The sequence below is a fragment of the Electrona antarctica genome (genome assembly GCF_951216825.1).
Source record: "Electrona antarctica genome assembly, chromosome: 21".
Classification (NCBI taxonomy): domain Eukaryota; kingdom Metazoa; phylum Chordata; class Actinopteri; order Myctophiformes; family Myctophidae; genus Electrona; species Electrona antarctica.
Window position 1 is genome coordinate 16,858,712 of NC_136802.1, and position 70,354 is coordinate 16,929,065.

The 70,354-nt window shown below is 42.2% G+C and overlaps 5 protein-coding genes and 1 long non-coding RNA gene across 9 annotated transcripts in view; 5 read left to right on the forward strand and 1 right to left on the reverse strand.

Annotated features, from left to right (window-relative positions):
- abce1 (ATP-binding cassette, sub-family E (OABP), member 1) overlaps window positions 1-6,744 on the forward strand; it is a 15,979-nt gene extending 9,235 nt beyond the window's left edge. The window contains exons 10-19 of the mRNA XM_079491450.1: window positions 510-631; window positions 1,097-1,221; window positions 2,597-2,693; window positions 3,676-3,735; window positions 3,829-3,887; window positions 4,013-4,123; window positions 4,660-4,802; window positions 4,985-5,107; window positions 5,688-5,799; window positions 5,961-6,744. Coding sequence (XP_079347576.1) covers window positions 510-631; window positions 1,097-1,221; window positions 2,597-2,693; window positions 3,676-3,735; window positions 3,829-3,887; window positions 4,013-4,123; window positions 4,660-4,802; window positions 4,985-5,107; window positions 5,688-5,799; window positions 5,961-6,011 — 1,003 coding nt within the window. The 3' untranslated portion in view covers window positions 6,012-6,744. The remainder of the gene's footprint in view (window positions 1-509; window positions 632-1,096; window positions 1,222-2,596; window positions 2,694-3,675; window positions 3,736-3,828; window positions 3,888-4,012; window positions 4,124-4,659; window positions 4,803-4,984; window positions 5,108-5,687; window positions 5,800-5,960) is intronic.
- A 4,781-nt stretch (window positions 6,745-11,525) lies between these two features.
- Window positions 11,526-27,106, forward strand: naa40 (N-alpha-acetyltransferase 40, NatD catalytic subunit). Of its 3 annotated transcripts, XR_013788607.1 has the most exons (9): window positions 11,526-12,030; window positions 14,834-14,929; window positions 17,173-17,225; window positions 17,358-17,453; window positions 18,437-18,595; window positions 19,191-19,274; window positions 20,063-20,140; window positions 21,030-22,256; window positions 22,487-27,106. XR_013788607.1 is itself a non-coding variant. In XM_079490710.1 (8 exons), exons 1-8 carry the CDS (start codon window positions 12,019-12,021, stop codon window positions 21,187-21,189), a joined length of 738 nt encoding a protein of 245 aa, XP_079346836.1. In that variant the 5' UTR covers window positions 11,526-12,018; the 3' UTR covers window positions 21,190-27,106. The 3 variants fall into 3 exon arrangements, 2 of the variants coding, with proteins under 2 accessions (XP_079346836.1, XP_079346837.1); XM_079490710.1 differs by having other exon boundaries at window positions 21,030-27,106; XM_079490711.1 differs by having other exon boundaries at window positions 11,527-12,024; window positions 21,030-27,106.
- A 572-nt stretch (window positions 27,107-27,678) lies between these two features.
- b3gat3 (beta-1,3-glucuronyltransferase 3 (glucuronosyltransferase I)) lies at window positions 27,679-36,687 on the forward strand. Of its 2 annotated transcripts, none has more exons than XM_079491803.1 (8): window positions 27,679-27,836; window positions 28,343-28,461; window positions 29,830-30,010; window positions 30,232-30,415; window positions 30,989-31,135; window positions 31,687-31,773; window positions 32,402-32,605; window positions 33,755-36,687. In XM_079491803.1, exons 2-8 carry the CDS (start codon window positions 28,368-28,370, stop codon window positions 33,851-33,853), a joined length of 996 nt encoding a protein of 331 aa, XP_079347929.1. In that variant the 5' UTR covers window positions 27,679-27,836; window positions 28,343-28,367; the 3' UTR covers window positions 33,854-36,687. The 2 variants fall into 2 exon arrangements, with proteins under 2 accessions (XP_079347929.1, XP_079347930.1); XM_079491804.1 differs by having other exon boundaries at window positions 28,358-28,461.
- Window positions 34,099-38,192, reverse strand: LOC306914659. The gene is made up of 2 exons (XR_013788723.1): window positions 36,674-38,192; window positions 34,099-36,619 (listed from the first exon to the last, which is right to left on the reverse strand). It is a non-coding gene; the product is annotated as an uncharacterized lncRNA (long non-coding RNA).
- A 4,961-nt stretch (window positions 38,193-43,153) lies between these two features.
- On the forward strand, window positions 43,154-50,064 carry LOC306913941 (uncharacterized protein). Its single transcript, XM_079490778.1, has 3 exons — window positions 43,154-43,230; window positions 44,654-45,385; window positions 49,852-50,064. The coding sequence occupies exons 2-3, from the start codon at window positions 44,705-44,707 to the stop codon at window positions 49,993-49,995; spliced, it is 825 nt and encodes a 274-aa protein (XP_079346904.1). The 5' UTR covers window positions 43,154-43,230; window positions 44,654-44,704; the 3' UTR covers window positions 49,996-50,064.
- A 13,716-nt stretch (window positions 50,065-63,780) lies between these two features.
- Window positions 63,781-70,354, forward strand: part of LOC306914652 (myosin heavy chain, fast skeletal muscle-like) — a 15,633-nt gene continuing 9,059 nt past the window's right edge. Inside the window, exons 1-18 of the mRNA XM_079491799.1 lie at window positions 63,781-63,826; window positions 63,973-64,191; window positions 64,291-64,434; window positions 64,622-64,778; window positions 64,866-64,893; window positions 65,005-65,116; window positions 65,234-65,326; window positions 65,415-65,478; window positions 65,617-65,715; window positions 65,802-65,905; window positions 66,193-66,331; window positions 66,541-66,659; window positions 67,141-67,290; window positions 67,384-67,554; window positions 67,846-68,033; window positions 68,657-68,772; window positions 68,910-68,974; window positions 69,111-69,198. Coding sequence (XP_079347925.1) covers window positions 63,985-64,191; window positions 64,291-64,434; window positions 64,622-64,778; window positions 64,866-64,893; window positions 65,005-65,116; window positions 65,234-65,326; window positions 65,415-65,478; window positions 65,617-65,715; window positions 65,802-65,905; window positions 66,193-66,331; window positions 66,541-66,659; window positions 67,141-67,290; window positions 67,384-67,554; window positions 67,846-68,033; window positions 68,657-68,772; window positions 68,910-68,974; window positions 69,111-69,198 — 2,044 coding nt within the window. The 5' untranslated portion in view covers window positions 63,781-63,826; window positions 63,973-63,984. The remainder of the gene's footprint in view (window positions 63,827-63,972; window positions 64,192-64,290; window positions 64,435-64,621; window positions 64,779-64,865; window positions 64,894-65,004; window positions 65,117-65,233; window positions 65,327-65,414; window positions 65,479-65,616; window positions 65,716-65,801; window positions 65,906-66,192; window positions 66,332-66,540; window positions 66,660-67,140; window positions 67,291-67,383; window positions 67,555-67,845; window positions 68,034-68,656; window positions 68,773-68,909; window positions 68,975-69,110; window positions 69,199-70,354) is intronic.

Below are 70,354 nucleotides of genomic sequence, written 5' to 3' on the forward strand. Positions count from 1 at the left end.
ATTATGAATTGGATTACAAATTATGGCAACGGAGACTTGCTGTGCCTTGGGTGACATGCAAAGGTATCTCATTTGGGTTTAATACAATGCATTATGGACAGAATGATGCCTATGCATTGTCAAAATGCTCCCTTTCGTGCATGCAACAACTGTGGTAGGCTACATTATTGCATTTAGCGCCCCTCTTGTCTTTTTTACCAAACTTTTTCACCCGTTCCACCATACTTCCACAGCAAACGATGACGCACCACGCAACTACACGTCGCGTTCCGCGGCCCCCTTATTATATAGCGAGCGGCCCATGACGTCAGCCGCTGCGGTTATACCCGATAACGGGCTCGACAAGCCAAAAGCTTATTGATACACGGGTCTCGATAAATGCCGAACCGGGTTTGTAATGGACCCGATTTTCGGGCTCCATCCCTACTCCTGAAACGACAACCTTTGCCAAGCGCTGTTTACTGACTGATGCTAACGTGTGTGTGTGTGTGTGTGTGTGTGTGTGTTAGGTACATCATCGTAGTGGAACATGACCTCAGTGTGTTGGACTACCTGTCTGACTTCATCTGCTGTCTATACGGCGTTCCCAGCGCATACGGAGTGGTGACCATGCCTTTCAGCGTTAGAGAGGGTAAATGACACACACACACTAGTGCTGCACGATTTTTGCTCAAATGTGAATCTCGGAAACAAGAATTGAGATCACGATTCTCACTCATTCTCATTTGTTCCATGAAAATATGTATTGTCTTTAGTCTGAATTTGCTGAACATTGCTACATTCAAAATGTATCACCTGGAGCCATAACTACTGTGGCTTTAAACAGACAACATCAAAGTGCTTGACTTAAACCTCTCTTGTAGCAAAAACACAAGAGTAAATAAAATGAATTGGACAGCCAACTAGTGCTTCACGATTCTTGCTCAAATTTAGAAATGAGATTGCATAGGTGTCTGAATCTAGATTGCACATTTTTTTCGATTAATCGTGCAGCGCGCACACACACACACACACACACACACACACTAGGGCTTTGAATGGATGATGGTGATGCAGAGTCTAAGTGTGTGTGTGTGTGTGTGTGTGTGCGCGCCAGGTATCAACATCTTTCTGGATGGTTACGTTCCCACGGAGAACCTGAGGTTCCGTGAAACCTCATTGGTCTTCAAGGTGGCTGAGACGGCCAATGAGGAGGATGTCAAACGACTTAGACATTACCAGGTGTGTACCTTTTTTGAGCACAAGCATGCAAAAATAGCTGATCTACAAACTGAACGCATTGTGAGCTTGTCTGCTAAGCGATTTTATTTAGAGGGGAAAAGGTATGGGGACTAGTATAGGGCCCTGGGGAACCTCGGTCAACTAATACTCCTTTTACACGGCGACCATCTCCAGATAAAACGTCAAAGTCCAGTTGCGTTCTCATTTTTATTGACCCTTTACACGAGAACGCACACTTTATGAAAACGCTATAATGTCGCTAGGTGGCGGTAACGGGCTGCCAAATAGATCAGTCACCCACGTTATGTACAAGAAGAAGAGTCAGCTCCCCCTTCACGCAACCCTATCGGGGTTTTGCTATTCAACATTAATGTTACATTATAGCTGAATATTGGATGTTAAAAAAAAGAATTTTAATAATATTGATCTGTGACCATTTAGTCTCTCTAGAAACTAAAGAGATACGACAGTAAACAATACCGTATATTTCTCCATTTCCATTGGGAATTGTGTTGGAGAATAGTTAGTATAGAAAATAATAGAACATTACAAATCTATAACAAATCAGAACACAACGTGGTTGTGGCCGTCGCTCGCTGTCTGCTACGCATCGAGGTGACAGACAGGCTGACAGACAGCCCAGAGCATGCAGGCAGAGCGCGCCACGGGATGGTTATATATTTTATAATACATTAGGCTACATAAACGATGCTGCCGCGGCTGCCGGCCGCTAAACGGTTCGTCTAAACGGACCCCAGCAAACGATACTTTATTTTGCCGTTTCTTATGAACACCGTTCTCGTGTAAAAACCACCTAAGTGTACAGAGTTTTAAATGATTTTAAAAGATTGGAGATCGGGGGCACAGTGGCACAGTCGGTAGTACTGTCGCCTCACAGCTAGAAGGTCCTGGGTTCGATTCCCGCTGGGGGCGTGTTCTCTCCTCCGCGCCTTTCTGTGTGGAGTTTGCATGTTCTCCCTGTGTCCCCTAGGGTACCTACCCTAGGGGACACAAAATAACCCCCACAAATAACATGCAGTAATCTTGGTCTCTAAACTACCTCCCCCTGGCCAGCCGGGGCGCCTGATGGAGGGGAAAGGAACTGGTCGGAATAACGTGTTCCTTCCACGTATTATTACACGCACTACGTCCGGCCGGGGAAACTCCCCCCTGTCAGGTGAAAAGAAGCAGCTTGGACTCCTCATGCATAGAAGGAAGCATGAGGCCAGTCCGCTGCCCCCCCCAGGTTGGCAGAGGAAGTGTAGCGCCCAGGATTACATTTGATAATTGACACTGGGTGAAAAAATGGGTTGCAAAAAATAAATAAATTAAAAAAATGTGTTCCTTGGTCCAACCTGACTGTGTTATGTTGCAGTATCCCAACATGAAGAAGACCTTGGGAGAATTCAGTCTGAACATCAAAGAAGGCGATTTCACTGATTCTGAAATCATGGTGATGTTGGGAGAGAACGGTACGTTGCATGTTGTCATACACTGATGTGTTTGTTGTGTCATACAGTGTTGTGTGCCCCAGGCTCACGTCTCCACCTCACCCCCTAGCACTCATTCCGTGTATGCCTTCTTGTTGCCTTTTTTTAATAGATGCTACAGTCGTTCACTGAACTCACGATACGATTCGAATCACGACAATTAACCTAAAAATATTTTTTGTTTGTTTGTTTTTTAATTTGTCATACACACAAATCCAGTATTTTCTTTCTCTTAAAATGTTCTTCTCTTATCTTCTTTTCAATACAGTAGCTCATTACTGAAACACTTTTTGAGTGGTGTAAACCACTCCTACAACTGGCTTTGTTAGTTTACGTGTCTGTTCGTACCAAATTGAGTGGTGTAAACCACTCCTACAACTGGCTTTGTTAGTTTACGTGTCTGTTCGTACCAAATTGAGTGGTGTAAACCACTCCTACAACTGGCTTTGTTAGTTTACGTGTCTGTTCGTACCAAAAAATGAGCATGGTTGCTATGGTCACCCAGTTCACACGGGTGTGATTTCATTACGTCAGACCGCAGTTGATCAGTCTATATAAGACCTTACACCACTCAGTTCACACGGGTGTGATTTTTTTTAAATCAATTCTCTTAAAAAGATCCTGTACTTTCTTCTCTTTTATGCGCCCTCTGCTGTTTGCATCACTATTCAAATTGCGCTTTTTTTCTTTTTTTAACGATGTATTATAGATGCATGTTCACGTTGGACTAAATAGGTGTCTTACTGTCTTCACACTAGTATTTACCCTGTCAAGTTACTCTGGATATTAAAAGCATCTGCTAAATGTCTAAATGATTTGATGCCATGACGCTTCAAATGTAGTTGTGTGTCCACAGCTGTTGGTATTATTATATTATTCACTTCTCTAGACGGACAGAAGTAATATAAACGTACGTGTGTAATTATTTACAGTATATCTAAGCAGTGTGTGATTCTGTATCCAGGGACAGGGAAGACGACATTCATCAGGATGTTGGCCGGAGGACTCAAAGCTGATGGGGGAGGTAACATTGTGCACACACACACACACGCAAACACACACGCATGCGTGCGCAAACGCACACAGTTTAGATTTACAGTCTCTGTCTCTCTGTCAGGTGAGGTTCCCATCCTCAACGTCAGCTACAAACCTCAGACCATCAGCCCCAAGTTCAGGGTAAGTCTGTCTTGTCTAATGGTGTAAAGCTGTTGTAAGTGTGTCTGTCTGTTGATTGATGGCTCTGTTCATCAACTGTGAAGCTGTTCTAATACTATAATATAGTGTATGTCTTTGTGTTACAGGGCAGTGTTCGAGCATTGCTTCATGACAAGATCAGAGATGCGTACACACATCCCCAGTTCATCACTGATGTGATGAAACCCATGCAGATAGAATGCATCATAGACCAAGACGTAAGCGCACACACACACACACACACACACACACACACACACACACACACACACCTTTCTTTTTAATTACTTTCTCTGAATCCAGTTTTTAATGTGTCTTTGTTTCCATAAGAAAGTGATACAATTAAATTAAGAAATAATAAGAAAATGGATCACTATGCCTTTATCTCTATCGCTCTCTCACATTAACATTGTGTGTGTCTGTTTCTAGGTTCAGAACCTGTCCGGTGGAAAGCTACAGAGAGTTGCATTAACATTGTGTGTGTCTGTCTCTAGGTTCAGAACCTGTCCAGTGGAGAGCTACAGAGAGTTGCATTAACATTGTGTGTGTCTGTCTCTAGGTTCAGAACCTGTCCGGTGGAAAGCTACAGAGAGTTGCATTAACATTGTGTGTGTCTGTCTCTAGGTTCAGAACCTGTCCAGTGGAGAGCTACAGAGAGTTGCATTAACATTGTGTGTGTCTGTCTCTAGGTTCAGAACCTGTCCGGTGGAGAGCTACAGAGAGTTGCATTAACATTGTGTGTGTCTGTCTCTAGGTTCAGAACCTGTCCGGTGGAGAGCTACAGAGAGTTGCATTAACATTGTGTTTGGGGAAACCAGCGGACGTTTATCTCATTGATGAGCCATCGGCTTACCTGGACTCCGAACAGCGACTCATGGCTGCGAGAGTCATCAAGAGGTGCAACGCGAGCACACACACAATTACTGTACTTAGGACAGCAATTGTATCAGTGGCATCTGCCATTTTTTTTATCCTAAAGAAAATTAATCAAAGAACTTCTGCCAGTGTTAGATTTACAAGTCAAGTATATACTGTAGACTCACACACGTGTGCGCGTGTGTGTGTGTGTGTGTGTGTAGGTACATCCTCCATGCTAAGAAGACTGCATTCGTAGTCGAACACGACTTCATCATGGCAACCTACCTCGCAGACAGAGTCATCGTCTTCGACGGAATCCCTTCCAAAGACTGTGCAGCCAACACGTAAGACACACACACTATGCACACTAGCGATTTGCATTCTAAACATTACTACATGGCTTTGCTACTAATCAATTCCATTGGTCAGTTAAGGTGTTTTAAGTGCAGTTAGTTAAGCAGTTTTTCATCTATTTACATTGCTATGGATACAGTGAGTCCTAATCTCATAGACTCTAATTGTACATGTTTTATCAACATATTGCCCAGCCCTACTTGTAAACATATTCATGTTGTTTCTAAGGTGTAATAAGCAGTATATTGTACAGCAGGCTGCCAGTAATCATTGTAAAATAGAGATGTTCTCCATTTATCAATTTAGACTTCATTCACATTGACATCGATCAAGCTTAATGATCACCATAAGACATTGTATAACCTTGTACCCCTCCTATGGAAAACCGTAATTATTAACTTGTCCACTAGATGGAGCAGTATAATAAGATACTTATTCATTCAAGATGAAAATATGTGGAAATATTGTATTGTATTATCAATCTAACTTATATACAGTTGATTTAACATTGTTTCAGTTGATATTAACAATTCATTTTGTTTGCTCTCTCACTCTCTCTCTGTCCATCAGTCCACAGAGCCTGTTGGCAGGTATGAACAAGTTCTTGTCTCTGTTGGAGATCACATTCAGACGAGACCCAAACAACTTCAGACCACGAATCAACAAAGCCAACTCCATCAAGGTAACACACACACATACACATACACACTCTTATCTGATGCTGTCGTGTACAGTTGCTACACTCTTAATTTTATTCCATTCTACCCTACAACTCTCTGAAGCCATGTTTCTGTGCCGTTGGAATGACCTTTAGTGACCTTTGCCCTCTGCCCCGTCTCCTAGGACACAGAGCAGAAGAAAAGCGGCAACTACTTCTTCTTGGATGATTATTGAGACACTTCCTGTCCGACCCATCACCGCTTCCTCCCGCTCGTTCCAACATTCATCGCCGTTTTGGAGATACAAGGCAGCTCGACAAAGACGGAACGCCAGCCAGTTGTTTGACAAGCCGGCAGGCAGCGCTCTCCAGTGTTCTTATGTCGCCACTGTACAGCAGCAGCAGGTCATTATTGACCATATTATTCATCACGTCGGCAGCCATTCTGCGGATCGGGGGTCACCCGCCCAGAGCGTGACGTTGAGATGGCCAATGGAGATCTGAGTGTGCACAGGTTTCCAACCAGACCCAACCGATTCCCACCGATTAGCACGATGCGACTTTAACTGAGTTTGGGTGTGGGTCATAGTGTCACTGGTAGCAGTGATATATGCTCTGTATACATTCCAGTAGTCCCGGGTTTGCTGAAGTTGGCATACCCGTTCCGGTTTCTCCACAGGTTTGTTTGATTGGCTCAGCAGCAGACTTGAACTGGAACATATATCATGACACCTTCATATGTGTACTCGGTTCAAATCTACCGCAGAGTCGATCAAACATGCCTATGGAAAAATGAACTGAAATACGTATTCCACCTAATGGAAACCCGGGACCGCAGTTATGCACAGAGATAGTGTGCGTGTTTTGTGTGTGTGTGTGTGTGTGTGTGTGTGTGTAGGAAAGGGGGGAGGGGGGGGACGTTTTATGGATGAAAATCTGGACCTTTCAGACCTCTATGCTACAACTACATGAACATTACTTACTGAAGATGTGGGCAAATTCACATGGTGGACATTTTGCTCTTACAGTACGTTTTAACAGCGGGCGACAGCCATACGAATTTGTCAATGGGACCCGGCAACTACTGGCGATAGTTGGCAATAGCAGGCGAACAGGCGATGGTCAAAATGGACGGAGGACACTTGAATTTCATTGGCTATCGCCCTATCGTCGGACGAGGTCGCCCCAAAAGATGAATTATTTTCGGCCGACGTTCCTCCGCCCACTTTTCGACCATCGCCTGCTATCGCCAACTATCGCAAGTAGTTGCCGGGTCCCATTGACAAATAATGCACTTCCGGGAAATTCGTCTGGCTGTCGCCCGATGTTAAAACGTCGTGGGCGATTGTGCGATAGCGAATGAAATTCAAGTGTCGCTCGCCGTTGTTCTTCCGCTGTTAAAACGCACTTTTAGAGTTAATATTACATATAGTCTTGCGTAGTCAGGCCATCAAAGATCTCTGCCTGCCAATTTGTCGTCTGGTGACATCTAAATGTCATGTAGGGTCTAAAACTGGGTGGAAACAATTTGGAAATGTATAGAATAGAGATTCGGGCCATATATCTAGACCTCAGAACCAAATCACTGGGCGTACGTTTGTTAGTGCTGCTTTTGCCTGCTGTTCTAGCCCATACATTGAATTTAGATGTGTGAGTAGGCGGTGATCTCTGGCTACGTGAGACTGGTAGACTTGAATTTATACTCCATCATGCAACGGTGTTTTACACCGAAAATAGCAGATCTATAAATTATAGATTGGCTACCACCAATACAAAGTATAATCTAGGGCTTTCACTTCTAGTGATTTTTACTAGTTAACTAGTTGCCTAGTTTACTAGTCGACTACTTGTTTAACTAGGCCAAAAAAACTAAAGTTTTTTTGTTTTTTTTTAATAATAATATTTGTACATGACTATAACTATAATCTACCTGATCTTGAGGACTACAAAAACGGGAGGAAAGAACCCAACTTTTTTTTCTTATCAACTAGTCAACTAGTACCAACGAGGTCAACTAGTGGATTTACTAGTCGACTAGTTGCTTAAAGTCCTATATAAAACGTGCTTTATGGAACCCACAGTTCCACATGACTAAGGGGCGCAATGGCCGTCGTGTTGATGAATGGCATTCTGTATCCTTGCAGCGTGGTAACATCCCAGAGATGCGTTGATCTCTCATCAGTGTCTTGCAGCGTTTACAACTATACTTTAACGTGCTTAACGCTCTGCCTCATGTCAGCCTGAATGGACAGGGCAGCAGCATTGTGGAGGTGTGTCATGAACACAATGTAACAATGGAGTTTACAATAAATCTTATACTTGCTGCTAATGTGTATGCGGTTGTGCTTTACTGCGATCGGGGATACTTGCTGACTAACTTCAATTCAATTTAGGATTACATATTTTGGTGCAGTGCAGTCATTCATATTGGGATGGTGATATGATTGTTTGTTTTTCAACCACATGCCCATGTCATAATCGGTGAAGATTTGGCAATATACGAGGTAAAGAGATTTGCACTGCGAAAACGGCTGAACTACGAGCTTGTAGATTGTAGATTATTTAAGCATTTTATAGTGGTCAACATAGTAATATATTCTGAAGCATTTTCCATAAAATCTTAATACTCTGATATTCCATACTTTGTATAAAAGCATAGGTTAAAGGCAAAGCCTCAGCCTATGACTTCTGCACCTGGTTGACAGTATGTAGAACAGCAGGAACAATATTAATAAAACAATGTTACATACTGTGTTAATTGTCTAGGATTCACTGCCACTGTGTGTGTGTGTGTGGGGGCATCATTTTCATATTTGTTTCACAAATCTGAGATCTCACATTAGAGGACTTAGCCAATAGCCATGCAAACATTTTCCGCCGTGAGAATTTATTTTGCTTTAATCCATGTGTAGAGACCTGTGCCGCGCTACGAGCTTGTAGATCTGCTATTTTTGAAAAGATTGTGAAAATGTGGCGCAAATCTTTGAATATATATTCCTTCAAAGGGAATGTTTTTAACATAAATCTTTGCTTCTGGGGGGTACTTGGAACAACATATTTTCAGATCCGCAGCCAAATACAGATAATTCTGGGAGTCCTTGGCATGAAAAAGGTTGAGAACCACTGATAGATCAGTGTTCAGTAACAGATCTCCCAGTCTCTCCACCTCTTCAGTACACAGACTACACACAAAATAGTACATCTACATATAACATTTCTTCCAATCAGTTGAGACAACCCATTGATCGCCTTATATTGGCTCTTTCTATTTTTGTTTCATTTATTGTCTCCCAGTTAATTATCACCAATCAGACGTGGCCAATTTCACATGGGGGCTGGGGGGTCCCCAGCCAAAGATGCTCCAGTAAGACGCTCTGAGGGCGAGAAGCGACCTCGCCCTAAAGGGCGAGTTCATGTGCACGCATCCGCCTGGGTGACGGCAGACTGCTGGCCGAGCACTGGTGCTTTGGCATGGGGGGTCAGATCAACATATGGAATGAATTCTGTACTGGCCATTCAGAACAGGTCAGTTCCATACTGTATGGAGATCTAAGGGTTTGATGTAGAGTTGCTGGCCAATATTGATGACATCAGGGATCTCCATATATGGGCTTAATATTGATGACATCAGGGATCTCCATCCCTGATGGACCTGGGGTCCGTGAGGGGGTTCCAGCGAACAGCAGGTTCCCAGCTAAATTTTGGATCCAAATGAACCCTTACAGGTATTTAACTTCAACAAGGTACAAATCCATTTGTACTCGCCGAGTGTATGATGGGTTTATGGTACCATGCCATTTTTGAGGGGCGCTATCCCCTCCAACATCCCCTCCAACATCTGGCTTTCAGACATGACGTCATGTGGCAGCCTAGTCTATGGACTTTTAATGTTTGTCTTATTCATGCTCCCCAACAATGAGCAAAAAATCTCATGGACCAAAAAAGCAGGCCCCGACCCGTGACATCATGTGGCATCCATGTCTATGGACTTTTAATGTTTGCTTTAAGCAGTGCAGTCATGTGGAAGCCACAGTGGGTGCCCCTCACTTCTCACAAGTGTGATATTTTGTGTCCAGCTTTGAGTGTTTACACAAACATTGAAGACAAAAGTGTGTAAACAAACATTGAAGACAAAGGTGAGGACGCAAATTGTGATTGGCTAGAATGAGATGATGTATTGATTGAAAAAAAAGAAATTTAATAAAAAAAAAATTGTGGCTTTCGCCTTTATTTTATATTTTTTATGGAGGGACAGACAGTAGGCTGACAGGAAATGGGAAGAGAGATGGGGGATGACATGCAGTAAAGGCCGTCGGGATCGGGAGTCGAGCCCGCGGCACACTGCCAGACTGGGTTACCAGCCAAGGTGCCTGGACCGCTGAGCCACGGCCCAGGCCGATTGATTGAATTTTTTATTTCACAGTAATAGAACTAGGTACATTTCAAACAAAAGCACAAATCAATACAAAAACTGTTAGGGACGACAGCATGGTTAAGCATTACTACACTTGTTTACAACAGGGTCCACCATTTTCAATTCATCAGAACACTTAGAGACATACATACATCTATTTTTACGAAAGTAAAAAATGAAAAAACATGTACAGTATGGGGAGAAAGGGGTGGGGCGGACCTTATTTATGGGGCCAGTTTTCGAATTGCCGCCATCCGTAGGTGCTCTCTGGGAGCGGTTTTGAAGGAGTTAACTACAGTCACAAGGGATTCACATGTCTTAACCTATGGTCTTAATGGTTGTTGGTAGGGCGTTCCACATTTTAGTGGCATAGGAGCGAAATTAATTTAATCGCTTATTTGAGCCGAATCTGGGTTGCACGTGGTTTGTTGAACTCCCTCTGGTGGTGTGGGTGTGGACTTCATTGACAGGTACATGGGTATCCTGGTGGTGTAGCGACCACGCACGCAAAGCAGCGCAGGCAAAACTATTTTGGGTGGTCAAGTCCCCCCAAACCCCCGAAAAGGCCCGTGGAGGATAGGCAGAGAATTTCCTATTCTGTGCCTATTGGGTCGCAGCTGGGACGGGGCTGAGTCGGCTCAAGCGAACTTCGCAGCGTTCGACACGGCAACTCGCTCGCTTGGTAGTGTCTCTCGTGGCTCAAGTTCACTTGAGACGGCGCCCTTCTGTCGTGGTCTAAAACTAGGGCGAAAGTCCCTCCCAAAGCGGGGCAGAAAACGGTGTCGCCTCTCCCTCCGCCTCGCTAGTCGCTACCATGCAGTATGTGTTTACTTGGGTCTACAAATGCTGCCCACGGTGCCACCCGATCAAAAATGATAAATGGTACAGATTGTTATTTTTTATATTGGCCAAAAATATATATTCCCCATAACTTTTGATTGTGGGTGGGCAGGATGCACGTTCGGGTAGGCTCTGCCCTTCGCCTAGAACCGGCATTGTTAAAATGAATTAAGATAAAAAAATACATATCAGGCTAGATAAGCGGTTCTCAAAACGGGGTCCGAGTCTGACAGGGATGGGTCCTTCAGGCTTCAGGGGGTTCCAAGCTAAAATGAGTTAATATAGCATCAACATCAGTTTAAACCACATTATTTTTTGGGGGAAATGGAAATCACAAAATATTTTCAGATGAGGTCCACATCCACGGACACAGACCTTATTAATGTGGGGGTCCATCCTTAATTTCCTTGACATAGATAGATTATCATTTGACCCCCAGTGTCCCCACTCCCCCCTCCTCCACTCCATGCCAGCCCCCTGGGTGCCTGTGTGTTCAGCAGCTGTCGTCATTTCCCCAACAAGGAAACCATATTCGCGCTAAACTAGTTGGACGCCTCGGACTAGACTAGAGAGAGAGAAAGAGAGAGAGAGGAAAGAAAGGAAAGAGAGAGTGAGGTAGAGGGAGGGAGGAAAAGTGTGTGTGTGAGACTGTGTGCGTGCGTGAGAGAGAGAGAGAGAGAGAGCGAGAGAGAGAGAGAGAGAGAGAGAGAGAGCGAGAGAGAGAGTATAATTTCACCCCTCTCATGCTCTTGGCGCCAATCCGGGGGGAAAATACTTGTTCGCTAATTTGGTGCAAATTGATGGTGTAATAATCGGGTTTAATCCGCGATAAATCAACCATCGATCCGTGCTAAACTGCTAACCTACCTAGCCTCGTTAGCACGCGACCCAGCAGTGTGTCATACATAGAACTCAAAAAACTGAAAGCCCAGACAGACAGTCCCAACAACAACAATAGCGCCAGGTGTATAATCTACAAGGTGCTCGACATGGGGGTGAGTGTGAGTTATTATTGTGTATATAAATGTGTGTGTAATAATGTGTATGTGTCCTGGGAGGTTAACCCTGGACGGTGGACTGGATGGATGTGAACAAAGAGTGTGCGTGCGTGTGCATGGAGCTGTGATGGAGAGAGAGAGAGGCTGTGGAGAGGGAGAGAGAGAAAGGAAAAGGAGGAAGCTATGCGAGGTGGATGGTTGGCACCCACCACCACCAGGCTGTTAGCCGGTTAGCTTAGCCGTTAGCCCCCGGTTAGTCTACTACATCCACTATCAAAAAAGGGCTTTAGTCCTAAGTACACCCCCCGCTTTGGACCCCATACTGTGTGGTTTTTTAACAGCGTTTATGTGTTCTGTGTGCGATTGATTGTTATGCTTAACTTGTATTGTTTATGGGACATTGTTAGCTTGTTAGCTGTAGCCTGGTCTCCCCACTCAAGGAATCCATCTTTTATGATGATGGGTGCTTTGCATTTCTGTATCAGTAGCTGAACACTTTTGTGTTCATGGCCAGGCAGCCAGGTATTTAAACCCGCGTGTGTTCATACATGCGATCTGTGACATGTCCCCGTTAAACAGTATTAAAAGCTAGTTTGCAAAAGTATTGTTTTTGTGGCCATGCTTTTTTTTCTTTAATCAGAGAGTTTGATCCCTTCACTTTCACTCCAGATAAACCAATCCACGTGTTGTGTTGTGTGAAGTCTGTGCCTTGCTTGTGCATGGTACAGAATGAATCAGAATGAATTATATGCATTCCTTCTCCTAATTGTTGCCCTTGCTGTTTGTTCGGGACTGTCGGTTAATAAATGCACTTATACTAATGACCAGTTGGTCCACTGGCTGCAGCTCTAAATATTCTCAGCCCTTGGTGCAGTTTATCCACCATCATTTTACTGATTTTTTTATTTTACTGTCAATGATAGTCCAGTTATCATAAGAGGGGTCCGGGGACCACCAGGGGTCCTTGAGGGGGTTCAAGGGCATCCCCAGCTAAATTAGTTAAAATAGCATCAAATTCGGTTTAATCATTTAGCCCTGTAATGGCTGTTTGAAAATAACTGATGAAAATAGCAAAAAATCACACCCGTGTGAACTGAGTGGTGCAAGGTCTTATATAGCCTGATCAGCTGTGGTCTGACGTAATGTCAGTGACCATGGTAACCATGCTCACCTGTGCACGGACACGTACACAGGTACACAAACATAGATACAGACAAAGCTGGTTGTTGGAGTGGTTTGCACCACTCAAAAATAGGGGGGGGGGGTTTGTAACAACACAAATCTTGTATGGGTCTCCCAGGCACAAAATACTTTTTGATGAGAGTCCACGGCCAAATACATATTAATTTAGGGGTCCTTGATAAGAAAAAGTTTGAGAATCAAGCACTGCATTTATGTCCAATTAAATAAAGCTTCTACATTGTTAGGGAGGTTTAATGTGATTATTTTAAACTATAATGATAATTACAACACTGTGTGCATTACTTTACCATTCAGCTATTTTTGGTGCTCAAATAACAGGCGTTAATCAAGCTACACGTTTCAGCAATCCAAGACACAGTCAAAGAAAGGTATTTTATTTGTAGCAATTAACTATTGTCAAAATGAGTTTTGTATAGTATTGTGCATAGTGCATACTGCATACTAGCTGCTCAATGCTCCTTTAAAACATTCTCTGCTAACTCGACAGCTGTCCTATGTTCATATACTCTGGACAAAATAAAAATAGATGGATATTAACAACTGAACCCTTGTTAACCGGAGTCCCCCAGGGTCTGTACTTGGTCCCCTCCCCCTTTCCCTCTACATTAAATCTCCTTGCCAAAATTGCCATTAGCCAAACTACAAGCTCATTGTGAGCTTGTAGATCTGCTATTTTTGCAGAATGTTCGCCCCCCAGAATAGTGACAGGTGAGGTCACGCTAGAGTTCATGTGGTTATTGCAGCATCACAGTGGTCACATACTGTAGCTAAACTAGTGGTTCTGAATTTCCTTGAGCGTTGTTGCCAAATGCTATGTGGTTTCTGTGCAAGGCCTGTGTGATCAGTTTGCAACAAATTGAGCTTTCTGCTCTAAACCGCGTGGATCAAATTAGTAGCGATCCAGCTAGCCTACTAATGTTCAGCCATATTCTGATCACAAATTAAATTACCAACCCAAGCAGCTTGGCTCGCTCACCTTCTGTCAAAATAATGAGGGCACTAAGAGAATACGCAAATGAAAATATGAATGAATCTGGAAAGTAGGACTACATTTATCATAATAGAGAAGACAACAATTTGTTGAATAAAATACTTAAGTTAAATAACAAAACAGCCAGTTAAGATTGTTCTTGTCTCTACTAGCTGGCTTTCTCGATTTGGGTGACTGTGTTGGCCTGGCAAAGCATTGATAACATTTTACCCAAATCCATTAGAAATGCAGCCAAGCACAGAACTTGTTTCTTCGTACTACAGTGAGAGGAGCCAACTACAATTCCGTAGCCTTCCACAAAATCTGTGTATTGATTATCTCACATCTGTCCTCTGTGTCTCTCCTCATGCCACACTCCATATCACCATCTTTCTGTCTAACACCTGATACTCTCCCCCTGTCCTTAAACCCCCCCCCCCCCCCCACTGTCCCACATTTCTCTGTTTCTCATTCCATTCTCATCCCTCTGGCTACACCCCCCCCCCCCCCCCTCCCCTCATTTGAACTCTTGACATCTCTCTTTCACTTTCTCCCTTGTTCACAATTCCTCTAACTTGGCACCTACCCTCTCTTCTACTCCTTCCCTCACCATCCCTTGTTCCGTTCATCCAGAGGAAATCTAATAAAGCCAAGGAGAAGAAGGCCAAGCGCCAGGAGGAGAGGGCAGTTATGGATGCTGTCTGTGCCAAGGTGGATATAGCCAATAAGGTGAGAGGCCTGTGAGTGGCATTAACCAATGAGATTAGGGAAACTGTTTGATGGTCCTGGTCGAGGGAACACGATGGCTTAAAGAATGTTCATGGTTGGATGCTTATTTATTTATGTATTCATTTATTTGTCCTGAAACGATGGACATTTGCAGCCTCTTTCGATGGTTAATCAGGTGAAACATCTTTACGAGTCAAATAAAAATCACACACCTGCCCTGACCCAGACGGCGAGCAGCATTTCAGGTGGACAGCCGACACAGCTATTTTAAAATCATAGTTTGGTGTTTGACAATTGACAGTTAGTCAGACTTGTCTCAAGTCAGACTTGTCTAAGATAGTAAAATAAATGCCCACTTTGAGTTTCTCACTTGCAGGTAAAGTCGACAATACTTGTGGGGTGTTTATTGTCTGATATTTTTATGGTATAGTTTATGTGGCAAATAAGAGATGTGTAAATATCTCTTGTGCTGCAGGGAGCGCAGAGTCAGCTTGAAGCCGAAGGGTCTGTTTCTTTGTGCCTAATGCCACACACAGATGTGCGTGAACACACGTTTCCTTTCTCTCTCTCTCTCTCTCTCTCTCTCTCTCGCTTCTTTAAATGTGATCGTTTTTTGTGTGCGAGGTCACTACCAGGAAATGATGAAATGCAGCCTCAGCATTGGCAATTTATAGACCTGTCTCTGTATAATATTATGAGATATTCTAATATTTACTCATTCTAATAATGAATCATTCAAAAGATCTCTTTGTTTGTGTTCTGCCATCTCTCCGTCTGTTGACTGTCTGCTGTCATGCTGGTCTGTTCCCCACTCTGTCCGTCTAGACTGGTCTTGGTAATACCACCCTCCCATTTATTGATGAAACGGGGGTGCTGTGTTGATGCCAAGTGCCTTTGACATTCTGTGGGTTTCATTGCTGCTGAGACATTTGGCAGATCACCCAGCCAGCCAACTGTTTGCTGGATCCAAAACCAGACATAATGGACCTTGAAACGGATGGACAATATTTGTTCTTGAATATGAAAAAAAAGGCTGGTAATGACTGTTTATTTCACACACACAAGTGCAGTGAAACGCCAGAATAAATCCAGAGAATGAATTAGTTTAGTTTTTTCATCTGTTTCACAAGTCGTTCGTCTCTATCCTGTCTCCTTTCTTGTTACCCCTCAATGTAAACTCGCCAACCATGAAGGAATGCAAACCATTCTCTCACAACATTTTCTTGTTGCCAGCAGACATGATTTGACAGTCGGGCCATTGTTTAAAACACAAATAGTCCACGTTGTTAGCTGGAAGAGGTGGTTATTGTTAATCCTAGAGACAAGAGATTAGGTGCAGGGCCATTATATATTTCCCCAGGCCCCAGGAAAAGACGACTTTATGGTCCATGATGATGATGTAAGACAATGTCTTAATGGATCATTCTCGTCAGGCCTCTGGCTCCGGGGACATACTGTACTTGCAGTGTTGTCCCTGAGCACGTTCATGAACACATTCATATTTTGAGCGAACGTGAACTGAACGTAATGTATTTCTGCTTGATGAACGTTATTGTGAAGTCGTTCATTCTGGGCGTGTGTGAACGTGGCTCTCTCACAGTTCACTTTGTTCAAGACTGTCAGATTTCCATAGAGCCTTCCAGGCGAAAACCGGGGCCTTAATATATAGCGCCGGAAACCCCACCAATAAGCCCAAATCCGACACCACATTATCGTAATCTCTCTCAGCCGTGCACTCTCTGGAGCGTGCAGCACACATCTGGATGATGATGTGCACTGGTGATGATCAACGCAGACAGCAGACACAGAACATGAGCTGGTGCGCTATCTGTACATACTGTACATCGCCTTGGCCAACAAAACGCATCTCCCACAGTGAAACCTGATTTATTCTTCATCGTACGACGTGTTGCGTGCTGAAAATAACTGATCTACGAGCTCACAACGCCTCGTGTCCGCAACACGTGAGCTTGTATCAGCACGCGGAAATATGCAGGCTGAGACGTTCAGAAACTTTTGCCTTCACAATAAAAGCATGTCAGCTCAGTGTCACACCTTCACCAAATAGCATTGCCTATTTTCTACCATTATGAAATGCCCAGCATATAAAATAGGGACACTATTTTCTACCATTATGACATGCCTAGCATAGGGACACTATTTTCTACCATTATGACATGCCTAGCATAGGGACACTATTCTACCATTATGATGACATGCCTTTTTATCCTCTCTTCTCACAGCTTGATGACCCATTGGCTGCTTTCCCCGTCTTTAAAAAATATGACAGAAACGGGTATGTGTTGTTATTCAAGTCATATAAAATACTCTACACATACACATACTTATTTCTATACATTGTGGTGTAAAAATCACATACAGTTGGATTGTGCATGTTGCTGACTTCATGTCCCTGTTTTGTGCCCAGACTCAACTTGCAGATAGAGTGTAAGAAAGTGTCCACCCTCAACCCGCTGTCTGTCGAATGGGCTTACGAACTCACAAGATCTAACATGCAGACACTGTAAGTATTTTGGGCTACTCTGCAGAGTCTGCTGTACGTTCAGTCACCCTTATTTTAGAAGGCTGAATAGTTGGATAGGAAATAGAGTTGATCTGTAAATGTTTGGTTATTTCAGTTGGACTGAAACAATAAAATTATGGTAAAATAAGGTAATAAAAATAGAAACTTACGATCAAGTTAACTGAACCCAAAGCAACATCTGTTTACCCAACAGTAAACAAATTATACCATGTCTTGGTAAGAATACAGATGCTATGGTTAGTGGTTAATGTGAAACAAGAATGGCTCGGTCTTAATTGCCAGCTGCAGCAAGTTCTCGTTTATGAACATCTATAATCAGTTTGTGTGCCGCAGCCTCTGCCTCAGCTCACGGCTTCACGTTGCGGCATTCAGAGTATGCAGCCAATGCGGCTTCATGTTTTATGCCGTTCAGACTATGTACCATTGGCTTAGAAAAAGTGTGAACTACGGTCGCTAGTAGAGGTAGGTGAACAATTGAACATGTAGTCCAGCCGCTTTTCAAGCAGCTGGCAAAAAGAAGAATAATTAGTTTTTCCTTTTACACAAATATTTGGCAGCCACCCTGTAGTAACTCTTATCGACCCCCTGTTGAAGACCCATGGTCATGCATTAACCACTTCAGCCCTATATTTCAGCCATTTGAAAATAGCAGAGGCGACACATTGTGCACTTGTAGATCTGCTATTTGTAAATAAAGTAAATTTAGAATTCCATATTTTTGAGGGGCGCTAGCCCCTCCGATATACAGGTTTAATGTTTGTTTTAAAAAACGCCATTGACAAGGAAGGTAAAATCTACGTCATCTTGTCCCTAACACAAACATTAAATGCCATTAACAATAAAGAGAATGTAATGTTTGTTTACATCACCTAATCCTAGCAACATGAGTTAGACTTTAATATATTAGCGGCCCTCACTTCACATGGGTGTGATTTTTTTTTTCTCCCACCACTGCCATTCAGGTACGAGCAGAGCGAGTGGGGATGGAAGGAGAGGGAGAAAAGAGACGAGATGAAAGACGAGCGGGCGTGGTACCTCCTGGCTCGCGACGCAGACTCCGCCCCCGTCGCCTTCTCCCACTTCCGATTCGACGTGGAGTGTGGCGAGGAGGTACTATACTGGTAAGACCGTAAGGCTTCTCTTTTCTACGTCATATCGCCGCTGTCGGGCAGAAACCTTGTATCTTCATATTTGTTTTTATGTTTTTTCTTTTTTCTAAATGAAAGGCCTACTTCGTCGTACAATAGTGTCACACTAAAGTTGCAAAAATAACCGATGTACAAGCTGACGAGTCACAAAATGATTCGTTGTTAGGTGTGTGTGTGTGTGTGTGTGTGTGTGTGTGTGTGTGTGTGTGTGTGTGTGTGTGTGTGTGTGTGTGTGTGTGTGTGTGTGTGTGTGTGTGTGTGTGTGTGTGTGTGTGTGTGTGTGTGTGTGTGTGTGTGTGTGTGGTTTAATGTGTGTGGGTTTTAATTAAAAGAACGGTTTATTGGAATAAAAGTATTTTTTCCATTTACTGTAAAGTAATGGTTTTGGGCACACAATGCTTCTACCCGACAGCGACGATATGATGTTTTCCGGGTCTCTGGGACCCCAATTTATATTGTAAAATTAATTTAACTCTTGAGAGTGTACAAATGGAACCATTTGGGAACGCCTGTCTCAAACAATCCTATTCCACAACGTGTATAATGTGATCTCTTCTTCTGTGTGCAGTTATGAGGTGCAGCTGGAGAGCAGAGTGAGGAGGAAAGGCCTGGGGAAATTCCTCATTCAGATATTACAGCTCATTGCTAACAGGTAAACCAACTGTAAATGGTAATTAGGGATTGACCGATATGGGTTTTTTTCATGGCCAATACAGATACGGATTTGTAGTGATCAAAGAGGCCGATATTAAAGCAGATTAAAAATGTATTACTGTAATTACATTTTTTCTTTTTATTGTCAAAATGTACAATAACACAAAACGGCGTTCTTAAAATGATTCCACAGCGATGAGGAAGGAACTTTATGCCCCTGTGCTTCATGATTCCGTCTGTTAGGTGGAAACTTCATATAGTATGTCCAAAACTGTTACTTTACAAGCTCAAGCTTGCAGTCAGATCTGCTACTTTTGATATTTTGTGTGACGCTGCACTAGGGCATTCACTTCTAGTCATTTTTACTAGTTGCCTAGTTGCCTAGTTTACTAGTCGACTAGTCGACTAGTTGTTTACCTATTATGTAAAAAATAAAAGAAATTAAAAAAATAAACTTTATTTTTTTTATTTCTTTTGGGGGGAATAAATATTTGTACGTTGAAAAACGGTGTACATGGTGACTATAACTATAATCTACCTGATCTTGAGGCCTACCAAATCGGTTATCAACTAGTCAACTAGTACCAACAAGGTCGACTAGTGGATGTACTAGTCGACTAGTTGGTACTAGTCGACTAGTTGCTTAATGCCCTACGCTGCAGTATGATCAAGTAGGGCGTTAATTTACACACACAAAAAAAGAAAAAAAATCCAAATCCATTCAATATGGAGATAAGAGATTTCTGCAGGACCGCAACGATTTGATTTCTTTCTTTCTCGCCCTAGCACGCAGATGAAGAAAGTGATGTTGACAGTATTCAAACACAACCATGGGGCTTACCAGTTTTTCAGAGATGCTTTACAGTGAGTATAACACGTCACACGTCCCCTTTTTCCTAAAGGGAAAGTTGACTGCATTCTAATGTTGTTCTTCTTCCCACTTTGTGCACCAAATACTTTTGAAGCTAAATTGTAACACAAGAAACTGTAATTATGGCCTGGGCCATGGCTCAGTGGTCCAGGCACCTTGGCTGGTAATCCAGTCTGGCAGTGTGCCGCGGGTTCGACTCCCGATCCTGACGGCCCTTACTGCATGTCTTCCCCCCCATCTCTCTCCCCATTTCCTGTCAGCCTACTGTCTGTCCCTCCATAAAATATATAAAATAAAGGCGAAAGCCACAAAAAAAAACATTTAAAAATAAATAAAAATAAACTGTAATTATAGTTAATTAATAAATCACGACCAGGCCATGGTGTGACTATGACATCATATGTCATATAGTTTTCTATACAGAAGCATTTGAATCATGTTTACCCACTCTTGTTGTCCACTTCCAGTTCACCGGCAGCTTGTACTTTAATTTAGAATCCAAATGGGGTTTGTAAAATGGAACAACATGCTTGCTGTCCCTTCAAAAGTAGAACAACTACCTTTGTGCTTAGAAAGCACAAAAAAGTATTTATAGACTATTTCTGCTTGGCCTAAAGGGGCATAGACCATCAGCAGACTAGTCCACACACACACACACACACACACACACACACACACGTTTTATTAATCAGGATGATGACGCCACCCAGATTGTTCCTGCCACAGCTCTGCCACGTAACGCCGCAATGGTGGTCTGTGCGGCTTCATTCACAAACTGCACACATGGTAGGGTAACTTATTAATGAAAGCTAGAGATTGGACTGGGCGGTCCACAATATTATCTCCTTAGTGTTCATGCCGTCTCTTTTGCCGTCCCCCCAGATTCGAGATCGACGACAGTTCACCCAGCATGTCGGGCTGCTGTGGCGACGACTGCTCTTACGAGATCCTCAGCCGGCGGACCAAACATGGCGAGGCGTTGGTGGCGGCGGCACAGGCACACACCCACGGGGGCGGGCACTGCGGGGGCTGCTGCCACTGATTGGCTGCCCCATCCCCCGCCCACCCTCCCTCCCTCCCAAACGGTTAAAAAGACCAGCAACTTTCGTGGCCGCCTGTGAAATTTCACACTGCCTGCTGTGCATCAGGCGTTTCGGAGAATCTCCGCTCGGAGCTTTTGGGTGTCTCCTCATGCTTGGCTACAGAAGTCTTATCGTAGATGGAGGTGACGTCAGTGGTGTGTAAGGCCGTATGCAGTGTGAGCTTTCAGACACGCCACCTTGTTTTCCTACCCCTGGTTATTCCAGAGATCAGCAGTTACTGGTTCCAAGTCATGTAAAAGCTAATCCACCCACTCACTCCCAACAACTTTCTAGCTCATCTGATCTCCTGTTGTTCATACTGCACTCTGTCCTCATTTGTCACGCAGTGTTTCCTAACCCCCCCGCCCCCCCGCTGCTGGGTCCCCAAGATGGAAATCGTGGGGCAATGGACAGTCAGATTATTTTACACGTTTAGAGTGTGAACTTGGGTTTTCGGTTTATGGGACCCCCTCTACCCCCAGACGAGTTACATGAACCCTTTTCTGGGGGGGAAATATTCCCCGAAAATGGCCGATCTACAAGCTCACAGCGGCTGTGAGCTTGTAGATCGGCCATTTTCAGCCAAGACACTTAATGTAGAGCGAGGGGGTGGGGGGCTAGTATACAGCCGTTGGAGACATAAGGTGTTGAGTTGTCCCTGCTGTACTGTAGCATACTGCTACCGTACTGTCGTCCAGGTACTTTGTGTAGCTATATGCTGTTAGCGTGCGACAGCACAGCGGGCGTTCCACAACCACGCGCCTTTGAACCTTGACGGCCCGTCCTACTACTATTAATGTTACATGTAACTGTGAGGGTTTCCAGCTTTCTCCCACCTGCCTATCACTCAGGTGATTTCCACAGGAAAACCATTAGTGTTCATTTAAATCTCGTTTAAATCTTGGGTGGAAAAAGGACCCCCACACTTTCAAGAGATAAAACGTAATACTCTGGATTCTACTGTGCATGTTAACCTCCTCTTTGCTTAAGTTTTTAACCTTAATTCTTATTTTATTCTTTTCCATACGTCCTGGTTAAGTGCAAGGACTGTCTAAGAAGGACGAGACGCAAAGACAACATGGCGTCGTACGGGCGACGCCATGTTGCTCCATGGAAGGAAAGAAACATGCGCAATGGGCTATATGCAGCCAACACTTCCGCGTTCAGCTTCCTTGGTCTCAACTGCGCATGTTTCTTTCCTTCCATGGAGCACCATGGAGCAACATGGCGTCTTCGCGTCCCGTCCTCTTTAGACAGTCCTTGGTTAAGTGATAGGAATCCAGTCTGGGAAGTGTCCCCATTCAGTATCCAAGTGTCCTTTCCCCCTCGTATTCCAGTTCAGAATCGGTGAGCTGTTTGAGCACGAACTGCTACCACAAAGAGAAAATGTGAAATGATGAAAGGCGACTTAGCAAAAAATCTAAACGACAACTCTTGATATACACAGAAGCGTTATGGTGCTTCCGTTGTGGTTAGATTGGCTTTTAGTGCCACAACCTGCACTTCTCTTGATTTCATTTATACTTTGTAGTGTGCCGGCGTTGCGGGCAGAAAATAGTCTATCTACAAACGCAAAACGTGTTGCGCCCCAATGGGTTGTGAGCTTATAGATTTGTTCATTTTGGCACGTGACAATTTCACACAACCAAGTATTAAATGGGTCTAACTCGCTGTACAGCCATCCTCCTCGACCAAGTGCCCCCCCCCCCTGTTTTTATCTCCTGCTATCTTTTTTTAAATCATTTTACTTCCATTGGAGTCCATTTGGACTACTTGGCTGTCATTTTTAAGGTCTCATACTACTGATCATGGCAGGCTGATCTGTTACAGACACCAGGTGTTGTGTGACTCGGAGGAGGTATTAGGGTCCGTGTCCATACAAAGCGTATTATGAGCTGAGAGGCGCTTTGGATATCATGTCCATAGTGCTTGCGTGCATTGTTTATTAACACCCACAACGTTCAAACCAATCAACCGTTGCCATGCTCGAATGCTCTGATCTATGTCATTGGCACAAGTTAGGGGTGCACGATTATGTTTATGATTATGATTATTATATTTGATCTCCGATTATTTGCAGGGTCATATCTGCCGATACCGATGGTAACGATTCAACGTTGGGTCGTAAATTACCAGCCTGGAGGATCAAAAGAGCGGCGCTCCTCTCCAAAAGTGTAACTGTTCCCAGCTTGATGCGACCAGGGCGCTGCGCAAAGAAAATGCAGGCCGTCGGGAGCACTGAAGCACTATGCTTGGGCGCTGGGAAGAGGAGTGCACCAGAGCAGTCTTACCGTAGAAATGCATGACAGACACTCCAAACTCCAAAAACGCTTTGTGTGGTCACACCGACACAGTCCCTTAGAGGGTAAAAGAAGATTATGTGAAATGTTATGTTTGTACTCAAAAGAGCCATGAATCACGCTCTCTTCTGCAAAGCTTGAGCTGATATGTGCTTAATGGCTCCGACTTCCAGTTATGTAAAATAGACCTCAGTTTGTCTCGAGACTCTCGACTACACGTTTAAAGAAACCCACAGTGATCACAGGGAGTTCATCACCCGTCTCATCTTTTCCTTCCATTATCGGTTCCTCAACCACGGTGTAAGCCACTGCTTTTTTTTCTCTTCGATCGAGCTTAGATTTAAGTTTCATAGGTTCTCTTAACACAACGTTGCCATTGATCCTGTTTGGATAATTCTAAAGATAACATCCTTCCTTCCCGTCGCATATCCTTTCCTCTCCTCCCTCCTTCCAGCCCCTGTAGGCACTGATGACTGTTTTCCACAAGGCCAGGTTTCAAATCTGTAAAACGGCATCCTTCCTCCCCTTCTCTTTGTAGCCTTCCTCCCCCACTTACATGAAGGTACTGACGACCATAGATCCATTGATCCATTATCTGAACTTTAGACATTCCCCTGCTATCCTCAGCCGTACTAATCAAAACAAATTGATGCTGATGTTACTTTTTGACTGTGTAACTACTAAATATATCCTCATGCCCCCACCACCGCTTTTCACCATGAGCAAATCATATTGATTTAATACAAGAAGGATAGGTACAGTATAAGTGAATGCTCCATTACACAGCTGTCTTCAGTCCACTTATATTAAGTTGATGAATGCTATCACTGGAAGGACATTAATTAAGCTAGCAGGAAGGATGTATGCGTGTCATTTTTGGAAGACTTTTTCATTGAGATAATGTCCCTCGCTTCAGCCATCACCCCTATTCCCAAACTAACTATCAGTATGTTGCATGATGAGATTCAAAATGTTTGTTTAATAATTAATACAATCACGGTCGCTGTCTTTATTCAGGATAGCCCAGTAGCCAGGTTTCCTCTCCTGCCTCTGACAGCATGAATTTACTATTTCACACAAGTCTCCCATTAAAACGACTGTGGTTAAAACGTAAGTGAAATGTTTGGAGTCTGAATTAGATTTAAAGTTGATGCACAGGTTCCACTGAGCAAAAACAAAAGCATCTTGGCATGTAGAATCAACAGTCAAGAGATGGGGTCAATTTATACTTTGTGGTATGGCTGTGTGCCGTCCGCCAGAAGTAGATCTGTTACATTTGTAGTTGATAACGGAGGCAAAAACCCTTGCCTAATTTTGTTGCCCATTAGCTGACGTCACAACCCATAGCTTTTTAGCTGCATCTCATGTGTTCATAGTGGCGTTACAGTGGGATAAAGATGGTCCTAGCCCTACGATACTGTTGGCCGATGGAGCCCAGATTGTTACGGGAGGATTTTGGACAAGAGGATGTACTCACTGTACTAGGCCACTGGTTCCCAAACACTGGGTCGGGACCCGTTTGTCGGTCGCAGGCACATTTTTATGGGTCCCTTCATTTTTCGTTTCCTACATTTTGTTTTGAATTATTTAAAAACTTTTTTTTCTTTTTGTAAATTAATGAAGAAATGTAAGAAATTTAAAATTCTATCAATTAGAAAACAAATGTTTAAGTAGGAGTGAAAATAGCCGATCTACAAGCTTGTAGATCTGCTATTTTCAGTAGTTTGAGTCCCGGGGAGACATCAAATTTGTCTTTTGGGTCACAAGCAAAAAAGTTTGGGAACCACTATAACTAGGCTACCTAGACAGGCTGATGTCGATTCCATATCTGTTTACAAAACCTTCAGGGTATCTTGACCATCTCGAGTGCCCGTCTGCTGGGTCATATATTCCATTTCTAGAGACCACCAACCAACCATTTCACCTCAGAACTGTGGTTCACATGTATGTGAGGTAATGTTTCCTGTTTGGTTTTTTTAATAGATGAGATGCTGTCTTAATTTATTTATATTTCACTTTTTGTGAAACCCGCTGTCATCAGTGAAGTGTGATATGAGATTTTCAGTTAACCCAGTTGGTGTGAAATAACTGTCCATGAGGCCAACTTTGACCAATCCATTTTGACACGAAACACCATCCAAGGTTGTATCAATCGACAGTTTTTATTTTGTAGAGTCACTGAAAAACTCCTATTACCCAGCTGGCGAGCACTCGGAGCTTACATTAGGTGTTTCCTGCTTGTTGGAACAACAATGATGAACAAAAACAAAAGACAAAACTTTTCAACATTTTTGCTTGTATGTTTTAGTTCTAGCCTAACTTCTGATAAGTACAATCATTCATTTGTATTGGCAGAGGCTACACAAAAAGAACAGGATATTGTGTATATAGCAACGGTATATCAACGACTGACCGAGTCTTTCTCTCTCTCAGGTTATTCAAATGTAAACAAACCTCTGTGTTACTTTTGCAACCATGTTGGCTGTTGAGATGTCAGTTGGATTGGTTTGTCCCTCGGCTCTGATCTAAAATCTGTTTTTTCTTTTTCTCAACATATTTAAAGCACTCTTCACTTTTGGTAGAAGTTTTAAGTTAAGTGTGCATGCTTCAGTGGGAGTACATGCACAGTATTGGCAGTTCTGTAGACCTAATATGCAGCGCTCGGAATTAAAACCATTTATACAAGCATGCTAAATGTGACTCATGCAACACCATTTTATTAAAATGTTATTTTTCTTATCGTCCACAGAAATTATTTTTGTTAAGAGTCTGAGGTCACAGAAAGGCCGGTGTCCACTACAGGTTAATCCATTTAGACCTGAGGTTGATTCTACTTCTACAAATGCATTCTCAGACTTTCAAAGATTTTTCAAAAATGTTTCAAAAATAGTTGAACAAGCTCGCGGCGCGACGTGACGTGCTGTGAGCTTGTATATCTGCTATTTCTTTACACACAAATCTAAAATGACACGGATGCTTTCCCGGTTTTAATGGATTAAACGGTGGCTGTTCCATAACTCCCATTGAGTTGGTGCTTTGAACATTTGAAAATATTCTTCCAAAAGTGAAACGTTGCTTTACGTTACTTTACGTTGGTTAAAGTTTAACCGGCCCTAGAACTGTGCTCAGGGTCAACATTTTTACGTGAAAAAGCTGAGGTGTCTTTGAGGGGGGATTATTTGGAGTGATCTTTTATTTTGTGATAAAGAAAATCTGTTTGAGTGAACCTATTTTTCTTTTAAATCACTTCAAACTTATTTTACAACCTGTCCATGACCACCCTCGCCTCGTCATGTCAAATTGTTTTAATTTTCCCCTCCCTCTGATATGTTCCTTTCTCTTTCGTTTTCCTCAGTGTGTGTATATATATTATATATTGCGAATCCATTTTCAGTTAATTGTTTTTGCCTTTTACAGGTTAAACACTTTTTAAATGACATTTAAAAAAACCTCGATGTTTGAGAATGAGTGTTCTAGTCCTGTGCTTAACCGACAATGAAAGGGAAAAATAAGTCATTTCTGCCTTGTCAGTGTTTTATTTGTATGTTACAAATAAAGGAAAGTTGTTTGACTTCTAGATGGATATTCCTTGGTTTTTTCCCCCCCCTGTGTTATTTGTACCTGTACTTTTTCATACTGTAGTGCAGAACTAGGCAACCTAGGCAAATTGTTGACAACCTGCTAACAATGGCACACTGGCATGAGTGTGAGAGAGGATTCTTCGTTTAACTGTGTGTGTGTGTGTGTGTGTGTGTTGCACATGATTCTACATTCAAACTAGATGGTGTTAATATTGCTCTAATGCTCATTACATCCTGATGTGAAAGGAAATATTTCAAAAGAAGAAAATAAAAAAAAAGGTTATAGCCTTAGCCTATAGGCTATGATTTTTATGGGGTCATATAATTAATCTTAATATGGAACACTGACCGTCTACAAAATAATATGGCACTTCATGTCAAAAAGGTTGACCCCTGCTGAATGTGTACCTACCTAGTAGTAGCCTATATGTTTATGTAATCAAATCACAGTTGTCTCTGAAAGCCAAAAGGTAAACTGTGGTAAATGTCAACGGAACTACTGTGACGGTATGATTCCGAGGACTTTTTTAAGAGCTGCACTATAACCGGAAGTTGTTGGTACCCTGGCAGTGGCAGCAACAAAAAAATGTTTTACGTAGCCACCTTAGCGTATCCACTAGCTGAATGAATGGGTTGTATTTTACCCACATCTGTTTAAAAATGACGTGAATCCAATAAGGTCACATTTCAGTCTCAACCTTTGTGTCTTTCAAGATTTAGCTCTCGGTAAGTGTCAAAGAATTTGACGAGCGGTGCAAAGTAAACATTTAGCCAAACATAGCTAATATGAATGTTACCTTGACATCAGATGATGACTATACTCTCTTACAGCCACATTAAACGACCTTTTTGGGATATCAAAACAAAGGCTTAAAACCCAGTCTGCACTTAATTTGCCCACAACAACTTACTACCTTCTAATTTCCATTCATGCTATGCTGTACTTAGCCTACACTGCAGCATTAGAATTGGTCAATGATGATGCATGGCTTTGGTGGAAATGATCCAAGTTCTGTCAGCTAAAATGCCATTTTAATATCAAACTGGTTCACTATGATGAACGACGTTGAGTTATTCGTTCAGCATAATTATGTCGGTCAGTATCCCAATTTCCCAAACCGTTGTATTCTAATGACATCAATAATAAATTGGTTTAAAACTAAAGGGATAAAATAATGTTATTATTAATAACTCAATTATTGGGTGTGTGATATTTTTGTCTTCCATTGTAGCCTGTGTTGTTGCAGTGCCGTTGCCATGGCGACAAGGATGAAGCTGAAACTGAAGACGGTGTTTGTGTTGTATTTCATGGTGTCTCTCATGGGTCTGATCTACGCGCTGATGCAGCTGGGTAAGTCCCACTGACTGATCCTTCACAGCCCTGAGACATGACTGCCATAATCACAACAGTTATGACGTACCTCCCCCCTTTGCTACATTTACAAAGTTATCGTGTACATAAACGTTCAGATTTCAAATATAAAGTGCTCACCCAAGGTGCCATGGATGTTAGCTTTTTGCAGGTGTGGGTATTAGTACCCCTACCCACTAGCTAGATTGACCCGCCCCTTTATCATGCCCAGAAAAGCATATACTGTAGGTCTTTTTGAGCCTAGGCGCTTCGAGACAGTGTATCAGGTGGCGACCAAGGGGCCAGTGAGGCGCTCCAATGTTGAAGCTCTGGGCCCTAGTGGTAAGAGGAAGGACTGCAGGCGGACCCGTGCACGGACACGTAGGACCATCACTCCCTACGTCACCCATACGTCACCCCGGACCTCAAATTTGAGGTCCGGAGGAGGTACTTCCGGCAGTCTTCCGGGTGCTTCAAAACGCCACTGAGCAACTTCATCGAAATGAATAGCTTGGGGGCGGGGCTAGTGCTCCAGTACGGTCTCTATCCTTTATATACTCTATGGTGGCGACACTAGGAGGCTCTAGGCACTGTGGGTTGCCTCCGGGCTACCTGGCTCCTCCTTCGTCTGACCAGAAGTGTGGCAGTCCTGTGCGCTGCGTCCTCATTGCTGCTGGCCGGTCGAACATCTCATTCTACCAAGGTGGATTACCGGCGCAGTCTGTAGCTTCTTCCTCTCAGAAGAAGTGGTTTGAGCGGCCAACCTTCTCTCTCCATTTGCAACACTAGATTTTTTTATAATGGGATGAATCTAGAATTGCAATACCATCCAGTGTGAGCCCATTCATCCAAGTTGCATTTGCTATCTGCTTGTATTAAACGACGTTAAACTCATCAACATTGCATCTGTAGGGCAAGCTTGAATTATCCTCTTTCAAACTGCAAAGTGTTTGTTAAATAAAAATCCACCGTAGAAATGTTATGAGCTACTTTCTGTCAAGAAATTCTGTGCAGGTGATTATTTTGTGTTAAGTGTTGGAGTTTGGATGCGCTCGTCGAAGTCACTGAACGGCCCTGCGTACCACCTGTTTTGAATTTGCACATAATGCAGGAGGCAGCAGCATGACCTGTTAATAAAAACGAGTGGAAAAACTATTAAAACTATAAAAACTATTTGCTCAATGGTAAAAAAAAAAAAAAAAGAAAGAAAGAAAATTGTGAGTGTGAAAGTTTCTGTGGAGTGGACTTAAATAAAAAAATGGAATAAGGAATATAAGATAGGAATTGAATACTGAGAGAAACTCCCTTTTATTGTCTTGTTTATCTCCTCTTTCTGTTTTCTTTTGTTCTGTACCTAATACCATGCAGGTCAGCGTTGCGACTGCACAGAGCACGACATGCCTAAGGACCGTACCATCTCTCGGCTACGGGGGGAGGTACACCGTCTCCAGGAGCAAATGAAGAAGGCAGAGATGACCAAATCCCCCCAGAAGCAGCCAGTCAAAGCCCCCCAGCCCACCATTTTTGTAATCACCCCAACATATGCAAGGTAATAATAACACATTTTCTGCCATCTAGTGGCCCGCGGGCTGGTGAGCTTTTTTTTTAACGCTATGCGTCCTGCGCCCCTCATGAAGCAGAGCTGGAGCAGACCTGTCGCTGATCTGCGGGCATTGGTTTCCAGTCTGAAAGGACCTTTAGTCTGTCCGTCTCTTTCACATACACACACACACACACGCTGTTGAACTTGCTCCGTGCATGTGTGTCCAGGTTTGTGCAGAAGGCGGAGTTGACTCGCCTGTCCCAGACGTTCATGCACGTACCTCAGCTCCACTGGATCCTGGTGGAGGACTCCCCTCACAAGACACCTCTGGTGACCGACTTCCTGGCCAAGAGCGGCCTGACCTACACTCACCTCCACATCGCCACGCCCAAAGACCGCAAACTGCAAGAGGTGGGTGGAAATTGGGGGATGGGCTCGGTGGCCAAATACATACAGTGACAACGTTTTGAGCACCACTGATATAGCGACATAGAAGAGCGTAAGAACTTGAGAGCGTAAAAAAAAAACATTTTACGCTCAAGAGTTAAAGATCTATTCTCCATCTACTCTCCATCATTTAGCTGGGGACCACCTGGAACCCCCTCAAGGACCACTGGTGGTTTTCAACCATTGGTTGAAAACCACCGGTTCAACCATTGGTTGAAAACCACCGGTTTAAACGTCGTGGCATGTTGATTGTGTCCTCCCCCCAGGGAGACCCCAGCTGGCTGAAGCATGTTGATTGTGTCCTCCCCCAGGGAGACCCCAGCTGGCTGAAGCATGTTGATTGTGTCCTCCCCCAGGGAGACCCCAGCTGGCTGAAGCATGTTGATTGTGTCCTCCCCCAGGGAGACCCCAGCTGGCTGAAGCATGTTGATTGTGTCCTCCCCCAGGGAGACCCCAGCTGGCTGAAGCATGTTGATTGTGTCCTCCCCCAGGGAGACCCCAGCTGGCTGAAGCATGTTGATTGTGTCCTCCCCCCAGGGAGACCCCAGTTGGCTGAAGCCTCGCGGAGCGGAGCAGAGGAACGAGGGTCTACAGTGGCTCCGAGACGACGGCAGGGACCAGCAGGCTGCTGTGGTCTACTTTGCAGATGACGACAACACATACAGTCTGCAGCTCTTTGAAGAGGTGTGTGTGTGTGTGTGTGTGTGTGTGTGTGTGTGTGTGTGTGTGTGTGTGTGTGTGTGTGTGTGTGTGTGTGTGTGTGTGTGTGTGTGTGTGTGTGTGTGTGTGTGTGTGTGTGTGTGTGTGTGTGTGTGTGTGTGTGTGTGTGTGTGTGTGTGTGGACACAGTGTGCAGCTCTTTGAAGAGGTGCACAATTTTCACATCAGTTTGAAAATCTAAAACTTGAATAAAAAGATTTTGAAAAGAAAGGAAATGTCTATATATTCGAGAACATTTAACTTTAAACAAATATTTAAGTACAAATTCACATTTGATAGATACAAAACATATTGAATTAAATTGCCTACATATTCAACTTAAATACAATTAGCTATTTATTGGGGGGGGGGGGGTTAAGAATAGTTAAATGTTAAGTTTTTAAGAACTAGTTAAATGTGCTAAAAGTAATCAGGTCCCTACTTACTACTGTACTTAGTAAGCAAGAACATTGTTGATTGTTCAATAATCCTAATCCCTCTTTCGGCTCTTGTTTTCTGTTCATTCTCCTCTCCCAGATGCGTGGTACCCAGCGTGTGTCGGTATGGCCGGTGGGCCTGGTTGGAGGGATGAGGTACGAGAGGCCTGTGGTTGAAGGAGGAAAGGTTGGTACCTTCACTGTCCTCGTTTGTCCTATTTATTTACAGAACCGTGGCTTCTGTCCACACTGGTGTTTCAGTGACACATCTCTGTACAGTTGTATTATTAGCCGCAACCTACGCAGTCGGTTTAAGAGCACGGCCGATGCCAGATTTCTGGGTCTGATCCTGATTTTCTTTTTAGAGTTATTTTACTTATGGCAGAACCTTCCAGAACGTGAAACCTTCCAGAACCTTTTGAATTCGGTGGTGGTATTTCTGTTTATATATTTCCCTTGTAACTACAACCATCCCTAAAGCGGAAGGTACATAATTAAAAACGGCTTGTTAAAAAAAGAGAAAATCTACAAAGCTTTTAGATAAGTATAAGTTCTGGGTTTCCAGAACTCAGGGTTACTACTACCTCCTGAGCAGGGCCCAAATTAGGTTCTGAGAACCTTATCTGAAACGTAGCATATGGAAACAAGTCCAGAACATGTGAAATGTTACACTGATTACCAATGTTTTACTTTTGACCGACATATTTTGTAAAGAAAAATCTGCAAAATCTTGACATGAAACGTATAAGCAAACAGACAAACTAAAGAAATATTTAACATGATATTTATTTGTACCCGTTCTTTGCTCTTCCCAGGTCGTTCGCTTCCACACCGGCTGGCGTCCCAGCCGTCCATTCCCCATGGACATGGCCGGCTTCGCCGTCTCCCTCAAGCTGGTCCTGGCCAATCAGGACGCCTGCTTCGATGGCAACGCTCCAATGGGCTTCCTGGAGAGTAGCTTCCTTCAGGGTCTTGTTACCATGGACGAACTGGAGCCCAAGGCAGACAACTGCACCAAGGTTAGATGATGGGGTGGGGTGTGTGTGCGTGTGCGTGCGAGAAAGAGAAGAGGGCTTGAGTCATACCCTAGGTGTGGTTGGCAAAAGGGCCTTTCTGTGTGGAGTTTGCATGTTCTCTCCGTGTCCCCTAGGGTAGGTACCCTCACAAAAAACATGCAGTATTCCTGTTCTCTATACTGCCTCCCCGTGGAGGGGAAAGGAACTGGTTGGAATAATGTGTTCCTTCCACGCGCTACATCCTACCGGGGAAACTCCGCCCTGTTGGGTGATAAGAAGCGGCCTGCTCACTCATGCACTGAAGGAAGCATGAGCTCAGTTCGGGGCTCTCCCCAAGTTGGCTGAGGAAATGGGTTACAAAATCGTGGGACAAAAATGTAACAAGAACATAAGTAACAGTGGCATCACACACTGCTCTTTTACATTCTGGTCAAACACAGTCAGGGTGCTGCTATTGTGCATGTTGGCTCATTGGAAACACTCTGCTACATAAGTGGGTCTGGGAAGACAGACACGCTACATTCACAGTTTGCTTTCTCGCCACATATCACCAAGCCTCAGCTGTCAGTCTTTTCGCCATGTCAATGGTCTTGTCATTCACTTCACGTGTTGTAAACTTGTCTCTCTCGATCGCGCAGCGCCTGCTACTCCCACTGTCCCACACCTGGACAACCTAAGCTGGACGGGCGGTAACATGTCATTGTTCCGACCTCCCGTTTTTCCGACCGATTGCTAATACTATCCCAAACCCTAATACTAACCTCAGTCTTAATTAGTATCATCGGTATCTCCTGTGAAGGAAGTAGGAAAGGGGCCTGGAAGTAGGAAGAGTTATTATGTGTGCATAGAGCCCATTTGGCTTGTGTAGGAGATGTGGGTGTCTACACCCTCCCCAAACACTAGGGGTCAGCAGTGACACAGACTTTGCACATGGTGGGAATTGGCAGAAAATAATGTTCAGAAGCAGGGACTATTGGTTAGACTTGCATGACACTGACTAGTATAATGTTAGCATTAGGAAACATAAAATATAATGTATTAGTGAACTTATATATTCAGTTGATGCTTATTCTTAGCCATAATTGTGTGTGTGTGTGTGTGTGTGTGTGTGTGTGTGTGTGTGTGTGTGTGCGTGTGCGTGTGCGTGTGCAGGTGTTAGTGTGGCACACACGGACAGAGAAGCCCAAGATGAAGAGAGAAGAAGCTCTGCAGGCTCAGGGTCTGGGCTCAGACACTGCTGTGGAGGTCTGAGGAACACACACGCGCGCACACACAAACACACGCACGCACGCACACACACACACTGTCAGACACCCATTCTGAAACTCAAACTCAGAAACTACAGCTATAACTGTTACAGACTTTGCATTTCCATTATATAATATTACAAACATATTGCATAAACATAAATATATATAATTACCACATACCTTATGCCTTCATTTGATCTAGGTGAGTTAGGTGATTAATAATAATAATAATACATATAATAACCATATTACAATTAACATTTTATTTATTATGATCTTTGAGACCTTTAGAATGAGCCTAGAATGAGGATGTGGCTCAAATATGGACGGCTATCACTTCCGGGGTGGGCGGAAGTGACATGTCTCCTATGCTTATTTTCCACGATTTGTTTGGCACTGGCACCACGTTCTGGCCTGGAGGGCTGGCTCTTGTGTTAAATTGCAATTTCTTAAAGATGGGACAGTGAAGAAATCGGATGCCTTAAATAGAAATATTTATTGCATTTGTCAAAAATGTAAACTATAGGAAACTATTGGTGTGTTTTATGAACGGCCAAAGTTGGGCGTTGATCAAGACCCCGTAATCACTCCCATAAACTTGTAACGGCAGCTGGCTGCTTTGGTTGAGAATCCATGGTCATTGGGTTTCAGGTCAAAGAGAGAATTTGTCTTCTCAGGACCCAAACATACAAATTTAGATCATGAATCATGAGTTTGTATTTTTATTTTATTTTTGAAAATCTTAAGAGAAAAAGCTAAAAAGATATGTATATTGGTCGTGAGCTTACCCAAACTTAGAAATATAGATCAACAATCAATATTTCGTCATGATCATGATTTTTATTTATTTCAGAAAATCAGGATATTGGGTCGTGAGCCTATGTTTGGGAAACACTGTAAACTAGACCACGGACACACAAAATGCAATTCACACTTTCACTGGTTGGATCCCAGACATGAAGGCAGTTCTAGCTGACTAGAAACCACGAGGCTGTCGAATTTGCAACTTTCATTTCAAGGACCCCCAGTTTGATGCATTAGACTAGTGGTTATTTATTTGGCATTTGAACCACGGACCACCATTTGATGAGATTTACAGTAGTAGGATTTTAGAAGATTGTGTCCACAATTCCATGCTGTATTGATGTTGGTACCATAGGACATTGGTTCCCAAAGTGGGGTCCTTGAGGGAGTTCCAGGGGGTCCCCAGATAAATGATAGTTTGGAACCTTATGGGTCTGTAACTCATCAACATTGATTAACATTGATATTACAATATAAATTGGGGTCTCAGAGATAGAAATGCCATTAAATGGGAGTCCGTAGCCTGTTGCATATCAAACTGGGGGGTCCTTGAAATGAAAATCACTGCTAGAGCCGTAAAAATCTTCTCTTATGGGGGTCCCTGGCATATCTTTTCTAATGGGGGTCCGCAGGCTAATGAGTGTCATTTTGGGGGTCCTTGACATGAAGAAGTTTGGGAACCACTGCCATAAGAGATACAACAGGCAACTGTTGATCAAAATAACAATTCTTCTACATTCTCTAATTGTATAGACTTATTGTAGATTAAGTAATGCAGATGTTGAACAACCACTGCATTAGGTCACAGGCCCACATTTGATTCAAATTTGACAAATCTACACTGTAAAATCAACAGACTTCACTCAACTCTCAGAGTTAGACACCCATAAGGGCCCCTTTGGACAAGCACTCTGCACGTATGCCCTACAAAGCCAACAAAGTGCAGTAACTATGTTTGTGGACACACCTACTTATTTGTGTATCCCAAAGGTCAAATCAAATTAGCCGTCGTTATTTCGGGGGATAAACAATTACCTCAAGAACATATTTACAATTAGAGTAACATCACTTATTTGCCGATATCTCATTTGGCTGACCGGTTCAAACACTTTTAAACCCAATATTGTCCAATTCCTAGTTACTTGCACTTTAGCTTTGTCTTGTCATCAAGGAGTTAGGAAAGTCTTCTTCTTCGTCCCCTGCAAAGCTGGCTTTGCTCTGGATTACTACCGATTACTACCGTGTATGTTATTAACAATAAGTACCACAAACACTCAGGAGGTCGACTGTACACAATACACATTATAATATAAAATACTTGTTGTATTTATTGCTGGCACGCCTGTATGTTCATCAACAAAGCTCGGGGGAAAGACCCGGGCAGCTGCATTGTAATTATTCACGCAGGGCGAAACCCTCTGATAACTGCTATGCCCTATGGCGATATGACGGTACATCGGGTAGCTGACCATTCAGTCAGTGACCTCAGGGAATCGCCTAATCGCAACTGTTTGAGGTAATCGCAATTATTTTTGCAATAAATGTCAAATTGTTTCCATGTTGAATTTTTGTTTGGCCATTTTCAACAATTTCAGAAGTAGCAGATCTACAAGCTCATTGCATCACAATGTGTTGTGAACTTGTAAATCGGCTACGCACGTACATGCACGCACGCACACACACACACACACACACACTGGTACCTTTTTCTTGTAAGATGTTGTACAGAGATTTCTTTTGTAAATACTGTAAAATATTAAAATGTGAAAACTGTCTAAGGTGACATATTTAAGATGACGCGGTTATGTCTGTCTGCGTTGTTTTGTGAATGGTAATGAGTGCTTGTATGGGCGTGTTGCCCTACAGCATAGTGAATGTGTGAGTTGTGAATTGAGTGAATGTATTGTTGTCGGTTAGTATGTGTATCAGGATTTATTAAGGTTTAAGCTGTATTATTTAACTTCTTTTCTTTTTTAATACATTTTTATTTTGTCCAATCTGTATGGTATGTTAATACAATATAACTTATACAATTGATGTGGTTGTATTTGGTATCCCTGCTATTCTATTGAGAATTCATAGAATAGAATTGTGACCCTTAAAAGGTCAATTATATCTCTCCCCTGTGCAAGCAGGCAGGCTCTATGGGCTCACTGGCAAGAATGTCAGCACTTGTGCGCAGGAGACCCGGGGTTCAAATCCGGGATGGAACAGGGAAGTTACATAGCTTTAAGTCACCAGTGCTGTGGTTCAGTAATAACTTAGAGGGACAAGTCAGCTGTTCTGTTGGTAACATCATGCCGATCCTTTGACCACATGAACCCTATCCTCCCGGTACAGGGTTTGAAACTGTACCGAGTTTCCCAAGTATGGTAAGCCGCCATGGATGTAGTGGGTGTGTCATTCCACTGACAACGTGCAAGTTTGACTAACGCATTAGTGGCTAATGCAAATATTACACCACTCTTCACCTTTATCTGGAAAACCACGTCGGCAGGATAATAAGGGTACACAAACAGAGGAAATATGTTCTTGTTCTTGAGGCGGAAGGAGCACCTTCAGAAGGAGCACCTTTATAGTATAGCTGTATAGCTGCCGTTGCTTTGTGTCGAACTTCGGAACGCTTCAATGCACTGCCAGTGCCGATATACCAGTACTTCCTTCAAAGTTCAAACGAGGTGCATTAGTTCCTATTATGCGTTTATGAAGGAGAATCACAGGTATGTTGCTCAGACATACATGTACTATGTGGACGGTGATGATGATCACACTTGGCTAGTGACCCCCACCCCCTATATATAATTTTCTTTATTGAAACTTACAAAATGTTCTCATCGCAAAGCCATTGAATCACAGGCTCTGTACTTAGTTCCATGCATGCCTTATCAACACATAAGTAGGATAAATGAAATGTGAGTTAGGCCACCACCTGCATTAACATGCTTTCTCAACAATGGCGACTGGTACTCTGTTACTCTGGTACGCTGAGTGACGCTGTGTGGATACAGTAGCCTAACTGGAAGCAAACTGAAAGCTACAGGAATGCGTTCAGAAACTCTCAAGGGGAAATATTTATTGGATGTCATTTTAATGCCTTGCGCCGGTCGTTCTCAAACTTTTACATTTCAAGGACCCCCACAGCTGTCCTTTGGGAGTGTACAAGATGAGATGTGAATGTGTACCTTGAGACATGTACACTGAAGGGTCCATTTGGACCCCCCTCAAGGAACCCTGAGGGTCCGGCTTTGAGAACCACTGCCTTATGCAATAATAAAGTGATACATAACATAGATTTTCATAGAGGTTGTCCGAAAATTGCTACAGTTGGTGGATGTTGTATGATACTGTAAGAAAATGACAAACAGCTAGTGTCTGTTTGAGTGCGTGTGTTTTAAAAAAAAATACTGCCTGTAAGTCATTTAAATCCTATTGTATGATAAGTTATTTATTGTTGTATAGATATTGATATTGTTCCTTGTTTACATTGTACAATGTGGTTCTAGTCTTAACTGTCTGTCCCAGCCTTGAGGAAATAAACCAAATAATGCAAAAGATTTCTAGTACAGTCTGAATGTTTTTTTGTTCTGTTTTTTGTTTTTAACTGAGTTTTGTTTACTGGTGTGGTGTGGGACGGGTGGCCTTGCCGTTTAGAACAGGGATGGTCTGTCTGTCTCTCTGTCCTCACAAATGTAGACCCATCGCAGCAGCTCAACTACAGCGAACCACACGGCCAGGGTCAGTAGAAATGATCCACATTAACACCTTATCAAATCTGGTATATATATAGTATACAGTAGGCATATCAATGTAGAAAGGTTGAAGGAACTCAAGGAAGGATTTCTCTCACTGATTCAAGCCAGATAACTGATAATTAGTCATTACTAACTCTTTGTCTTGTTTCTCTTTAAACCAAAGTGGGTTTTACTGTATATTCTTATGTTTGAGCACATGAAGGTTGGAAGTGGAACAAGATGGATGGAGCAAAGGTCAAAGAAAAAACCTGCAAGCCATAACCAGTTCCATAACATGTATGTGTGATAATACAATTTAACACAACTATGGTGGTTGGTCTACCTATTCTTCTATTGTGACATTTCTATTCTGTGGTCGGGTAAGACCACTACTGTTACACACACGTGGTGTTGTAGGAATCTCAAAGCACAATTTATCCTGTATCCAAATGGACTTAGTTTCCATTCTAACATTATAGATCCACGGAGCACCCAGGTTGGAATCCCGCGTAAAGGGCCATGCACTATAACTATATCATTCACCATTGTCTTTGTTATAGTCCACTTGAAATGTTTTAACTATTATCTTTATATTTATTGTTACAGTATATTAGCTATTGTGCTTGGTGTGGACTTCTCTTAAAACATAAAAATTGCAACTTTGAACAGCCAACTCAAAACTCCATCTTCTTGTGTAACTATATCTCATTTATATTTGACAGTGCTAAACAGGAAATAGTTGGCACTAGCAGCGATGCAATGTGCCAACATGCCCGTTGGAAGGCAGTTAGAGCTTTGGTGCCTTGCTAAAGGACACTTCCACATGATGCCAGCCAGGAGATGCGGGGATCGAACCGGCGATATTTTGATTTCCAGACAACCGCTCATCTCTGCTGTTAAGTGAGTCACTGCAAGTTAGCTGTGGGCAATATGACTTCAAAGTGTTTGCACAGATCAAGTGTCAGACAGAGATATGTCTCTACACTGTGTCTTTAAACTTCCTTACCACATAAACCCTATCGTCCCTCTGGGCATGTTATAATGGGCGAAACATTAAGTGAAAATGGATCTTCAATCTCAACATTTTTGCTTGATTTTGAGCTTGTAGATCATCTATTTTTCACAACAAAGTATAGGGTTTAAGTTGACACTATTCAACAATATATGACACACTATTCAACAATATGACAGACTATTCTGTCTTTATTTACAAAAATAGACGAAGATAAGCCTTTTGCACACCTACTGTACAAATAGTCCATGGGCCAGATATGTCTTGTCCTTTTTAGTTGTACCCAGATCTCAGCTGGCCCATGGACTAAAAGGCATAATAGGAGAACAACAAACGAGGTCGCAAACGTAATGAAAGAAAAAACTCTTGCATGTGACTGTCATTATATGCAAGTAAAAATATTTAATGGGAATATTTTTCTTTCTTTCTATGTCTTTTGTTACTGAAATCAGACAACCCAATGATAGAGAGGAGAGTTTGGTAAAATGTTACCCTTAGTTATACATTTTTTTGGGGGGGAAAAGAATATTGCCTGATTTATTTTGTCCTATGACTCCAAGGCCTGATACAGGTGACAGATGAATGATGGTACAGAGTTTATTTCCTGTTAGTCAGTCAGATCTCAGGTGTGTGTGTGTGTGTGTGTGTGTGTGTGTGTGTGTGTGTGTGTGTGTGTGTGTGTGTGTGTCTGTGTGTGTGTGTGTGTGTGTGTGTGTGTGTGTCTAATAGCTCCAGGCAACATGTGAACTTTAGATGACTGACTGTACTGTGTACAGTGAATGTGCCACAAGGTCATTCAAGTCATTCGTTCTGGATCATGCCTGATGCACAGTATAGATGTGAAACTCCTTGTTCTTCCTTGCTGTGGTCTAATTCCCAAACTAAACTGACCCCTCCACAATTAAATGAAACCTTTTTCAAAGGGAAAATAAATAAAATACTTTAATAGAAGAAGAAAACAAATCCATACACAAAAATTAAACCTATCTATCAACGTGACACGTTGTGAGCTTGTGGATTGGTTATTTTCACTGTCAAACAGTGGTGGGGAAAGAAACATTTAATTGAAAGTATCAATACTGCAATATAGAAATACTCTACCTGTTACATATAAAAGTCTGGAATTCAAAATTTACTTGAGTAAAAGTACAAAAGTATTGGTATCAAAATGGACTTAAAGTTGTTTATGGCTGTTGGTAAGGCATTCCACATTTTGGTCGCATACCAGGAAAACACATTTAAACCCTTGTTCGTGCCAAATCTGGGTTGAGCGGTGTTTGTGGAACTCCATCTGGTGTTGTGATTGTGGACTTGATTGACGTTTTTGAAGTAGTTAGACAGGTACATGAGTATCAATGAGGTGTAGTGTATCTTGTAGACCAGGCCCATTGCAACTCTCCATCGTTTAGCTCGGGGACCACCTGGAACCCCCTCAAGGACCACTGTTGGTCCCCGGACCACTGGTTAAGAACCACTGGTCTGTGCGTGTGAATGTGAGTGTGTGTGTGTCTGTCTCTCCCTCTCTCTCTCTCTCAGAGGTGATAAATAACGTCATTGCCTTTGCGCTAATTGCCCTGCTGCGGTATCCATCCAGCCACGACCTGCCTCTGCTTGATCGTTGCCATGGTCACCCACCTGGCAGCTCTTCCTGGCCTATCATAGGGGGGAAGGAGCTTCTTGAACCGCCACCCACCTGGCACTTTTCCAAGGCTGAGTGATTGACATGCCGTTACGCTCTCACGTGGGGGAAAGGGGGGTTGGGTGCCCGGACAATGACCATATATGGAACGGTAACGGTATCTGTGTACCTCAGTGCACAACACACAGGTTCCCTATACCACACATACACACACACACACACACACACATTTGTATTACTACACTTGTGAGGACATCAGCATTTCATGATGGTGATTTATGAATGCCATTTTTACCACTTTTTTGTAAACCTAACCCTCAGTCCGGAAAATGCTGATAGGCTCACAACGTGAGTGGGTTTCTGAACTGCCCACAGCCCTCCTATGAGACACAGACCGAGTAAAAAATAATGGTGGCATTTTACCGAGAACAATAGTGAGGACCAATTATATGAAGATAGGTTGAAAAGTGGTTTTACTCAAGTACATTTTGAATTCCGGACTTTTACTTGTATTTATATATTGAAGTAATTTTACTATGTCATTAATATACCTTTTCAGACCTCCAGTTCTAGGAAACACAGAATGGGGGGACTTTTTTATTATTTAATCTCTAAGGTATATTAATGACAGTAAAATGTTGAAAATGAGTGGAATGCCATAAAACACAAGCACTGCTTTTAACCATGAAACAACCAATTTCTTGTGTGAGGGCCAGGAAAATGGTCTTCATAATTCCCATTTCTTAAATTCTACTATACTTGTGGGGACATTTGGCCCTCGCACAAGTATAGTAACACACACACACACACACACACACATACACACATGCTGGTGGGGAGTGTTGACAGGTGAGTAAGAGGTGGTTACTTACTTACAAGGCCAGACACATGCAATGATGATTCAAAGCTTGTGAAGGAGGAGGATTCTGCACAGTCAGTCAGACGGAGGTTTTATTACATGTGTGCCTCGCTGCGAGGTCGAGTTTCACACCTGTCTGTGAGGATAATGAGTGTATCGTCAGCCGAACACTGTCACGCTTTCACTCTGGGAATAATAACGTTCATTATGCTCCATCTAGTGTGTGTGTGTGTGTGTGCATGTTTTAGCATTTAGGTTCACTTGCGCTGTGATGGGAAAGTGGCAAGATACCCAAGTGAAATCTCAATGAACTCAGTCAGTGTCTGTGTGTATACATTACAGTATGACTCTGTTTGTGTGCTATATGGCTTCATCCTGGAGTTTAGTCCATTGGGATAATTATCCCTGTCTCTGTTCTCAGGACGTATTGGTATCCCACGTCACACACACACACACACACACACACACACCCTGTCCCACCCAGTGAGTGCAGTGTTTACCGTGCCAACAGTGGGACAACATTCAGTGACCAAGCTCAGTCTTTTTATCTTTTTATGCCTACTTTAAAGTGAGGCAGAGACAAATCCTTGTTGATACCAAGCATAGAGAGTGTAGAGCGCAGCCTGTTCATCAGAGCGGTGAATAGGATAAGTTAATCAGTGTTTAGTGTGTGCCGACTTAAGGACAAAACTGTTATTATTGAGGTCTGTTTTCTGACTCCAGCCACAAACGTGATGGAAACAATACAGGCTTCTGATAAGTGGCTAAAACGATTTCAAACCCAAGCCCTGGGAAAAAGATTGTAAGCAAAAAGATTAATGAAACTGTATAGCCCTAGGGATAAGACACAAAAGTCTGGTTTGAACGGAAGGCCACTCTCCTCCGTCTATCACAGCTGATTGTAGTTGTATGTAGATATTCTAGGATCTAGGAGTAGGATGTCCCTTTCTGATGCAAGATGTTTTGTGAGCTTAACTGTTTAGTGACAGTCTATAGGTTGCGTAACGTTGTGTTGTGTTGTGTTGTGTCAAGAACTGAATATCTAAAAAACAAGAATAGAATATCTTATACACCGTCTTTCTGTGTGTTCTGTAAAATGTTACTAAAAAACATAAACTGGACGTGTGTGTGTGCGTGTGCGTGTGCGTGTGTGTGTGTGTGTGTGTGTGTGTGTGTACCTGTGTGCACGCTTGCTTTGGTGACGCTATGCTGACAGGTTTAGGCATGGTGTGTGTGAGGGGTGTAACCTTAGCTCCGAGTCCAGCAAGAGAGAGAGACAGCAAACAGAGTTCACTGGCACTCGTACACAAGCGCACAACACAGGAGAGAGCAGGTAAAAGCTGTCTTGTTTTTTCTCTCTCTCTCTCTTTTACTCAATTACTCAATTTAAAATGTCATGTTTGTGTGCTATATTCAGTTAAAGTTCCTTCCTCCCGAGGCTGTTATTTGGCACTTGTTCAAATGATTCTCTTACATTGTCTCTGACACAGTTTCTATGTATGTATTAGTGATGTCCGCTTTAATGCGCTACCTGCCTGTTATCCTATTAGTCACATAGTTTGGGTGGTTTCGATGTGTAGCTTCGGGACCTCTAAATACAAACTGGTATTGTGATGGTGGATAGATTAGAGTGTGGGGGTGTATATGGCCAAAAAGAACATCAGTACACAGTAATGTATTGTATTACAATATAATAGACTATATTGAGACAATTTTGAGGTATTTGTACGTTACTTGAGTATTTCAAATTTCCAATACTTTTACTTCTACTCCACTACATTTATTTGAAAACTTTAGCTACAACTTAAGTTACTTTGTAGATTTGTATTATTATTACAAAACTTACATCAAACCACTTCAGCCCTATGTACATTTCGACTAGGTTCTACCAGGTTTATTTACAAGATCACAGCTTTAGGAGAGAGAGACATATGTCCACCAACATGAAGTGAAGTTTCTGTAGCCTTGGGATATTTGAATTCTTTAACAGATTAACGATACTTTAGCCACTTAAGCCCCTACGTATATAGGCCACGTCATTGTACGACAAATGGTGAAAATACCAGATCTACAGTATAAGCTCTACTAAAGTGACGTGTGTGAGCTTGAACATAATGCTGCTTTTGAAATGTTTTAAAAAGAGATGAACATTTTTCAGGAAATTCATGGAAAATGTTAGTAGAAAGGTTTTTGATAATATATATTGTTTTGCTTAGAAAGACATTGCCCAAAACTCGTGACGGCAGGTATGAAGTGGTTATGTGTGTAGGGGACTTGAAGCATCAGGCTGACACTGACACGCAGAAGATAAACACACTGATTGATTTTGGCAGCAGTGAACGGTTGGACAGGTTAAATGAACGTCAAAGTCCTCCCGTCCTGTTGGGTCATGTGTGTACAACAATGTGTGTTTTGGAACATGGTGTCTTCAGACATAATGCTTATCTGCATATCCCTGATAACACCGACTGCAACCCGTTGACATACACACACACACACACACACACACACACACACACACACACACACAAAACCGTGAGCGCACACGTGCATTCAGCCAGCAGCATTCCTCTCCTCTCCTCTCAGGAAGGGACTGATAAAGGAGATATCTTCCAATGACCTCCAGTGTATATGGCATTATCTCTCTTATCTACACATGATGGTTGTGTGCATGTGTGCGAGAGAGGGAGAAAGATGATTAGGCTATTAACGGCATTAAACTAATATCTTGCCTGTTCTATTTCTCTCCTTTTCAGCACAAAAACAAAAGACAGGCGAGTGAGTGGACACCAGAGGCAGAACAGAAGATGGCTATCGGCAAGACCTCCAGGATGAGTTCCGTTCGGAGCTCCCTCCGGGCCCCCAAGTTCCTGGACAAAGCAAGCGGCTTCTACGGCCGCCTGGACGAGCCGGCCAGCGCCAGCGGAGAGCAGGACACCGAGGAGGAGAAGCAGAACAGCACTACGGACAGCAGCGGGCCCACAACAGCCCCGCGCGTGCATGGAGAGAGGCTAGAGGAGACCTTCGACTTCAGCGAGGGGTTGATTGAAGACGACGGGGAGACTCTCCTCCGCAGGAAACCCAGCCGACGCAGCAGCAGATGGAGACGAAGCTCCAGGAAGAAGCAGAAGGAGGCAGAGCCCGAGGAGGACGCGCCCCAAGACGGGAAGCCCACCCCGGGCACACAGAGCGGGCCCGACGCCATGTCGCCTGCCGCCCCGGAGGTCACTGGGACGGAGCCGGAAGAATTGGGCTTGGAGAGCGTGAAGAAGAAGGAGACGGAGGAAGAGCAGGAGGGGCGAGGGACGGAGGAGCCCGCGCGCATCCACTTCCGGGAGGAAGAGGACGACCAGGTCCTCATAAGAGACAAGAAGAGAGGAAGAGAGGAAGAGGAGGAGGAGGTGGGAGAGGAGGAGAGGAGGATGAGGAGAGAGCAGGAGCAGGGGATGAAGGTGGTGAAGAGGCACACAGTGAAGACCTACCGCAAGGTGAGAGAGCAAACTGTTTTGGACACGTCACAAAAAACAAGAAATGTTCAGTAAAATCAATGCTTTTCAAACATTTTCAAACTAGCACATTAAAGACTTGTAGAACTTGTTTTAAGCCTGTAGATCAGTTTTTTTGCACGACATGTCATACGACAAAGTAAAAACAAAATAGGGCTTTTAAGTTAATTATTTGTTTTCAAGAGTTTCTGTAGGCCATTTTAATTGATTGTTGATTTTGTAAACTTTCACATTCCTTATCCTTATCCTAAACGTAATCTCACTGATAATAACCAATACCTAACCAATACTAACCAATACCTTAACCCAAATAATTATCCCAATCTTAACCCATTTTGGACTGAGGCCGATTCTAAAAAGCCCTCTAAATCCTGACCTAAGCTTTCTGAAAAACTTCAAATATTTATATAGCAGCATCAACGTTTTGTAATTTTTGAATACTGTACATACTGTACAGAACCCCAAGAGGGGTTCCCGTCCAGAAGGGTTAGAACACCAAAAGGGTTTCCCGCCCTGATCTCTGGGGGAAATGTAGAGTGAAACGCAGGTAAGATTAAGTCAAAAGGCAATTAAATAGTTAGGCCTTAACCCTAATCTTAACTCAAACAGATACATGCCTAACCACCTTAACCATAACCAATCTCACCCTAAATTCCATAACCATATGAAACTGCATTCAAAAAATTTGGATGCACCAAGTTTGGCCTCGCACACACACACATACACGCACGCACGCACGCACACATTGATTGTTGACACGACGTAATCTGTCCAGTTTCACTGTCTGCGTTCCTCGTACTGCGCTGTATGCTAAGCTATAGTCACCATGGAGACTTTTATATCCCCCTAATAATAATGATACTCTTAGGGTCAAAGTACAGCCTGGTTGCTCCATGTCACCGAGCCATGAGGTAATCCCTGATAGGAATGTTTCCCTTGTCTTCTACTTCATGTTTACAGACGATAAAGAGACGTTGAACTGGTGGAACCTGGGGTTGGATTGCATGTACCATTGTACTTCATTGTACTTCATAGATTTTCCCCAAATCGGAATAGTCGCATTTCAGAAATGGAGGGCTATATCTTGCGCCACCCCTTAACCCTTATCCCTAAACTAATTTGCCATTTTTTACTATTTTAAAAAACATTTTAAAATAGTTCAAATAGCCAATCTACAAACTCACAATGTCTCGATGTAGTTCGGCTAGTAAAATAATGTTTTTTTTTTAAAATGTTTTTCAAAATAGTAAAAAATGGTAAATACTTAGGGATAAGGGTGGCGCAAGATGGAGCCCGGAGACTTTTACGTCAAGAAACAGAAATTTTGTTCACTCTTGTCAAATGGAAGGTCTCAAAATCGGCCTTTTATCACAAACAAACAACAAACCACCTTTTTGCTAAGTTAATATCCTTGATAGAAATTCCTTAGTGCCTAGAAAAAAGTACCAGATCTAATTTCTCGTCTAAATGTTCTATATTGTTGCTGTCTGGAAGAAACAACCTAACTCCATTTTTGAGCTTTTTTTGTTTTTCACTTTTGTTTCATAAATCAATGCTATTGAACGCCCTTTACGTCTGTGTGTTGATGAAAACAATATTGAACCAATGAAAAGTAGCCTTAAAAAGTGCTTCGACAAAAACCTCCTAACTCGACAGCAGAGATATATTGAAAGATATGTGAACTGCTTTATTTGCATAATGTGCTAAAACTAAAGGTATGATTGTGGGCCTGTTTCTCCATACAATAGGATCGTTGCTGTCAGGCGGAAACCTTGCATTTCCAAAACTATAACTTCAGGAAATGGAAAGGAAATGGAAGGAAATTTAGTCACAAGCTCATAACTTAATAGCATTCATTGGTTCAATGCTTATTAAATCCCCCTGACACTTTACCACTTTAAACTTGTTATGTCATTATACAGTAGGTGAAAATTATAAATAGCAGATCTATAAGCTTACAACTTGTTGCAGCATGTAGATTGGCTATTTTCACTACTTTTGCTGTCATACACCAAAGAACTGTCACAAAAAACATTACAATTACAATTTAGGCATTTAGCAGACGCTCTTATTCTGAGCGATTTACAGTAAGCAAGAACAAAAACATGGTATTACATCAAATACATAAAATAGTCATCATGAATCATACGTAAGCTACAGTAAGAACCTACGTATGATTCATGATGATTCAACATGAAGACATTATGAAATACGGGAGGTATAGGGCCCTATTTTGGCCAGGGCCTTTCCCCTTGTGACTTGATGTCATGCACAGGAAGCAACAGGTACACTAATGCAATCCAAGGTTCTACCTAAATTCAGCGTCAAAATGTCAAGTTGAAGACAGACGTAAAGGGCGTAAAGGGCAATAGCATTGATTTATGAAACAAAAGTAAAAACAAAAAAAGCTCAAAAATGGAGTTAGGTTGTTTCTTCCAGACAGCAACAATATAGAACATTTAGACGAGAAATTAGATCTGATACTTTTTTCTAGGCACTAAGGAATTTCTATCAAGGATATTAACTTAGCAAAAAGGTGGTTTGTTGTTTGTTTGTGATAAAAGGCTGATTTTGAGACCTTCCATTTGACGAGTGAACAAAATTTCTGTTTCTTGACGTAAAAGTCTCCGGGCTCCATCTTGCGCAGAAGCAGGCTTTCAGTGTGCACCAGGTAGCCTACAATATATGTGAGGTGACCATAGTTGCACAAAATGACCAAATGACCTCTATGGTCGCATTGAAGGGGTACAACTGTCTTTTGGACAAATAAGCCCTTTGAACAACTTGTCTGTTGTGCAACTACTTCGACACAAACTCTGGAGGAGCCCGCGGGATTGAACTGGGAACCTCACGGTTCCCATCCGGCCACTCTACCCCTGAGCCACTTCATGTCCCTTTGTTATACTGTAGGCCTATGTTTACAAACTCTTTATATGGAATACGTCACTCAATCCGACTACACACACACACACACACACACACACACACACACACACACACACACACACACACACACACACAATAGATGTATAAGTCTGGTTTGAGTGGTTTTTACCACATGTAATACTACCTGCCTCATGTAATTGCAGAGATTTTCGACTTCCAGTTTTTCCAAATTACCCCTCCTTCAACACACGCACGCACAAACACACACACACACACACACACACACACACACACACACACACACACACAGCTCTGTCATCCACTGACCCCCCGCCCAGTATACCCACACCATAAACATTCCATTGCCATTAACCAATCACCTCCTCCGTCTCACCAGCATTCCTTTCTAGGGTTTATGTCCGATCTTATTTGAGGTCAGAGATCATTCCAAACACAGTTTGTTCATTCATAAAATACTCAATCCCCATTCGCAGCTAATCACTCATATTTCTTACATATCGCCACTGTCGAGCAGAAAACTTGTATCTCCATATTTCACGTTTTCATATTTTCTTATACTTTGTCGTATGACAGTGTCAGGCAAGATTAGCAAAATATAGTTGATCTACACGCTCACGAAACGTTGTGATGCGTTGTGAGCTTGTAGGTCTGCTATTTTTGAACGATCACCCTCATCACACACATCGGCTAAGAGAAGTGTAGACTAGAGCCCAGGGGGATCACGTCCTCACCAAATGGACCCTTATTAGTTCTTTAACTTTTGAGAGTGTAAAATGACTCTCAAGAGTTAAATCATTGTTAAACATTATGCATTACTTAATGGATTTACAAGAATATCCAATGATAACAAAATTCTTTAGTTTTGGGTCAGCAAGTCTAAATCTCATCAAATGGTCGTTCGTGGCTCAAACGCTCAAACAATAATGGGGCCTTGCTATGAAAAAGGTTGAAAACCAGTGTTCCACACTATTGCATCATTACCCCTTCTCTGTGCCAGAGGTTCTCAAAGTGGGGTCCGGGGACGCCCAGAGGTCCTTGTGGGGGTATTTTTGAAACATTTTAACGCAAATAGATATATTTGATATTTTCAGATGCGGATCTGCAGCTAAATATGTATTAATTTGACATGAAAGGGTCTGAGAACCAGTGGTGTACATTTATTCAAGTACTGTGAATAGTACAATTTTGAGGTACTTTTACTTTACTGGAGTATTTCCAATTTTAAATACTTTTAGTCCACTACATCTCAGAGGAAAATATTGTACTTTTACTCCACTACATTTTATTTGAAACTATTAGTTACTAGTTAGTTACTTTGTAGATTTTGATTATTATTAAAACATACATTAACCACTTCAGCCCTGCATATATCTTTTGAAAATAGCTGATCTACTGAACAAGCTGCCGTATTGATACTTTTACTCAAGTAAAGAATATGAGTATTTTTTTACACCACTGTTAATTTGACACAAAATGGTTTGAGAACCACTGCTCCGTGTTGCGAGTTTATAAATGACCTTTGCCCTCTCGTTACCCACCAGGCCCTGGACCGAGCCTTCCGTCGAGGCTGGGAAGCGTTCGTCACCAACCTCTACAGCGTCACGCTCACGCCCGTCACCTCGTCTTCATCGCCTTCGTCGAAGACAAAGCACCAGCACAATGTCGCTTTGGCAGAGTTCAGATAGAGCTGGGCTGGACTGCCATGGACAATACTAATCCATTTTAAGAATTATAATTGTGTGGTAATAATGCCAGACCTGTACTTTATACAGATTTGTCCTAACCTCTAAATATCCGTATCTTGGAGACAAACATCATCTAAGTCAGGGGACTCCATCATCACACATAAATATTTCTTTTTTTAAATATGTATTTATTGCTTTTGGCATTACAAAAGATACAGATAAATATTTCTGCGGGACATGCTGACAGCATAATGATGTACTATTATACATATAATTCACCCAGAAAAGAAAACCTCAGAGACACTGATTATTTATATGTATGCCTTACAGCAAAGCGGTACAACACCGCTTTGCTACAGAGCATGAATTAGGCTTTGAAAACTGGCTGAGGTTTTGCAACATTCCAGCTACTGTGAAGACCAATCTTTCCCTGGGTTTAGCACTGTGAAGCGGCTTCGCTGTTGATGTGTAACCCAGACAAATGGAAACTTCACTTGCCGTTGGCGAGAGCTTTATGGTCGGAGAAATTAATGATTGACCCGATTCATGTCACAGCCGTGTTGTCCCGTTCAACATGTTAATCAATGCCATTTATAGCTCTGTCAGCTGGGTAATCGGTGATCAATAGGCGCTAATGAGCAGTTGTCGGAAGGAGACAATTTACTACAGCTCAGTGGTTCTCAAAGTGGATTTCAGGGACCCTCTGGGTTCCTTTGAGTTGGTACTAAACAGGTCTATAACTCTGAGAATGTACAAATGGCCACATTAGCCACATTGACTAAAGTAATTCCCTGCCCTGACCGTCGCAACATACACGCATGTGCGCACGCACACACACCCTTATCGCTGGTAGACTTCCTCACTTTGGTTAAAGTTCTACCTTTCACTGGCTGTCCTTATGAAGGTCATCTAACCTGAATGGACTTATCTGTGTGTGTGTGTGTGTGTGTGTGTGTGTGTGTGTGTGTGTGTGTGTGTGTGTGTGTGTGTGTGTGTGTGTGTGTGTGTGTGTGTGTGTGTGTGTGTGTGTGTGTGTGTGTGTGTGTGTGTGTGTGTGTGTGTGTGTGTGTGTGTGTGTGTGTGTGTGTGTGTGTGTGTGTGTGTGTGTGGTCGGATTGAGTGACGTATTCCATATAAAGAGTTTGTAAACATAGGCCTACAGTATAACAAGGGGACATGAAGTCGCTCAGGGGTAGAGTGGCCGGATGGGAACCATGAGTTTGTGTCGAATTGTCCTTGAGCAAGACTCTGAACCCCTAATTGATCCTGATGTGCAGGTTGGTGCCTTGCATTTCCACCGCCATCAGGGTGTGTGTGAATGTATGCACAATCTAAAGCGCTTTGGCTAACAGCGCTATATAAATGCACCCTTTTCCATTTACAAAATGACAGTCCTGGCGATTGGTCAATTTATCAGTTACACCTATTATCTATTTAGTGTTTTCTCTCGCAGTGTTGAAGCCACCAACTGTTGAAGTAAGAGCTGAGCTGGTTGGAGTAGAATACTATGTAATTTTATAATGCTGCTGTAAAACAAGTGTTTTTTTTTGTTTTTTTAATCTTAACTGTTTTTATACCCTAATCAATGCTTTATTGTTTACTACACAGAACATTTATGACCAAATAAATATAAAAGTAATGTTAAAGCTGGTTGTAATTGGCTTCCTTTGACAATGAATGGTAGACTGTATCTTTGTGTCTGTCCATGTGAACGCAACATTAGAAGTCAGTCCACCCAGGAGGAGACTGTATCTGAACTGTCAAATGTGCCGTCCGTCAACACAGCTGGTGCTTTTACTCTGCTGTGGCCTCAAGTGGGGAGATACTGTATGGTCAGAGATGTACATTAACCACTTACATTTACTGAAATAGGGAGCGTACCTAGATTTGTCCTGCTCCATATTGGCATACTGGACCCTTGTTGGTTAATTTGTCCTGCTCCATATTAGTATACTGGGCCCTGGTTGGTATATAGCCTGGTTCTAGACGAATCTCGTTGGCTCGTCACCACTTCGGCCGTGAAGTCCTCCCACAGCAATACGCATAGAGCGCCGAAGTCCTGACATCACTCGCTCGTCCCCTCGATTCCCCTGGTTCACGGAAGTAATTTCTCTATGGAGAACAACATGGGCTCATCTTAAAATCGTTTCATATATGCGTTGTGGTCCAAAAATAAACAAGCTGTCTCAGCGTTATTGTCAGGGAGGTGTCTATCGTTTGCAACAGTCAGACTTTGGTGCTCTATTGCAAAGGCAGGTGAAGGCTGGCTATGCAAGGCTACCCATCGGTAATCCTGTTTGACTTCTCTCTCCTTATTGGATGAAATATTGGTATCCTGACCCGAAATGTCTGTATTTTTGAGGGCTAGCCCCTCCTATGTCCAGCTTTGAGGGTTTGTGTAAACACAAACATTGTCCTAACACAAACATTGAATGCCATTGACAATGAAGGGCCAGCTTTAAGTGTTTGAGTAAACACAAACATTGCGTAAACACAAACATTCAAGACGAAAGTGAGGGCGTCAAATTGTGATTGGCCGGAATGAGATGATGTACGATGATAAGAGTGGCCCTCACTTCACATGGGTGTGATTTTTCTGTTTACAAAAGAGCTGGGGAGATGGCACGATCCATGTTACTGAACATTCACTCTGTAGCAATTATTACAATGATTGCTATCAGAAAAAGATTGTATCATGAATGGATTCAATATATTTTAAACAATACTGCTCTAACCATGACATTTAAGTACGACATTTAAGTACCAACAAATTGCTGAATCCTTTCCTCTAGGTGTCAGTGTAGTGTCAGGAGAACTGATGATGCTAGTCTGAGTGATGTATATTTGCCTTATGATGCAATTTTATGTTCTAATGTGAATTGTAATGTGTAATGACTCTGAGGCCAGTAGACCTTATCTTACCTTTACTATTAGGAATAGTGGACAATTACATATTAATTCCTTGATGTGTGATTGATGTGATTCCTTGATGGTTCCTTCAAGAAATGTGGGAACCACTGGTTTAAACAACATTAGGAAGCAAGACCAAATAAGCAACTGCTGTACACTTAAGCCAAATTCCAATAGGCCTACCCCAAATCTCGGCTCACTCACACTCACATCACTCCCGCATGGCAGTGTTGAAATTGGCGAACTGACAAAATGTTTGACCATCTTCTTCACATAACTTAAACTTACATGGATGTCTTTAAATATGTGGCCTGCCCTGAATACTGCTATTGAACTCTGCAAATATACAAACTGCATTGATTTACATTCGGAAACTCAACTGACAGTATGTGATTGTATACATCATCAAACCCGGAAGTTATGCAGGAATGCCTACCAAGTGGCAAAAAACTACTTTCTGGCCTTAATAGCCCATATATCCAAACAGAAAAGTCCTATCTGATTGCATTAAACAACGTTAAACAATGTTAAACTCACTTTGCATGTTGCTTTGCCACTCGATGTGCCATTCACTTTAAGCATGCGCATACCCTCTATACACACATTTCAGCAGGTCACCAATTTCATCGTAACACCACCACCATGCTGGAGTGATCGAGTGTGAGTGAGCGAGTGGCCGAGATTTTGGGTATTGGAATTTCAAGCCCCCAAAAAACACAACCAGCAACTAGGCTACCAATAATTTATTTACAAGCGACTTTACAGAAAAACAAGCAAAAGGTCGCTTATAATAAGCAGACAGGAAGTCGAAGGAATAGGAAGGAAGGAAAAGGGGTGAGTTGTCACTTGTCTTGTTACCTAAAGGAGCCCCAGCCATCCGAAATTGCCAGCAGGGTGCTACCAGGTGCAACTTCCCATAGACAGCCCATTCATCCAAACAGAACAGTCCTATCTAATTGTATTAAACGTCAAACTCACCAACATGCTGTACGGAAAGCTTGATTTATCCTCTATCGGCAATGTGTTTGTTTAATAAAAATCACACCCGTGTGAAGTGAGGGGCGCTAATGTCTAACTCATGTTGATTAGGTGATGTAAAACAAACGGTGCCAACACAAACATTAACAATAAAGAGACAATATGACGTAAACGACACATTATGACATACATTTTCCCTTAATAATTGTCAAACAATGCGTTTACTAAACAAACAACTAAAGACAAACATTAAACCTGTGTATAGGAGGGCCCCTCAAAAATCCACTGTAGACATGTTACTCCCTGTCAAGAAATTCCTTGCAGATGATTTTTTTCTAAGTGCTGGAGTAAACAAATTGAGACCGCAGCCATCTTGCCAGCAAGGTGCTACCTACGTAGGTGCTACTTCCCATAGACAGCCCATTCATCCAAACAGAAAAGTCCTCTCTAATTATAATAAACAACGCCAAAATCACCAACATTGCAGCTGTAGGGAAAGCTTGAATTATCCTCTTTCTATCTGCAAAGTGTTACCACCTGTTTTGAATTTGCACAGGTGCAGCAGGAGGTTGCTTTACTGATAACGAGCACTTCCATACTTATTTGATGAATTGAACATGGTGGACCCTCTTGTAAACAAGTGTAATGCTTAATTGGGTCGTCCACTCACAGTTAACAGTCTTTGTGCTTGAAATGTACTGTAATTCTGCAAACTGTTAATAAATATTTCAATCAATCAATCAATCAATGATACCTAGAAAATAATCATCTGCAAGGAATTTCTTGACAGGAAGTAGCTCATAACATGTCTACGGTGGATTTTTATGAAACAAACACTTTACAGATAGAGGATAATTCAAGCTTTGTAGGTGAGTTTGACGTTTAATATAATTAGATAGGACTTTTCTGTTTGGATGAATGGGCTGTCTATGGGAAGTAGCACCTCGGTAGCACCTTGCTGGCAAGATGGCTGCGGTCTGAATACAGACAATATGTGTACCATCTGTTTAGAATTTGCACATAATTCAGGAGGCAGCAGGAGGTTGCTTTACTGTAGCTTTTCGTACAGCTGCAATGTTGGTGAGTTTGACGTTATTTAATACAATTAAATAGGACTTTTCTGTTTGGATGAGCCACCACCTTGCTGGCAAGATGGCAGCCGTGTGCATCCTACTATAAATGCGCCACGGCTATGTGTCGGCGTGCGTGCGTGTGTACGGTTGTAATGCACGTAACCTGAGAACCATTTGCCCCACCGACTTCACATTCGACACACACGTTACACACCAACGCAGGGAGTGCAGTGCCCGGTATCGAGTCGGTGGGACTCACGGTTCTCCAGAACCACCACAAAAGGCTCTGGCCAGGCTCTGCCAGTGGGCCTAATCAGCCTAAGTCCCCTCACCTGTGCAATTCCCAGCCTCTGCCAATATTGATTGCCATGGCAACCCCACACCTGCCAATTGATTACTTAACCAGTACACTTTTCACAGTCAGTTTGCACTCTTCAGGCACAGGCAGACAGACAGAGGCAGACAGACAGATACAGAGATCTCCATATACAGTATGGGCACAAAAGGGACACAGACAGATAGTTAAAACGGGTGCTATGACAAGTTGACAACGGGTATGTTCTCAAATTGCATCGTTCTCAAGTAGGCCGATGGTCAACGGGCACGTACAGGTCTAGTATCATCAATATGCACAAGCGAACATGCTGGGGAGGAAATTTCACTTGTGTTCACTTGATGTGAAGGTAAATCTCTTCAGAGCATACTGCACTTCCCTGTATACCGCCCCCTTGTGGGGTAAGTTCAGGAAAGCAAGCACTGCAGATTGCTTATGATTGCATGTGTATATTGTTGGTGGATCAGCAGTGCAAGTGAGTTATTCTGTAGTGTGGGAGTATACACTTTTCATGCATTATTACTGTACTAATGTACACATTTATGTGTCGGCTCAATGAGTCTCAAAACTTTATAATTATGCTGCTGACTAACCCCAGCCTCAGTAGCCTATAACTAGGTATCGGTCTGCTTTTTGGAAGCACTGGTATAATTGCTTATTGTAAAACTGATTAGTTAGGGTTAGGGGTGTTGTCTGTTTTTATTGGAACCTGAGTCTGAACAAATATAGTTGATTGATTGTTGTCCTTCAATAGAGGGTATGCGCATGCTTAAAGTGAATGGCACATCGAGTGGCAAAGCAACAGGCAAAGTGAGTTTAACATGGTTTAATGTTGTTTAATGCAATCAGATATGACTTTTCTGTGTGGATGTATGGGCTGTCAAGGCCAGAAAGTAGTTTTTTGCCACTCAGTAGGCGTTCCTGCATAACTTCCTGGTTTGATGATGATGTCACACGCATACTCTCTATAGAAGTGGGACTAGTGTGTAAGGGAGGTCTGCATATTTCTCTGTCAAATAAACATCTGATGTAACCATAAAATATGCAAATAGTTGATAAACTAACTGTCATCAAGTTTAGGGATAAGGGGTAAGGGATGGCACAAGATGGGGCCCTATAACTAGCAGTTGCATTTCTGGTGAAATGTGGGGAAATATACTTATTGTGGTGGCTTTTGAGTTAACCACATGACACCTTTGTGGTGTCACTATTTTGGGCATGTCATGGTGCCAAAATGCCAGACAGGCCCTCAAATACAAGCCATAAGTTCTTAAGACTGTGGAATTACAAGTTCTACTGGCAAAATGACAGCATGAGAACTGAAAAGGCCCCCTGGCCATCCTGAAGGAACCTGGATGTAACCCTCCCCACCTGCCTTCCTCCAAACATGGCCATTTATTTTAGTTGGAGCGCCAGGCTCAGCTGGAGGCTCCACCGTGGAGGATTTGAAACCCTAGTCTCTGCAGCGAGGGGCAGAAACTTTACACTGTACTACCAGTTTGATGAGTGTATAGCAGAGCTGCCAACACCCCTGGATCCTGTAGGAGTCTCCTGCATTTTGACCATAATGTCCTGCATGACTCCTGCATTGCCCTTTCTCCTGGATTTGGTATCAAAGTCCCAAAATTCACCAGCACACAGGAACTTACATCTAACTATATAAAAAAAGCTTCTGGGGGAGGACCCCCAGGCACCCAAGGCTTGGGGTGTCTGGGCAGTGCATGCAACCATACAGTGATGTTCACTTAATACATATTGAATGGTTATTATTAAAGATGGATCTTACATTGTTTCAGTCATCAAATCAATTTCTGTAGGCCTACGTTTTGCGTTTTAATGGCTGAAACTGTACCCATCATTTTCCGATGCTAGTAAAGCAAGCCTGATTAAAAAGTAGCAAATTCTCCAAATTCACCAGAACAAGAACTTGACTTCTATGGACTGACAGCTAGTTCCCAGTGCCAACGCTCACACTTGCAGTCATAAGTTACAAATAAAATGTAGTGTGGTTGGCCACAGGGAAACCAGATTATAGTTATTGTTAGTGTCGAAGTGTCCTTGAGCAAGACACTGAACCCCTAATTGCTCCTCCTGATGTGCTGGTTGGTGCCTTGCATGGTTTCCGCCGCCATCGGTGTATGAATGTGTGTGTGAATGGGGTGAATGTAATGCACAATCTATGTAAAGCGCCTTGGATAAAGGCGCTATATAAATGCACCATTTACCCCATAGATCCTTTTTACAATAAATATCATGAGATCAAGGCGTTTCACAGGAAGAATCAAGGTTTTGTTCCCCACTGACTTGGTGGTGACAGTGGTGGAAAAAGTACTCACATGTTTTACTCAAGTAAAAGTATCAATACTGCAATGTAAAAGTCCAGTTCAAAATTTCCAAAATTTACTTGAGTAAAAGTACAGAAGTACTGGTATCAAAATGTACTCATTATGCAGAATGTTTTCAAATGTTTAAACATCTTGATGCAACTCTGTGAGCTTGTAGATCAGCTATTTTCAAATGGCCTTGACTAACTTATTAACTTTAAGGTGTAGGTTGTCACTCCTCCTAGTTCCCTCCCAACTGAACAGGCCCCCTGGCTAACCTGGAGGACTAGATGAGATAACCCTCCCCACCTGCCAAGTCTATGGACTTTTAATGTTTGTTTAGAGCCTTTTGAACAAAAAAATCATACACGTAAAGTGAGGGGCGCTCTTATCATCATACATCATGATACATCAGCCAATCAAATCATCACATTCCGTGCTACAAACACATTCCGACTCCGAGCTCAAACACATTCCATGCTCAGGCACATTCCATGCTCAGGCTCAAACACACCTACACACAAAGCTGTGCGAGGGGCTAGCGCCCCTCAAAAAAGTTTGCCAGCCAAGTCTATGGACTTCTATGGAATCATCTGTTTCATACAAGAAACAAGCCAAGCCAGGATGGACAAAGGAAAGAAACAATACAACTGTAACCAATGTGGAAAAAGCTTCACAAGAATCAGTACATTGAAACAGAGAATTCATAGAAGAGAGAAAGAATGTAAAAGGGAAAGAATCAATAAAACTGTAATCAAGTGACATACAAAAGCAAAAGGAAAAAAAGGCGCCCCTTACTTCACTTACCTGGGCCTAAGTGATTGGTTGGTGTTTTTTCCCATGTAAGTCATGGTTAAAACTTTTTTTTGTTAAAAGGTTAAATCACTATATTCTGATAGTAATCATTGCTATAGTCAAGTCAAGTGTTTGTTCAGTAACGGGAGTCTCCCTGTCTCTCCAGCTCTTTAATAAACAGAAAATACATTTTCAAGATTCAAGATTCAAGAATTTATTTGCCATGTCAACAAGTTGATAGGAATTTGTCTTGGTTCATACTCAACATATACAGACAACCATAGATACAAAAAGGACAATACAATACAAAAACCAGCAGCATAGGGAATTACATTCAGTTTTTAAAGTGCAATATGCATATTGCTACATACATACATCTAGTTCAGATGTCTAATGGCTACGAGGTAAGTGCTATCTCTGAAGCGAGATGTTGAGCTCTTGATGCTTCTATATCTCCTGCCTGACAGGATGTCAGGTAGGTGACAAATGTTCAGCCCATCAGGAGAAAGTAGACATTTATCAGCTTATAGTGTTCCTGTTTTGTCTGCTCATTTATTTGTGTCATCACTTACAATTCCACTGGTTTAATCTGTATGCTGACTGAGTTCTCTATCCTGATTGGATAAAATTGGTATCCCGACCTGAAAATGCATTTTCGTTTAATAAAAAAGCGGGAGCACTATACCAATGAGTACTATCACAATTTAACACTTATTTCAACCAAAGAAAATTATTAACTAATTTGGAGTGTTGGTTCACACTATTCCTCCTAGTTCCTCGCTCAACTGAACAGCCCCCCCCCCTGGCCAACCTGGAGGACAGAAATAGCCCTCCCCACCTACATGGTCATTTATCTTTGTTGGAGCGCCAGGACCAGCTGGAGGCTCTAGGGACGATTTGAAACCCTAGTCTCTGCAGCGAGGGGCAGAACTTTACCCCTGTCCCACCAGAGAGAACCCTATAGAGCAGGCCGGGGTCCTATCAGGTCAAGGGCCAATTAGCACCTTTAGTACTACCCATTTAGACCTGAGGACGATTCTACAAATGCCCTCTAAATCATGACAGTTTTCTGAAAAACCCATGTCAGTCGTTCTCAAACATTTTCATGTCAAGGACCCCCAAGATTATATGTAATTGGCCGCCGACCCCCCCCCCCCCCCCCCCAGAAGCAAAGATTTGAGTTAAAAACGTTGGCTCTGAAAGAATATAATATTCAAAGATTTGCACTACATTTTCACGATTTTTCAAAAATAGCTAAAGTAACCAAAAAAATGGGTTAAGTGCATTTTGATAACAATACTCTTGTACTTTTACTCAAGTAAATGTTGAGTACCAGACTTTTATTTGTAACAAGAGTATTTTTCCTTAAATAGTACTTTTTCCACCACTGGATTTCAGATCTATTTTACATGGGAGCCCTGTTTGGGGCAGCAGAACAAAAAGATTCAACTGACACAACATTGTGATCGTGTGCATGTTTAAGATAACTGTATACAATAAACTGATAAGATGTTCCTGATGTGTGTGAGTGAGGCAACCACATTTAAAGAAATGTATATGTCAGCCCGTGCCCTATACACACAATCAAGGACCTTGCACACTCAGCTGAGTCATATGACTAATTGCATTTGTGTTGCAGGTTTCATGCATTTGTACAAATTACATTTTTAAGTAATTTAACACAATGATTTAAACCGTTTTAAATATGCTTATTTATTGACACTGTCTGAATGTAAATTGTTTGTTGGTCACCTGTCTGTCCTCTGCAGTGCTTCCAATCCTGTTGATTGGAATGGGCCAAGCACTATAGAGGAGGAGGGGTGTTTGTTCATTTTGGTATTATGTTTTGTCTTATTTATATTATACTCTGTAAATTAATTGCCACGGGGAATCGGTTAAGTTGTGTAAGATAACTTACAGGCCATAGTTAGCCAGGTTTGTGTTAATTGGATTACTGGGAAGGTTTGCCTCACCTGTTTAAAAGGCAGGCATGCTACAGGTGAAGGAAGTTCATTTTGGGGCTTGCAGGTGACAGGGTCCTTAGATGGAATGGGCAGTCTGTGTTTCAGTTTCTTAAGTCTTGGCTTGCAGATCTACAAGCTCACAATGCGTTGTAGATATGCTATTTTCTAAAGATGTTTATACTTTTGAAATATTGTGAGGTGGGACATTCTGCATAAAGAGTACTTCGTACTTTTGGTACTTAAGTATATTTTGATGACAATACTTTCGTACTTTTACTCAAGTACATGTATCTTCTTCATGGAGATTGTGTTTTTGTCGCATTCCTGATCCAGTATTCCAAGTATTTAAAGTAAATGGGAGGCCAATCTTAACAAGAACAATACTATATTTGCTTATAACCTGTCGTGGACAGTATTAGGCCTCCCAGTGATTACACTGAGTTGTTTTGGAGTTTATACTTTTAATATAGTTCTGCCATGGCCTCCTATTTACTTCAATTATCCATCCATCTTCAACTGCTTATCCTTAGTCTGGTCGCGGGGGCAACGGCTCCACCAGAGAACTCCATCCCTTTCCAGAGCAACATTAGTAACTTCCTCCTGGGGGATCCAGAGGCGTTCCAAGGCCAGTGAGTCGATGTGATCCCTCCATCTGCGCCTCGGTCTACCCGGGGGTCTCCTCCCAGTGGGAAGTACCTCAAAAAGGCGGTAGGGCTCATTCACTTTTCACCTTTTTAGGAGGCAGCCCAGCTATACTTCTGTGCTCAGCCCTGACCATAGTCTATTCTTCATCATCATCATCATCATTATCATCATACTATAATCATCATCATATACTATAATTCACTCTCTGTCTGTCTGTCGTAGCTCCTCATTGGCTGCACCAGTCGCTCCGACTTTTCACACAGGCATTGACCATAATATTACGGAGGTCTTAATGAAGCCCTTTTTTCACTTTAACAAATTATTGATTAATAATGAATTTATGGCCCAGGCGGTGGCGTAACCGTCTGGGCACCCGACTGGTAATCCAGTCGCAGTGTGCCGCGGGTTCGACTCCCGAGCCCGACACGGCCTTTACTGCATGTCTTCCCCCATCTCTCTCCCGTTTCCTGTCAGCCTACTCCCTACTGTCTGTCCCTTCAAAAACCAATAAAAGGCGTAAGCCGCAAAAAGAATATATTTCCCATCGACTTACATGGGAAAATGTATTTTTCTCTCAAACTGTCGCAGCTACAGTTACAACACTTGGGGAGGTTCAGAATAATTATTAAAATTAATGTAATAATTACATCAGTTGGCCTCATGGTGGCGCTATAACAGCCCACTTTACATTACACTTTACATACATACAAAATGTCACTTTCCCTGGATTCCTTAGGTCATGAGCATCTCCCCATTGGCATCAGGATAGATTTTCAGCCATTTTGACTTTTCCTCAAAACACACTTTTTGCTCTTCCACCTACAGCTTTTGTGCAAATCTCACAAAAAACACATGATCTCTGGACCTATCCGATTAAAACACCACAGGCAGAATTTTCATAGTCCGTATCGTTCGGCTATTATCGGCCTCCAAAGTTAGTGAGAGGGGCCTGTTTTACAAAAAATGACACAAATCACCAACGGAATGTAATATAAAGCCACTGGATTTGCGTTTAGGTTAATGTACTTTGTGCTTTATTTGACACAGGCAAGCTGTGACGACAACCATGGACTGGGTCAGCTGTGTGAGGCTGTGTGTGCAATTATCTGTCACTGAGTCTGCTAATGAATGCAATTATGATGAAATGTAATGCTGAAAGGAAATGTGATGAGTACAAGGAATGGAAATGACGTTACGGGTCAGTAAAGGATTACGTGACAGTGACCCTACAGTGAAGCAAGTCCCGTTAAGCCAGTGCCAGAGGATTTGTTGGAGTATAGTTAACAACTTGTTAACATCTGAACTATGACCATGACTACAAAAACACACCAAAAAAACAAACGTATAAAGCTCTCAAATTAAATTTGACACCCGCACTTCACTGCATTTCAGGAGAAATCTTCACTACATTTTAGAATTCCTCCTGAAATGCAGTAAGTGGAAGTATGAGCATACACTGGAAATACTCAAGTAAAATGACAACTTCCTCAAAATTATACTCAAGTAAAGTATTTGAGTACTTGCTTATTGGCCTTCCTCACTGAATATTATCATGTTCCAAATAATAGTAATAGCTCAGATTTATGGGGGGGGGGCTAATTGCTAGAATAAAATGATAAAAAGGTTAAGCATGCGTTGGGGAGACATCTTAATTAGACCATCAGTAAATAATGTATCTGACAAGACGTGAAGTAATGTAATGAATTTAAATGACGAAACCCAGCACCCTACTACCACCCTGCCAATGATACTATTTATATACCATATAGTACTGGCATGGCTTTAAACCAACATAGCCAAGAAGCAATAGGCCTATACGTGTCATGTGAGTGTTGGAAGTATAACTTTACATGTTCATTAATAGATCCTTTTTCAAATGGCTAAATGGATACGATTGCGATGTCAACAGGAATGAAAACAGACCTTGAAAGGCAACTCCCACTTTTACTTTCTGCATAAGCCTGCAATTAACACCTAATATAAGCATGCTGGGATGGTTGACATGAACCCATTGCAGAGGAGTGCCGAGTTCCATTTGCTGGTGAGACTTCAATCTGTCCGTGATAGTCATACTTCAAATCTTTTAGTGATGTTAGCTATTCATAGTAATATACTGTAAATGTTTTAGAGATGTTACAGTAGCTACATGTATTCATAGTCATATAATATATCTATTAGACATATTAGCTGTTCATTTTTAACATTACTCTGTATAGTGCCATGTAGCTACATGACTCGAGTTTACAGACACTGGACAGAATCATTTATATAGTTAATAGTTATATAATCTGTACAGTTATATTGTACAGTTTTAAATGATTATTTTATTTATAGTGATATGGTTTTAGGCCAGATTGGAAATGGCTTTGGTTTATTCATTTCATTTAGATATTTGATTATTTTAAATCATTTGCATTGTATGTGTTTTTACTCTTAATCAAGTACTTCTTTGGAAGAGTACAGATTGGCTAGTCTACCCATGCCCCTGAATGTAACCTTAATTCATACAATGGAATTAAAGTGTAGGAAAGAAATCTAGCAATGCTTCAGTAAAAAGAAAAAAATGAAATTTACGAAAAAAGAAAAAGAGCTGAATTGGCAAATATTCATTTAATTTCATTGCATGCTATAATAATATTGAAATGGATCACGCTTTTCAGATGTGGAACTGATGAGAGATTTAAAAATGTCTGTTACAAAGTGGTGTGTGTCAAGAATGAACATATTTAATGTCCTCAAAATGATGTGTTTTTTCCCACCACACTTAAGGGTTGCTCAAAAGATTTCACTGCTTGGTAGGAGTGAAAGGTGAGTGTTCATATTTTTGTAATAATACAATACAAGCTATAACCATAAGAATAGTCCTACATACAGTAGTCCTATAATTAGGCCTATCTGCTCAGCTCTCCAGTCAGTAAAGGCATCAACGCCTGCATCTATTTGTCCGTCTACAGAAAGCCGCCACCATGAGTACGGACGCTGAGATGGAGCAATATGGCAAAGCCGCCATATATCTCCGTAAGCCAGAGAGGGAGAGACTTGAATCTCAATCTGCGCCCTTTGATGCCAAAACTGCAGCATATGTGGCCGATAAGGCGGAGCTCTACGTCAAGTGTAAAATTATAAGCAAGGATGGTGCCAAAGTCACCGTGGAAACGCTCGAAAAGAAGGATGTAGGTAGAGCTGTATCTAAAATCAAGTAGTGGCATAGTACAATTGTAATCAGAATACATTCTGAAGTTGTGTGTTGTTGTTTTTTTTACATTTCTTAGACAAGAACTGTCCCTGAGGATGATGTGACCCCTATGAACCCTCCCAAGTATGACAAGATTGAGGACATGGCCATGATGACCCACCTCACTGAAGCCACTGTCCTGTATAACCTCAAAGAGCGTTATGCAGCATGGATGATCTATGTAAGCTTTTCTACATGCTGAGAGCAATACACTATTGCACCTGTTGATAGCAAAGAAAGAAAAATAAAGAGTACACGCTATGTTAAGTGAAAACCATAGAAATTAACTTGCTCATTAGTTCATGCCACTTGCAACTCGTGACTGTGATCCGTTGTCACAGATATGTTCTTTCTCTTCTCCCCTTCAGACCTACTCTGGTTTGTTCTGTGCAACTGTGAACCCCTACAAGTGGCTCCCAGTGTACGACCAGGAGGTTGTAAGTGCCTACAGAGGCAAGAAGCGTATTGAGGCTCCACCCCACATCTTCTCTGTCTCTGACAACGCCTTTCAGTTCATGCTGATGGGTACGTACTAGTCAGGACAATGTAAACAAATACATAACTATAAAAATGGTTTTGTGCTGTATCCATGACTTGCTTTACATTTTACAGATAAAGAGAACCAGTCTGTCCTGATCACGTAAGTTTCCATCATCTATACTATAATAGCATATATAGGCATTAAAAAAAGAACATTGTACAGTACACAAATTGCAAGTGCATTTCTCTGAATGTGTGAATTTATAACCAGTGGAGAATCCGGTGCTGGAAAGACTGTGAACACCAAGCGTGTCATCCAGTACTTTGCAACAGCTGCGACTGACGCTGGAGAGAAATCGTTGGCTGATGGCGGTAAAATCAAGGTATATTGTATGTTTTTAACTTGTTTTGGAACATAAAGCATTTATATGCAATATAGCAATTCAATTTAAACGAATTCAGAGCAAATTCTAAACTGGGCGATGTCTAAAACATTCTAGGGGTCACTGGAGGATCAGATTATTGCAGCCAATCCCTTGCTGGAGGCCTATGGTAATGCCAAGACTGTGAGGAATGACAACTCCTCTCGCTTTGTAAGTGTAAAAGAATGTAATTTTATGAGAAAATCTGCAATAATTCCACAATGTAGAGGGATGCAACAAATTGTGCTGTATCAAACAGGGTAAATTCATCAGAATCCATTTCAACGCAGCGGGTAAATTGGCCAGTGCTGATATTGAGACATGTAAGTATGAAGTTCACAGATGATAAATTGTATATTCCTTCTAGGATTACATTTTGAGTTATGTACAACCCATGTAGATTATTATTAGTATTTGTATTAGTATTAGTATTATTAAGAGTTATAATACAACCCATATAGATCTGCTGGAGAAGTCCAGAGTGACCTACCAGCTTCCTCTAGAGAGAGGTTACCACATCTTTTTCCAGATGATGACAGCCCACATACCTGAGATTATTGGTAAATGGAATTACTGATGATGCAGTGAGAACATAAATAAATCAATAAAAACACATGCTCACCCTAGCTTTGTAATGCCTTTTCAGAAATGTGTCTGATCACCACCAACCCCTACGACTTCCCGTTGATCAGCATGGGTCAGATCACTGTGGCCAGCATCGACGACAAAGTGGAGCTGATGGCTACTGACGTGAGTCTTCCTACTGCTCATTGTGCACTGCAGTCAGTTGCTCTGCACAATGTCTTTTCTACAACACCTCCCAAAATAATCCTATTTTAACTTTGCATTGCATTTACTTTGTTTATTTACTTTTGTTTTGACGCAGTAATGGTATTGAAAGGTCTTCTTAAAAGTCACTTTAGAAATGTGCAGACACCCTATACAGTATGTTGGTTTGTTTACTGTTGAGTTGTAGACCGTTTTAAAGGATGTTTGTTAATCTAATGCTTAATCTCATCTCTGCTTATTTCCATCAGGATGCTATTGACATCCTGGGCTTCAACAAGGAGGAGAAGAATTACATCTACAAGTTCACCGGTGCAGTGATGCATCATGGAGTCATGAAGTTCAAGCAGAAGCAGCGTGAGGAGCAGGCGGAGCCAGATGGCACAGAGGGTGAGAGGAATTAATTGAAATAATGCTGACTTTGTCACGCGTATTAAATTTACTCATATATACTGATTGTTTGGATTTCCTATGTTACTATCTCTATGCATTCATTTGACGTACCTTGCGTTTAACTTCCGTACTGTAAGTCACTCTCTGGATTTAGAGTGTTTGCTAAATGCCTAAATTATAAATTGCAAATTGTATGAATATTTCAGAGGCTGACAAGATCTGCTACCTGATGGGTCTGAACTCAGCAGACATGCTTAAGGCATATTGCTACCCCAGAGTGAAAGTGGGAAACGAGTTTGTGACCAAGGGCCAGACTGTGCCACAGGTGAGTAGTACCCCTCCCACTCACCCAGATCAGCTAACACAGGAAAACTGTCAGAATCTTCCCTAAAACACCCGGGACAGACTCCTCTCCCTTCTGGCTCCCAAACTCTGAACTCCCTATTTCCGTGACTCCAAATCCTCCGCCGTAATCTGAAGACTCCACCTTAGCCCGTAGCACTTGCCCTAGCCTTGACAACATTACCGGCTTATGTAAAGGCTAAAATGTTATTTTGATAGCATGTTATGTAGACAGATGCCAGGTTAATTTTGTAGACCTGGCATCTAGAGTGTAGCCTATAGTTTCAAGACTGATGATAGTTTCTTGGTTTACCTGATCCTAGATGACTATTTCTATGCATTCAATGTTGTTTTACTTGCTTACTGTACATCACACTGGATTTAGAGCGTCTGCTAAATGTCTAAATTGTAGTTTGTAAATTGGGTAATTCACACCCCTACTAATAATGTTCCTATTTCCTTAGGTAATGAACTCAGTTGGTGCCTTGGCCAAGTCCATCTATGAGAAGCAGTTCTTTTGGATGGTCATTAGGATCAACGAGATGCTGGACACCAAGCAGCCGAGAAACTACTACATTGGTGTGCTGGACATCGCTGGTTTTGAAATCTTTGATGTAAGTATAGACTTGTTTTAATTGGGGGACTTATTATTTTTGTCACAATTATACAATTACAAGAGATTGGGCTAATGACATTTCCACTCACAGTTCAACACCCTGGAGCAACTGTGCATCAACTTCACCAATGAGAAACTTCAACAGTTTTTCAACCATACCATGTTTGTCCTGGAACAAGAAGAGTACCTGAAAGAAGGAATTCCCTGGGACCTTGTTGACTTCGGCATGGACTTGGCTATCTGCATTGAGCTCATTGAGAAGGTAGGTACATGGACTTGGCTGTCTGAATTGAGCTGATTGAGAATGTAATACACTGTTGCATTGAGCTGATTGAGAATGTAATACACTGTCTGCTTGAGCTGATTGAGGAGGTATATTATTATTATTATTATTATTGCGTATTATATTATTATGTATTGTCATAGACTTGTCTGTCAGCATTGCGTTCATTGAGAAGGTATACTATTATTTTGTGCTTTAATGGACATGATGTAAATGTTGTTTTTTGTTTGTAGTTTTTGTTGATTTGTCTGTTTTGTTTCCTTTCCAAAGCCCTTGGGCATCTTCTCCATCCTTGAAGAGCAGTGCATGTTCCCAAAGGCTTCAGACAAAACTTTCGCCGACAAGTTGATTGACCAGCATCTGGGGAAGAACAAGGCCTTTGAGAAACCCAAGCCTGGTAAAGGCAAGGGTGAAGCTCACTTCTCCCTGGTCCACTATGCTGGAACTGTCGACTACAGGTGAATATATGAATGTGTCCTAACCCTAACCCACTTCTCCCTGGTCCACTACGCTGGAACTGTCGACTACAGGTGAATATATTAATGTGTCCTAACCCTAACCCACTTCTCCCTGGTCCACTATGCTGGAACTGTCGACTACAGGTGAATATATTAATGTGTCCTAACCCACTTCTCCCTGGTCCACTATGCTGGAACTGTCGACTACAGGTGAATATATTAATGTGTCCTAACCCACTTCTCCCTGGTCCACTATGCTGGAACTGTCGACTACAGGTGAATATATTAATGTGTCCTAACCCTAACCCACTTCTCCCTGGTCCACTACGCTGGAACTATGGAGTAACAAAGATGGATAGGATCAGGAACGAGTACATCAGAGGGACAGCACATGTCGGATGTTTTGGAGATAAAGCCAGAGAGGCCAGACTGAGATGGTTTGGACAGAGGAGGGATAGTGAGTATATTGGTAGAAGGATGTTGAGGTTGAAAGACCAACGAGAAGATTTATGGACATAGTGAAAGAGGACCTGAAGTTAGTTGGTGTGAGAGGAGAGGAGGCCTGCAGGGTGAGATGGAGGAAGAAGATATTATATATAATATATTATATTATCTATCTACAGCATCACAGGCTGGCTAGAGAAGAACAAGGATCCTCTCAATGAATCTGTCATTGGGCTGTACCAGAAGTCTACAATTAAACTGCTAGCCCTGTTCTATCCCCCACCTGAGCCTGAAGGTATGTTTATTAATATAATAATATAATATAATGTGTGTTCTATCCACCTGAGCCTGAAGGTATTGTTAAATTAATACCAGGGCATTTTCATTCTGTATAACTAATGATAAATCATGATTTCAACAAAAAATAAACAGATACGACAAAGAAGGGAGGCAAGAAGAAGGGTGGTTCCATGCAGACTGTGTCTAGTGCTTTCAGGGTAAGAATATTTATTCATTATTATCAACATTATATCCATGTATGTTTGTTTAATAATTGCAGTGGAGAGAAAAGTTCAATATTGTAATGACATTTTACTAATAATAAGCCTAATTTGCTCTTTTATGTCTCAATAGGCAAACTTGGGGATGCTGATGACCAACTTGAGGAGCACTCATCCTCACTTTGTGCGTTGCCTGATCCCCAACGAGACCAAGGTTCCAGGTAAACACAGAAAATATATATAACTAAATAAAGTGCCCCTCGGGGCACAGGTCTCCACCAGGGCAGGTCAAGTTGTGGCGCTATAATAGGCCAATGTGAAATGGGTGCCATTTCTTCATTGCCTTTACAATTTACAATTTACAATTTACAATTTACAATTTAGGCATTTAGCAGACGCTCTTAATCCAGAGCGACTTACAATAGGCAAGAACAAAAAGCATGGGAATACATCACATATGTAACAAAATGCATTTATCGCGAAACATGCGTAAGCTAAGACCGTGACTAGAACATATCTATATAATGACACTATACATATAAACTATAACTAGAACATATCTATATAATGACACTATACATATAAACTACACATATGTGCTATACTATGCTGTACATATATACTATGAAGTGCTATGACTACATACAATGCACTTATTGTGCTGTCTACATGACATGCTATAAGTCTGTTTCAAATGCTATATAAGTCTAAGAAGTGCTGTCTAAGGGGGTAGGGTAAGTGCTATGGGCCATGATGGAGTCTGAAAAGGTGGGTTTTCAGACTACGGCGGAAGATCGGGAGTGATGCTGCAGTTCTGATTGCAACGGGAAGTGCATTCCACAGTTTTGGGGCCAGAAGGGAGAAGAGTTTGGGACGTGTGGAGCGTTGTCCCGGCGTTTTTAGTGAGGGTACTTCCAGCTTCCCTGCGTTGGCTGATCTGAGTGCGCGGGAGGGTTTGTAGGGTTCAATCATGCTGGCAAGATATGGGGGAGCCATACCTTTGGTTGCTTTAAATGCCAACATCAGAGTTTTGTATTCTGTGCGGGCAGCGACCGGGAGCCAGTGCAGGGAGCGGAGCAGGGGGGAGACATGTGAGAATTTTGGCTGGTTGAAGACCAAGCGAGCTGCGGCATTTTGGATCAGTTGGAGAGGCTTCAGTGCACATGCCGGTAGGCCAGTAAGGAGAGAGTTACAATAGTCAAGTTTTGACAGGACTGTTGTCAGCAATTGGATGATTTGAGGCATTTTGTTCCATAAATGTGCAAAAATCCACCTGTTGATGGTGCTATAACAGGCCAATGTGAAAAGGGTGGGATATATTCCTCAGCCTAGTAGGACATTCTGTGAAAGATTTCACGCTGCGTTCATGATTTGAGG

Excerpts from the sequence above, each read along its gene's own strand:
- naa40 (XM_079490710.1), top strand. Across the intron at positions 19,275-20,062 it reads TTACAGCTCATTGCTAACAG|CACGCAGATGAAGAAAGTGA; the intron begins GTAAACCAACTG and ends TTCTCGCCCTAG. Across the intron at positions 20,141-21,029 it reads TTTTTCAGAGATGCTTTACA|ATTCGAGATCGACGACAGTT; the intron begins GTGAGTATAACA and ends CCGTCCCCCCAG.
- b3gat3 (XM_079491803.1), top strand. The coding sequence starts at position 28,368 with ATGGCGACAAGGATGAAGCTGAAACTGAAGACGGTGTTTGTGTTGTAT. Across the intron at positions 30,416-30,988 it reads AAGACCGCAAACTGCAAGAG|GGAGACCCCAGTTGGCTGAA; the intron begins GTGGGTGGAAAT and ends TCCTCCCCCCAG. Across the intron at positions 31,136-31,686 it reads GTCTGCAGCTCTTTGAAGAG|ATGCGTGGTACCCAGCGTGT; the intron begins GTGTGTGTGTGT and ends CTCCTCTCCCAG.
- LOC306913941 (XM_079490778.1), top strand. The coding sequence starts at position 44,705 with ATGGCTATCGGCAAGACCTCCAGGATGAGTTCCGTTCGGAGCTCCCTC. Across the intron at positions 45,386-49,851 it reads CAGTGAAGACCTACCGCAAG|GCCCTGGACCGAGCCTTCCG; the intron begins GTGAGAGAGCAA and ends GTTACCCACCAG.